This window comes from Miscanthus floridulus, chromosome 12, assembly GCF_019320115.1.
Source record: "Miscanthus floridulus cultivar M001 chromosome 12, ASM1932011v1, whole genome shotgun sequence".
NCBI classification, from domain to species: Eukaryota; Viridiplantae; Streptophyta; class Magnoliopsida; order Poales; family Poaceae; genus Miscanthus; species Miscanthus floridulus.
In genome coordinates this window covers 83,115,316-83,186,587 of record NC_089591.1, presented here as the reverse complement: position 1 = coordinate 83,186,587, position 71,272 = coordinate 83,115,316, and the positions used below count along the sequence as shown (strand labels likewise).

Sequence of the window (71,272 nt, the reverse complement as noted above, 5' to 3'; positions counted from 1 at the left end):
TCCATATTGGATCACCCTCAGGCTCTTCGCCAAGCGCAGCAATGTCGATGCTCCCTCTCAAGGAAATCCCTAGATACTAAGAAGTATTCACCTGTGCCTTTTGCCCCTCTACTATGTTCTCCCCCTTTTTTTCCTTCTCTTTCCTCTTACTACCTTAATGATAACAGTTTTGTGGCAATCAAAAGGTCTTTGTAAAGTTTTTTTTCCAAGTAGCTTAACTCATCATTAGCCCAGTACTCTAATTCAATTTATCAAAGTAGCAAGTAGCTAGATCTTGCAATGGCTGATGAGCTGTGCTCTGGCATTGGCTGGAAGAGGCTGAGTTGGAATTCACTTTTGGTTGGTTTTGCTGCTCCATAACTCATAATATCTTAGCCCTTGTTTAGTTACACCCCAAAATCCCAAAAAGTGCTATAGTACCTGTCAAATCGAATGTTTGCGGCCCGTGCATGGAGCATTAAATATAGACGAAAAAAAACTAATTGCACAGTTTGATGGGAAATTACGAGACGAACTGTCAAATAAAAACGAACGTGCTACAGTAGCCCCAAATTGTAACTTCCTGGAACTAAACAGCCTCTTAGCCAATAAGTTACACCATGGACTAGGCTGGAATGGGCCTCTGCTGTGTCGCTTATTCCTTAGCTGTTCCTCTCTGCGACAGCTGTGCGACGAGTATATTATATTTGCTACTTGGTCTTGAATTAAAGCAGGGGCTGCCGGATATAAATCGGTTGGGGGATGTGTTTAGTAGTATATATATGCTGGGTAAGGACCAAGAGGACCACCACCAAGGCCTTCCATATCTGTTCAGCCCTTTCTTTTCTATTTGAAAAACAGTTTAACGGTGAAGATATCAAAGTAACTACAAATGTGTGTGACCAAATCAAGTCAAATAGTAATTGAAGTTCACTTCAAATTGTTTTTCACCCTGGTTTGGTGTATCATTTTCACCTGTATGTTCAATGAATTTGATATCAGTATATCACTAGATGTGGATGGCCGAAGGGCCCAAGACCTCTGCAATGCTTCTAGCTGACAGACAGCTTGTCTTTGCGAGGATTTTGTCGTGAGCTGGCTTGGAGTCCGTCGCGGTTCACCCCCTCCTGTCTTTATGCCTGTTGACTATGCATAGGTCTGCGGATGTTTCTAGTGTAAATAAAAATGTTTATGCGTGATCTAGATGCCCGTTGCCTGGAATCCAAAGCACTCCTCACTGGAGTTAGTCAACTGGACAAGTGCAGGCCGTGTTATTTTTGCCGTTGGCTTCTGTCCTGCAACAATTTTCTACTGCACCAGCGTTGCTGTCAGTACATCATCGGATGCCTCATGCCTGAAGCCGTTGGACATATGGGTAGTTTTTTTTATTGCCTCAACTTTGATTACAAGCTGTAGTATTTAAACTCACGCACTAACTCACACCACACGTACACATCCTAACACTCATACACACCCATAGTGCGTAAGCTGGACCTACCACCTATATCTAATATAGCACTAACTCACACCACACGTACACATCCTAACACTCATACACACCCATAGTGCGTAAGCTGGACCTACCACCTATATCTAATATATCTAAGGCTAAAAGAACACGGTGGAAAGATACGACGGTAGTGACACTGTTCCCGGTGACACATCCGGTGCCGATGCTAGGCATCGAACCCGGGCGGGTGGCACACTCGCAGCGCACACCAACTGAGTAGTTCTGCTAGTACTAAGCTACTCCTACTTCGTTCGTCCTGATTTGTTCTTGATTTCTTTTTTAACCGGCCGTGCCTCCTCTGTTTTTAAGTATTAGTACTACTACTGCTAAAGTGCATGTGATGTGTGTTTTTTTATGGTCGGGTAGGTATGATTAGGTTTGTGGGGGCTGCGCTGTGCCCCTGTGTTTCGATTACTCTTTGGAATCACTTCTCTCTCAAACAGGAGCAAAGCAAAGTGAACGTTACTAATTGTACTGGGCAAAGCTGGGAAAGCCCTTTCACTGACATGAAGATCCAAACGGGCAAATGTTGCAACAAGATGTCCTGTCGGCGCCTTGTTTCTTCCATCTTTCTCTTTTGTTTCTCGGTCGTTGAATCTTCCAAGAGTTCGTGCTGGACAAGTTCGATCGATTTCGGCGCCTTGTACAATGGCTGGCGCCAGGAGAACTCTCAACTGCGCGATCTCTGCGTAAATAAACCGAGTTAAATCCCGAAGAAAATTCATTCGTGTGGGCTGGCCGCTGGGCGCTGGCTGTATTGGACACATGAAATGAAACCAGGGGTTCTTTCAAGTTACAACGCATGAGTCATGGGAGGTGCGTACGTTCAGTACAGACTGCATGTGCATCGGGAGCATCGCAGCATTTCCTTGGCACGCCACCTAGTACTAGCGCTGCATGTATGTGTTTGGCGACAAATCAATCGCCCGATGCCGTTCCGTTTGTTTAATCATCGAGCACTCCAAACTGTCCTAAGTGTATCGTAAAGAAACGGCGAGTTTTTCCTTTGGTGACGACGATGATCCATCGCGTGGTCCCGGGCTCCCAATCCCAGGTGGATCGCAGGGTGGAATCGTTCTAGTTGGACGCGCATCTCTCCTGCGGAATTGAGGGAGTGTGAGCCTGCACTAGCACAAGTGGGGAACTCATGTGCCCGGTGCCAGCTTGTCGACGACATTCCCGAGTGGCTTGCTTGCCCGTGCAGCGGCGACCCCTTGGCCCTTGCTGTGGGCGGGCGGGCGGCGCCGCGGTGCTCGTTGCGCGAGTTTGCTCGGCGCACGCTCTCCGTCGCTCCGACTCCGAGCTCGATCACGTGCGTGGCTCGCCTCGTATTTCAGTTGGGCCTCTTGTGCCGATAAGCTTCCTCGTGGATTTAGACCCACGACGCAGCGTCTGGCGGCCCACCCTCCTCGCTCCGCCACACAACGCGCGAGCCCGCCGGCACCATCCAGTCCCAATACAGCCCGCTCTACTCGAGTCGAACCTCCGTATATTCGCGAACGGAAGGGCGTTACGGTAACTTGACGTGCCGGGTGCCGCCGCTCGCGTTTCTCGTACGCGGTGTGTGCCTGCCTGCTGCATCGTCTCGTTTATACGAGAGAACGCGACACTGCAACAGGGCCGTCCGTCTCCCCGCCGCCGCCTCCAACTGCGAGGGGAGCCCTAGCCCAGGCCCCCCTCTGCTTCGTCCTCGTCAGCGATGGCGTCGTTCTCTGAGGCGCCCCCGGGGAACCCAACTGCCGGCGAGAAGATCTTCAAGACCAAGTGCCCGCAGTGCCACACCGTCGACAAGGGTGCTGGCCACAAGCAAGGTGAGCTTCGGGGCCCATCCCTGACGGCTGACCCTGAGAGCTCTTCTTTGTACCTGATGCCTTTGTAGACCGATCGCTTGATTTCAAGGGGTGACGCCGATAGCCCCCCCCCCCCCCCCCCCCCCCCCCCGGGAGGCACGTTGCTTCCGGGGTCGTAGTCGTAGCTCATTCTGGGTGGCGGTCTGACGGAGGCTTCAATTGCTGTGCTTAGTGTGATTATAACACGTCAGATCACACGCGATTGCATCACAGATGCACATTACTCTGGTTGCCAATCCAATCCGAGCTAGTCCCAAGCGCTTCCTTGTGGTCTCTAATTTGTTAGGTTCCTGCATTATACAGAACTCAAAAACGTTGTATGGATTGCGTGGTGTTGTCCACGTTAGTTAGCCAATAAATCTTATATCGGGTACTCCTATAGTCCTATTGTATATGCCTGTGGATTTTGAAGAGTCATTTTCCGTCCTTGGTATCAATGTACTCTTCAGCTGTTCAGGATACTGCAGTGTCAAGTGCGCATGCGCTGGTTTTAATGTTATTCTAGTGTATTACTAACTAATTAGACTTGGCTTGGTATTCAAACCATCTGAAGCTAGCAATGATAATCGTGTTGATACTTTTCGGGTCCTAATTTGAGTGGTCTGTTTGGGAGGCAGTCTGGTACAACACCTGGTTACTCCTACTCCTCGGCTAACAAGAACATGGCTGTGATTTGGGAGGAGAACACTTTGTATGACTACCTGCTTAATCCTAAGAAGGTATGGCTAGCACTGACACTCCCCAAACCATGATGATTTCTTTCACCATGTGTCACCAGCATATGTTGCATCCACGCATCCGCTTTGTATGTTGAATGTGTGGCTCCACTTTGTCTGTTCCATTTACCTGCTGTAGAGCACATGTATGGAATGAGTTGCAAGCTTTGTGCTCAGTTGGATTGGTAGCACCCTGCAAGCTTGCTCCTAGGATTGCTTATAATACTTCTGTCTGTTTTTCAATCTACAATTTCCTACACATGAATCGGTGATATTTGCTATTCTAATAATCTGGAGAACAAACTCACTAATACCTGTATCCCATTTTAATGTTGATCTCTGGTTCAGTGGCTTTTTTTGTTCCCACTGCTTCCGTACCCTGGTGTCTGTAGATGTTCATCAATGTAGAATGCTTGTTTAGTTGCTACTAATACTTGCTGTGAAAGGATGAACTACCAAACATGATCCATATAGTTTTGCATACCATTTGTCTTATTTGTTCTCTCTTGATTTGTGTGCTGCCATTGTTTGATTCAGGGCCAAATTCTTAAATGAGAAACTTTCCCTTTGATTTAATATAGCACTGCAGCAATACTATACTATTGTGTTTTCTCAGTCACAAAAAAAAAACTATTGTGTTTTCTCTATGCAGTACATTCCTGGAACTAAGATGGTATTCCCTGGACTGAAAAAGCCGCAGGAACGTGCTGATCTCATTGCATACCTGAAGAATGCCACTGCTTGATGAGGGTGCTGCTGTGGCTTTAAAGATGAAGAGCAGCAATTCTTTTTGCAGTTAAAATAATGATACAAATTTACTTTAATTTGACAGGTTGGATGAACAAGAAAGTTAAGAACTCCAGGTAGTTCTGTAACGATTTTGTCTATTGTTGGGGAAAAATACCCCAGAAGAGCTTTTGATTAGTGGTTGAAATGTGACACCACCATAATACTTTTGACCTTATGAGCATTCAAACACACATTTCGGAAGGTTAAGATACCTTTATTATTACGTTTTCATGTTCTCCGCCTATGTTGTCTCAACATAGTAGGTCTCAAGCCCTGGTAAAGGAGGAGGGTTGTGATAGACGTGGTGAGCCAACGTTAAATCTAGCCATTCTAATGGAGATGAAACCCGAAAGAAAACCGTTGGGGCGTAACCCTCTTAGCGACGCGCCATATCGGAACCCGGGTATGGTGTTAAATGAGCAAGGGTCGGGTCGTCACCCCTGTGACGCGTCATGTCACGATCTGGGCACGGTGTCAAGTGAGCAAGGATCGGGTCGTCGCATCCTTAGTGGCGCGCTACATCGGCGCCCGGGTGTAGTGAAAATGAGCAAGGGTCTTCACATCTGAGTCGACGGGTGCGAAGGGTGAGGAAGCTAGTCGAACCAACTAGGATCCGTTTAGGTAGTTGGAATGTAGAGTCGCTTATAGGTAAGTTAAGAGAATTAATTGATACCGCGACTAGGAGTCGTGTAAATATATTATGCGTTCAAGAGACTAAATGGAAGGGTCAGAAGGCGAAGGAGGTGGACAATACAGATTTTAAGCTTTGGTACACAGGGACAGTTGTGAATAGAAATAGAGTAGGAGTTTTGATTGATAAGAGCCTCAAGAATAGTGTGGTGAGAGTGAGAAGGCAAGGATATAGGATTATCTTAGTCAAGCTTGTCATTGGTGATATGGTCTTGAACGTAATTAGTGCGTATGTCCCCCAAGTAGGCCTCAACGAGAGTGCTAAGAGACAGTTCTGGAAAGACTTAGATGGCCTAATTAGAGTTGTACCTAGTAGTGAGAAGCTTTTTATAGGAGGGGATCTTAATGGGCATGTAGGTACTACAAGCGCAGGTTTTAAGACAGTTCATGGAGGTTTTGGGTATGGTAGTAGGAATCAGGAGGGGGAGGAAGTTCTGGACTTCGCGGTAGCTTTTGACCTGATGATAGCCAATACTTTCTTTAGAAAGAGAGAATCTCATCTAGTGACTTTCAGTAGCGGACAACACTCTAGCCAGATTGACTTTGTCCTCACAAGAAGAAAGGACAAACGAGCATGCTTGGGTTGCAAGGTGATACCAGTGGAGTGTGTTGTTTCTCAACATAAGCTTTTGGTGGCAGACTTTCGTTTTTAGGTGCGTGCCCGTAGGGATAAACAAGCTAAGATTAAAAGAACAAAGTGGTGGAAACTGAAAGGGGAGACATCAGAGGTATTCAGGAAAAGGGTTATCAAAGAGGGCTCTTGGAAGGAAGAAGGGGACATAAACAACATGTGGGAGAAGATGTCAACCAACATTCAGAAGGTGGCCTCAAAGGTGTGTAGAGTAACCAAAGGAAGTGGAGGCGAGGCTAAAGATACTTGGTGGTGGAACGAGGAAGTCCAAAGGGCTATTAAGGAGAAGAAAGAGTTCTATAGACGCTTGTACCATGACAGGAGTGTGGACAACATAGAGAAGTACAAGGTGGCAAAGAAGACTGCAAAGCGAGCTGTAAGTGTGGCAAAGGGTAGAGCGTATGAGGATCTTTACCGACGTTTGAGTACGAAGGAAGGAGAGAATGACATTTATAGGATGGCTAGGGTTCGTGAGAGAAAGACAAGCGACTTCAACCAAGTTAAGTGCATTAAGGATGAAAGGGAGCATCTCTTGGTGAAGGAGGATGAGATCCGACATCGATGGCAAGAGTATTTTAACAAATTGTTCAATGGTGAGAATACGGACATAACCTTTCAGTTGGATGACTCTTTTGATGACACCAATAGGTGCTTTGTGCGGAGAATCCAAGAATCTGAGGTCAGTGAGATGTTGAAAAGGATGAAAGGAGGTCAGACGGTGGGAGCGGATGGTATCCCAATCGAGGTGTGGAGATGCCTCAGGGACATAGCTATAGTATGGCTAACCAAGCTGTTCAACCATATTTTTTGATCGAACAAGATGCCTGATGAGTGGAGGAGAAGTATATTGGTACCAATCTACAAGAATAAAGGGGATATTCAAAGTTGTACTAATTACCGAGGAATTAAGTTGATGAGCCATACTATGAAGCTATGGGAGAGAGTTATCGAGCATCGCTTGAGAGCAATAATGCGGGTCTCTATAAACCAATTTGGTTTCATGCCCGGAAGATCAACCATGGAAGTCATTTTCTTAATAAGACAAGTTATGGAGCAGTATAAGGAGAAGAAGAAGGACCTACACATGGTTTTTATTGACTTGGAGAAGGCTTATGATAAAATACCAAGGGATGTTATGTGGTGGGCTTTGGACAAACATAAAGTCCCAACAAAGTACGTCTGGTTCATTAAGGACATGTACAACAATGTTGTGACTAGAGTTCGAACAAGTGATGGAGACACGGATGACTTCCCGATTAGGATAGGACTACATCATAGGACTACATCAAGGGTCAGCTTTGAGCCCTTATTTGTTTACCTTAGTGATGGATGAGGTCACAAGGGACATACAAGGGGATATCCCTTGGTGTATGCTTTTCGCGTACGATGTAGTGCTAGTTGATGAAAGCTGGACATGAGTGAATTAGAAACTGGAGTTACGGTGGGAGACTTTAGAGTCCAAAGGTTTTAGACTCAGTAGAACTAAAACTGAGTATATGAGATATGACTTCGGCACTACTACTCGGGAGGAGGAAGATATTAGTTTAGAAGGTCAAGTAGTGCCTAGAAAGGAAACCTTTTGATATTTAGGATCAATGCTACAGAGTGACGGGGATATTGATGAAGTTGTTAGCCATAGAATCAAAGCAGGGTGGATAAAGTGGCGGTAAGCATCTGGTGTCCTATGTGACAAAAGGATACCACAGAAGCTAAAAGGCAAGTTTTATAAGACGACGATTAGACCTGCTATGTTGTATGGTGCAGAATATTGGCCTACGAAAAGACGACATGTTCAACAGATAAGTGTCACGGAAATACGTATGTTGCGTTGGATTTGCAGTCATACAAGAAAGGATCGAGTTCGGAACGATGATATACGTGATAGATTAGGAGTAGCATCAATTGAAGAAAAGCTTGTCCAACACTGGTTGAGATGGTTTGGACATGTCCAACGGAAACCTCCAGAGACACCGGTGCGTAGTGGAATCCTAAGCCAGAATAGTAACGTGAAGAGAGGCAGAGGAAGACCGAAGTTGACTTGAGTAGAGGTAATAAAAGGAGACTTGAAAGGATAGAATATACCTAAAGAATTAGCCTTAGATAGGAGTGCTTGGAAGACAGTTATCCACGTGCCTGAACCTTGATTGCTTCTACTGGGTTTCAACTCTAGCCTACCCCAACTTGTTTGGAACTTAAAGGCTTTGTTGTTGTTGTTGTTGTTGTTGTTGTTCGTTTCTCATTTGCTGTTTCCGAAAAGCTATCTGATTTTTCTTATGACTTATATATCTTTTAGGCCTTGTTTGGAGAATGGGATCTTAGGATCCTAATCCCTAGGATTTTAGTACTAAATCCTAAAATTTCTCAGAGCAGTTTCTCTTCTCCTAAATGGGCTCTTAATGTTAAGCCAAACTGTGGTAGGAGACTATGTCTATGTACTGGGAAAATTGTGACATGGTTTGGGAACTGAAAAATAGTTGTGCAACTGCATCTTGAATTAGGTTATTTTTTCAGAAAGGACGGCAAAGTCGTTACCACAATTTTTATTAGAAGAACAAAAAAAAGATGATGGCCCAGTTTTTTGAAGTGAAAACTGGGCCCAAAAACCACCAGACTAGCATACAACGACCTACAACTCAAGCACGAAGACTGAAATTGAATTAGGTTCAAAAGAGGTCATTATATCATTCCTAGTATAAATGATCTTTGTCTGAGAGTATACATGTGACGTGCATCTTTTCTTATAGCGGAAATATGAAACTAATAGTGCATGAAATATTATTTAGTGCTTGATCAATTTGTTGTTCATTATTTTTGGTCCAATTTGTTGATCATCTCTATTGGGGAATCGATCTCACTACATCTATCTCTGATTCGAGGGTTATTGAGTTGCACTTTTCTTAAGAGTTTTCCTAAATCCACAAAAGCTGAGTGAAGTCTTGATTACTATGGATGAAACTTCATCTAATTTAGAGGTTATTTGATCGAATTCTACCATTTTCCCAAACCTTTGGGCTACATTTTTTTGCTAATCTGGAAGCGTCAATTTAGAGGAGGAGACTTTGGTTATGTGGCTGAAAGTTACGTGGTTCTAGTGCTAAATTGGTTTACATCATAAAAAAAATACAACATCACCAAAATTCCCCCACAAACTGAAGGATCAAGAAAGATGACCAGAGTAGGTTTTAAATGGGTGCCTAATCAAATTTTCTTCCAATTTCGACCACTGTCCCAAAGTCAACCCCAAAGCGCTCGCAAACTCAAATTCTCCAAAATGAGCTCACACAGGCTAACCGGTGACTAGCAACCTGTTCGGTTGGCTGGTTCGTATCGTTGCTGGTTCGTGAAGAAGTACTGCTGGTTGGTTTGTGTGAGAGAAAAATAATGTTCCGGCTGGAAATTTACGATCGTTTACAACAAGCCACAGTCAAACGAACAGGCTGTAGATGCACTCAAGAAACCTCAAAGAACGCAATGGAGAAGGAGCGGAAGTGAAATGAGCAACAACTAGTGAAAAGCCCAATTTCATGTTCGGTATTAACCTGACAACACGCACAACTTTAGGAGAAAAAGTGAAAACCCTATCAAACTGTGTGTCAAAAAAATTATGAAATTTTACCCCTACTCGACGCAGAACGGAGTGGCCCGGACCTAAACCCCAACCATCCATAAAATAAACGCTGCGGTCACCCTGACGACGGCGGTTGCCGGCGGTTCAAATGATTCAGGGAGGGCGACGTAATCAACAATCAACAGCCTGTTCGGTTGATTGGTTCGTATCGTTGCTGGTTTGTGAAGAAGTAATGTTAGCTAGTTTATATGTGAGAAAAATATTGTTTCGGCTGAAAATTTACGATCGTTTACGATAAGCCATAGCCAAACGAACATGCTGCAGATCTATTGATCGACTCCAAATGATATCGCGCATTCAAGTCTATTGATTCCAAACTGATATACGAGCTAAGCAGACTTTTGTATGAATACGTCTCTTTTCTTCCATGTCATCCACACGCTGTGTACGGTCAACCATATTTCTTTATTCGCGTGAACAGTATGTTGCACCTTCACGTATACAATTTGTTTATGCTAACTTGTGCCCGTTAATTTGCTCGGCAATATGGGGGGTGCGGTTTTGTCTGCTTGATTCGCTCATCAACTATGTGCAGGTTAATACTCTACTATACGTGTTTTATCGCGTTTCAATGTATATATAATATATGTGGAATTAGCTAATCGAGTATTCCCTCCAAACTTTTAAAAAAACCTTTGGAGCATCTCCGATTATCTCTGTTTCTCTTACTATGGGGTAGTAGCATAGTACTCCCTCCGTTCCAAATTATGGCCCCGTTCGCCTTGCTGAAGTTTGACTGAATTGGCTGAAAAATACTGTTCTGACTGAATTGTTGTGAGAGAAAAATAATGTTTTGGCTGAAAAAATAAGCTGAATAGTGCGGATTATAAAGTAAGCCGAACGGGGCCTATAAGTCGTTTTGATTTTTTGGTACATATATTTTGCTATGCATCTAGATATAATAGTATGTTTAGATACATAGCAAAATGGATAAACCAAAAAAGTCAAAACAACTTATAATTTGAAACGGAAGAGTATATCTCAGCCACACCTCTTTGGCACTAACATGTCGAGCCCACATGCCAGTGTCTTTTCAATTATCTTCTATGATGATGATCTATGTCTCATTTTTCTGTGCTTCAGCACGAGCATAGTCAACGCAACAACTGATGACCTTGTCGAACGCTCTCTTCGTTCCAAAATAAATGCACGCCACTCCCTCCGTTCAAACATAATTGCATGCGATGCTTCTCAAGAAATCAAACTTTGTTAAGTTTGACTAGGCATATATAAAATAGTATCAATATTTGTACACCAAATAAGTTTATTATGAAAGTACATTCCACAATCTATAAAATGATGTTTATTACACATCATAAATATTAATACTTTTGTGTATATATTTAGTCAAACTTAAAAAAAAACTTCTCATCACTTCTCTAAGCAAGAAGTACAGTTGTTTTGGAACGGAGGTACCAGGACGTTGCAGGGGTGCTTCTCCCAAAGATTTCATTGGAGGATGCAGCACTCTGTCTATAAGGATCTCGCCGCAGTTGGCCGTCCATGAGGAGGAGGAGGTAAAGCAGATTTTAGGATTTTTAATTGTATTATTTATCTATATAAAAATATTTAGATAAATTTTTACAATTTATTTTTAGGATTTTAGTATTTTTTGAAAAGAAATATTCCCAGTACGATTTTATCTCTACGAATATTTGCCGTGGCGTTGTCAGCAAAACCACCCAAGAACAACAAATGATTTTAACAGTACAAGAGAGAGAGAGAGGGAAATTTTGAGGCTCTTACATTTTTACCCCTATTTTATATTGAAATTGTGATTTTGTCCCTGTTTTTTTTTTACTTTGTGAATTTACCCCTGTGATTTCAAAACGACGGTTTGCTCCTACTCCGTCATCCTCCCCTAACGGTGTTAAATTTTGTATAAAAGGACAGAAATGCCCATGTGATTTCCTATTTGTGATTGTACCCCCGATTTGCAATTAGACTTTTTTATTGTATGTTGATACAAATGATTAAATTTGGCCAAATATATTTTTGGCACAACTAGCAATTATTTCAACTCAGATTTAATATTGAAAAAAACATCAAAATTTTGGCAGCAATGGCACCTTAGCTCCAGGGCCTCCCTCTTCACCCCCTTGTGTGCGAACCCAGCAATGGCTGACCCCTACGCGATCACGTCCCTCTCATGCATTTCCTCAAACACCCTCACCGCGAGCTTCACTTTCCTGCACTTGAAGTAGACGTCCGTGAGCCTAGTCGCGTGCGTGGCGGTGGGCATGGTCATCGATGTCCTGGCGCTCCGGGAGATGGACTTGAGCACGTAGCCGTACGTGTACTCGTTGGTGTGGCCCCCGCGACATGCAGCTCCCCGAACACGTCGACAGTGGGTCCTGCTGCCTCGCCGCGTCCCCGGTGGGCGTGCCCGTGCAGGAGCGCGTTCCACGAGTAGGCAGTCGCCCTCGCCTAGTGCTGGCGCATCCCATCGAGCACCCTACGTGCGTCGTCAGTGGCGCCGAGCGTGAGGTCGACGAGCCTAGCGAGGAGGAACTCATTGGTGTCTAGCCTGTGGACATGGAGGTGCACGTGGATCTAGCGCACGTGCGGGAGGGAGCGACAAGCCGAGAGGAGCGCGGCGGTGGTGGTGGCCGAGACGCAGGATTGCAACCACGCGGCTATCTGCGCACATTGACGCCAATCCTGTGCCCAGAAGAACAAGAGGCGGGCGCCCCTGAGCCGCACCCAGAAGAAGAACGGTGGGTGGCAGGAGCCGCCAGGAGTCGCGGTCGGGCGCCGTGGACACCCGCCGCCAGGCACCGCCGCTGCCCGCTCTCGATGCCGCGCCGCCTACTCCGAGATGCCACGCCGCCCGCCCCCACGCACCGTGCCCGAGCCCACTCCGTGCCGCCGCACCGCCGCCAGGCACCACGTCGCCCTACACCACACGAGCCTGCATCGCACAACGGCCCGCTCCTAGTGGTGTGTGTTTGGACGAGTCGAGGAAGAGCCAGAAAGAGATAAGGGACACTGTGATCATTTGGCCTTTTCTTTTCAGGTTTCAAATTTTTTTAATCTATCTATTGCCTGGGTATTTGACGGACATCCAAAAGAGAGGCAGACGGACAGTTCAATTCAAAATAACAAGGGTAAAAACACAAAGTTGAAAAAATAGGGGGCAAAATCACAATTGAAGTACTGGACAAAGGCAAGAACACAATTTTCCCAAAAAAAATTATAGTTTAAAAAAGAAAATCGAACGAACGTCGTAATTGAGGGAGGTAAAATAGTTTTTTCTCTATTGAAACCAAACAAAGATATTTGCAGACCGACCACGTAATTGGAATCGCCCCTAGAGCTTCTCTATCTGATGCCCCTGGAAGAGACAGACCGCCATCTCACTAACAAAAGGGACCCACACTACAGCTTCCATTTGTTCCGTCCGTGCCCTTTACTGCCCCAGATAGAGCCTTGTGCTCCTCTCTTCCTCTTCTCTCTTCTCCGACGCCTTCCCGTTCCCCACTTCCTGCTCCCTTATCGCCTAGGAATTTTAACTTTTTGCCATCCTTATCGATGGCACTCCTCTGTTTGCCATCTTTATATGTGCCCCTACACATTTACCATCGTAAACAGTAACCCTTCTACGTTTTTGTCATTTTTGTTGAGGTGACACGCCAACGTGCCAGGGAGCCTGAGAAGGCCTACAAAGCATGCGAAATGACCTATGTACCCCTGCTCCTTCTCTCCCTCCAATCGCTAACACGTGGGCTCCATATATCAGCTTCGTCTTCAACCCCCCACCATCACCCGTGTCGCAGAACCGACCAATTTATAAGAATACAAGTATAATGGCAGCCCGCAAGTGGTCGCACTGTCATACTTGAACCCATATAAACCCGATAGTCCGTCGAGTACCACGACGGGTCTCGATAAACGATTTACAACAACCAAGATCGTACATGATTCAACATACATGCCATATATTACATAAAGTTCGTAGATACATTTCATCATCAGAGTACGATTAAAAGTTATTACAAACTGAGTTTGATAAATAAAGCGGAAGCAAATAAGTTTGAAATTAAAGTTTCCAACATAATTTGATACAGTGCCAAGTCGGATCACGGTCCACAAAAGCAAAGATAGGAATTAATAAAGAAGCCTGCCCAAGGCTTATTCCTCATCCACGGCGGGATAGAAGCAACTCTTACAATAACCATGATACACAGTGCCATCTGCAACAATGGGAAAATAAACCCTGAGTACGAGAAGGTACTCAGCTAGACTTACCCGTCATGAACCAGAAATAAAATGACTCCAAGGATTATGCAAGGCTGTATAAGTGGACGTAACTTGACAACATTTTGCGTAAAAGGCAATTGACCCATTGTACAATTATGATTCCTTTATCAAGTTAATTATAACTATCCATTTCTAGATTCGCAAACTATCCTGTGCCAAACATGTGGTATATCATTTAGAAGCATACAATAGTAACCATAGCAGGTATTGTAATTCCATATTCATCCGAACCATCATGTTTCATAACACAGTTACTACGATGTTGGAGCTAGTCAAGTTTCTCACTATCCGGGAGAGACGGCGATTCGAATCAATTTCAACCAGCTGCGAATTTATTCCTAATACAAACCTAGGTCTACCAGCCACGATAGCCTTAGGTCACCTTTGGTACAACTCAGGTACACATTTCACGGGTCCGTACCGCGCCGCACAATCTAGAACACCAGATGCCAGGATGCTCAGGCCAAGCCTGCCCTTGGGCTCAGTCTGATCGTTCCCCGGAAGGAGCGCACAACAGAACGGGTCCCGGCCTGAGTTGAATTACTCGGCTTCGTGGTCGGAACGAGTTATCCGGCCAGCTAAGTGAGAGGCATGCGTTCAATCTTATCAGAAGTTCCAACAACGGTACGGTCCTTGATCGACATAGACGGGGATAGATCCACACCCAAGACCTCCATGCCTTGTTGCTTCTCTATCGACCTCCTGTCCGGTCTTGATTTACTTTTACCTCATGGTTCTGTTCCACAATGGCAAATATAGCCAACCGTGCTCTGGTATCCACCTATATCTCGCAGGTGACAGGACATCACCCGACTTCTACCGGTCTAAGCATGGCTAAGCATATATTCGATCCTGGACCTATACCGGTTAAAGGTGTAATATCTAGACAAGGAATGTACATGCATCAAGTGGTTCCATTCAACTCTTATAACCTAATGCATCAATCATAATTACGTAAGTAAACATTTGTAAATTACTTGGAGACTTATAATGCTCCGAGGCTTGCCTCGCAGAAAGGAAGTAGGGCGGTGGTCAGGACACTCTGGAAGCTCTTCAGGGTTCTGCTCCACGCCTTCGGGAGCTGCGGTTTGCGGATCCTCCTGCTGATTCCCTTCCTCTGCTTCTTTGAATTCCAGCCACGTGATCTCTTCCTCCGATCCTAGATGCATGAATATGGCATAAGTATTACAAATGCATATATGTTAACAAGTGCATCATGTTTATTGAGTAGGTGCATATCTCTTCTCGATTATTAATTAACTACTTCTACAATGCATCGACTATGCCACAAAACAGTAGCTACTTGTTTCACTCATAACTGGAGTTCTACTAATCCAAACACAGTGATCCTAGACTTTCTGGAAAGCTTATCAAATTCTCTACAACTTTGTTATTAACCATTTTACAGTACACATCATTTTCAACATGCAATTCATCAAACTCCAGAATCTATCCGGAAACTATTCAACATGCAATATAAAGTAACACTACTTCTACTTCATGTAATCATTCCAAATTTGACAACATAAAATCTACCAACAGTGTAAGCATACCAAATATATTTTAGATAATATAATGGTGAAGCCCAAACTATTTATTTAAATGCCTTTATTATTTTATTTCGATATCTAGGTTAAATAATAAACATATACCAGATGTGCTTCATAAATTCTCAACAATTTACAGTGCCTTACTAATGCTATCAAAGGACTACTATAAAAATTTCATGTCATTTTACCAAGTAGAACATCCTATGCAAAAATGACAAGGCAGCAAGGCTTGAAATAGCATAAATGGAAAACCCTATTAAAAAGTGTCAAGCAATAGATTTCCTATTTTTCTTAGCATCCATATACTACTAGGATTACCTCCAAAAATTTTCATGAATTTTGGATTCATAAATAATTTATAAAAATTTACACAAGGATTAACTATTCATAAAAGAAAAATCTATAACTATAGATCTACACATGCACTGGTCCTCAAATTTTTACTAGAGTTCACATATGCTAATACTAGCTTACCACAAAAATTTCATAAATTTTGGAGCATAGGAACTCTAGATATTAAATAAACAAATTTGAATGCATTCAAAAGCACATTTCAAATCCCTATTTAAATCTCCAAAAATTTCTACTGTACAAGTCAAGAACATATTTTTCCTAAATACTACACTTCCTAAGGAACACTAACAAATTTATTTCACAATTTTTGGAGCCAGCAAACTGAAGATACAAAAATTACAAAACATATGAAATCTGCATTCAAAATGAACTGGCTTTAAAACATGGAGTCGCTGACACGCGGGACCCACTGGTCAGTTGACCCCACCGGTCAGCGAAACAAAAACAGAGCCGGCGGCGCTGAGCAAGCTCGCGCGGCCATGGCTCGTCGACGGCGAGTCCGCCGACGGTGACGTCTTCACGGCGTGACCTACTCGACCTAGCGCACCTAATGAACCACTTGGCCGGCCCTATCGTCGACGCCAGTGACGACGGCGGCGGCCATGGCGGATTGGCGCGGGGGGACAATGGCGGTACGCCGGTGATGACCTCGGTGGCTCGATCTAAAGCTCGGACGAGCACCAGTGTCCTACGGCGAACCTATCGTGCAAGGTTTCACGGTCTACAGTGGGGAAAGGTGCCCCAGCCACGGTGATGGGGCTAGCGGCGGAGCTCCGGCGAGCTCGCACGCGTTGCGGTGGCTTACCAAGCGCTATCAGCGGGCACGAGAGGAGGCAGTGGGTCGCTGGGGAGCTAGTAGTGCTGCTACGGTGACGATTAGGCGGCTCATCGCGAGCTTGCGCACGGCTATGGCGACGGTGGTGCTGCGGGAGCTCGGCGGCTCTGCTGTGGGCGAAGAAGGAGGCCGGGAAAACGAAATGAGGGCGCTGGGCGTTGCGGGCGAACGTTGGAGTGTTGAAGCCGTGCTCAGGCGCATCGTGGCCTGTGTGGTCAGGGCAACGGCGACGCGCGGCCACCGCGACCTCCACGCGGCGCTCGGTTCCTGCCGGTGTCGGCCACTGAACATTTTGATTCAGTCAATTCAGACAAGGAATGCCGAGCCTGACGACGTGTTTTGACGTTCATCTAACTGCTACTCCATAGCTCTATTGCGTAAACCATCTAAATGGAACTTGTAGACCGATGTACCATCTACAACTTTCATTCAAGAATCTAGTTCTAATTCACAATCGAGACGGAGTAAAATCATGCTCAAGGTCAGCTTGTCAGGCTGTCAGTGATCCAGGACTTATAAAAATTCGTTAAGTGTTGAAAGCTTGATTTTGCTGGTTTTTGTGGGACCCATTCAAGCATGTTAGAAGCTAAATCAGTCCATGACCTAAAAATAAAAGTTGTTCCTTATGTCAAACACTACAACTTTGCTTTAGTGATATCCTCCATGCAAGGTCTCTAACACCTAGTTCAACTTTAGTCAAACATGTCACTTTTAAATGATGATACACATCAAATCATGGCTTAATGACCTTCTTACCCCTAACCATGAATATCAAAGTTGTTCATAATGATACTCTAAACATGTTTAAGCAATTTGCAAGGTCATTCAATCATTTCATGTAGTAGTCACTCATAGGGCCATTTAAAGTAATCACATGAAACATGACTTAAGGACTTGATCATGGAAAATGACATTCATGAACCATGTTCCATTTGTGAACCCAAGCATTGCCAAAATATTTTGGTGACTCATATTAACCAAGTACATGTGTCCACTCATGATCATATGCATATACACATGGAGACATGAAATAACGAGAAAGGTTGCATATGTTAATGAAACATGCGATAACAAGCAAATGTTGCAGATGTTTCAATCAATTTTTTCAATTGTAAATGCTTGTTTATGAATGCTTTATGATCATGCTCATGCTATACAAGTCAAGTTATGCAAGGCTAACACCCGAGGTGTTACAACCCGCTCAGCATCGGCGGCAGCACGTACAGCGCCATCCCGTCCTCGACGGTGGCCCCACTGGGCACAACGCAGCTGGCCACGTCCATCTCCATCATCAGGCGGTGTCATGGTGTAACACCCTCGGTGTTACACTGTACAGTTTTTGCAAAAACATTGCATGAGCATTATACTTATGTGTACTTGTGTGTAATATAAGGTGTAAAGCAATATACGGAATTTGAAACGTTCAATTGAAACACGAAATGAATGTTACATTTCATGTCACGTTGTATCACTTGGTGTTCTAAACAAATTTTTATTGAACAAAAAGGCTATAGAACGCACATGCGAAACTTTAATAAAGTCGTAGGACAAGCTTGGTAGGTGATGGTGAAATACTCACGGGCGAGAACGAGAGTCACTAGCTAGCATAGTTGGTAGTTTGGAAATCAAAAGTGACGCGAATCCGAACGAATAACTTAGTTGTTTCTTAAGTCGGAAAACGGATCGACGAAGCAAGGTTTGGGAATTTTTATCGGAGGATCGGGTCAAGTGGTGGCATGGGTTTAGGGTTTATTTTAGTAGCTTGACATGCCATCGTGTGCGTAAAATAGTTGGTTTAGAGATCGGAGCCTTGAGGTGAGTTTTTGGGATGCTTTAAAAAGCGTGCATGACACGGTTGTTGTGTCTGGGCGCGATCTCCATGCTGACACTCTGCGTCATCGCGCTGGCTACCCGACGCGCATGCCTAACTGTTGCTGCTATTGTTGCCGCGCCTTGGCCGCCCGCCCAAGCATCTGCCACCGCACTGGCCGGCCCTGCTATTGGCCCCGCACTATAGGGCATGCCATCATTGCTGTGCCCTGGCACGCACGCACACCGCCGCACGGACCAGCACCACCATTGCCGTGCACCGGCTGCTCGGCCACCGCCATCATCGTCGTGGGCCTGTTGTCCTGGTCAGTACGTTGCTATTGATGCACCATGTCACTGCCCGCGTTGAGTCACGTCACACACTACGGCAAGCTTGGTAGCTCTGCCCCACCGTCATGCCCGCCTGCCGCTTCGCGCTTGCCTGTGTGGTGCCGTGAGCGCATGGCCACATTTGGCTTTGCCCGCACGTCGCCTTGCCGTGCACAGGAGTGTCGCCTGCTCTTGCCATCACTTTGGCTCGTCAACGCTGCACTATTGCCTCCCCTGGTCGGCGTCGTCCACTGCGGTGCAATATTGAGCCGCCGTCGGCTTGCGGGTTATGGCATTGCAGCCAAGCGCCTTGTGCATGTCTCGCTATTCCCCTTCGCCCGTGCGCGCTTGTGCTTGGTGTTGATGGCCACATCCCGCCACGACAGCGCCGGGCCAACCTTACCTAACTTCCGTGTTCCTCTATCGTCGGGCCATGCCAAGGCACGCTCACAGCGTTGGCCAAATCCATGAAATTACATGCGCCCATGGATGGAGTAGAGACCTAGCTACGTGCTGAACACTTCCACTGCTGCTACTAGCCGGTGTCGAGCCCCAATTTGAAGTTCTTCGTCGTCGGTCACTTTAAGACTCCACGGTAGCGCCCATTTAATTCCCCTAGCCCCGTCCACCTCTGTCCAATTCGTTGGCATTGTACCTTCACCCTACTCCACTCTATCTCGTGTGCACCCCATTTCGCCCTGCTACTACCTGCTCAGCATTGCCGCTGTAGTCGCACCATCGCCACCGTCACGAGGCTTGTCGTGCCCGTGTGGCTAGGCTCGCTCGGTCAGTCTTCGATCAAGCCACCACGACTGGTAGGTTCGGGGTGAGTCACCGTTGCCCATCCTTGAGCTTGTTCACATTGTCTGTGCCTTGGCTCATAGGAACATGCCTGTCGTCGTAGGGAGGAGTCCGTCACCATGGAGGGAGCTCGGGACAGCGTCTTCGTTCACCGTCTCGCCTCCCACCGCTTTGAGTTGATGTCAAGGTGAGCATCGTCTCCTTAGATTGGGCAGTGAGGGTCTGGTGTGGCCAGCGTAGCCGCTCGGTGCCAGCGCCACCGCGCCGGTGCACGCACGGGTGCCTGAGGGACTTGGCCATGTGCGCGCGGGTGGGACGCCAGAGTGGGCCGAGCTGTTCACTCGTGGGCCACACTGTGAAATCGGTTTTTTAATTTTCCAGTGAATTACAAATGTTTATTCAATATAGTTTTTAGCTAAACTTTATGAAATTATAGTAAATTCTGTAGATGTCTAAAAATAGTGAAACCAAGTTTGTTAAGTTCACAAAAATGCCATCTATCTGTTAGTATAGTTAGTTTACAGATAGCTATGATAGTGATAGGTTCATAAATCCAAACTAGAGAGCTTAGTATTAGGTAGATTAATATCTGTAGGAATTTTTGTGGTAAATTAGTGATAACTATAGCTATGATTTTTTTTCAGTAGGCTCACTAGATTATTATGTACTTGCTGTACATTTTGTAGCCCTAGAGTACGTTGATAAATAGAGTAGCTATTATCCTTGTTTTATCATATATAGAGTAAATCGGTATTAGGAGTAAAAATATCTTTAGTTGTTGTGTTAATGTAGGTCATGCTTCATACTTGTAAGTGGTAACGGTAGATAACTTAGTACCTTAGCCGGTAGGACTAGCTTAGTAACTTGATAAGATATAGTTTATTTTAAGAGCTGCTGTTGCCATATTATTAAGTGTTGCATCATTATTTCATGCATGTAGATCACGAGTTGGTAGAGTTCGTGCCCGTGGACGAATAGGATTACGAAGAGGTCATTAAGGAGTACGAGAAGGAGATCCTCATGCAGGAGGGAGCCCTGGAGCCTTTTAGTGCTAACTTTGTTGACCCACCGCCTGCCCAAGGCAAGCCCCGGTGCATAACCCATATTTTTACTGATCACTGAATATATATATGTTGTGCATTTATGTTCCAAGCATTTTATGGAAACTACATGCATAAATATATCTACCCATGAGTCCTACTAGTTTAGGTCGAGTAGCTGCTATGCGCAGGAATTCGATAGCGTGAGTAACCTGCCGTTACTCGTGATAGGTGATAATTATGATCACTCATGATAAAATGGTGGAAAGAAAATGGTGACCGGGCAGGGATATGGTTTGGAAATTAGTGGGTGTAAGAGGTTGTGTCCTATGGCCAACAGGGCATAGCTTGGTTACACTTTTTCCCTGTCTGTGTCGGTTAAGGACCGGTCGTTGCATAAGTCATCGGAGCAAGTCACAGATTTATTATCCCAAGCACATACTTGGGTATGGGCGCAGGGAAGACTTGTTGCCCTCTTATCATGGATCTGGCTCTTTTTGGACTGGCTGATTGGAGGCGGGGATGGTGGAGGTCCTTGCACCGCACTAAGTTCGGGACTTAGGAGTGGGGGCTTGGAGTCCAAGTTTGGACGGGGACCTGGACACCTAGGACAAGAGGGTGATGGGTTAGTCCTACTTGTGCCTGGGGTATAAGCAGGGCGTGTGTTTTCATGGTACCCAGCTAGGGGCATTGATTCGCAAATCACCGAGCAATCTGGTATAGCTTGTTTCATGCCTGGCACCGTAGTAAGAACTAGAAGATAGAAGGTGCTGAAATGGAACTGATTGCTCAACTCTTGCTTGAAAGTAGAACATGTGCTTACATAGAATGGCTAGATAACAAACTCATACGGCTATTAATAATGACATCGATAAGGACTCACTATTAGTACTGCTTTCTACAAAAAGGAAACTAGCAAACCATAAAGCTTATCATATTTCTTGGAGTCGAAAAATTATTCCCACTAGTCGGATCATCCGGTGACCTAGCAGGAGTTCACCGTGGCATTCAGAGAGTTCTATATTCCTGCTGGTGTCCTCAACCGAAAGCTGATTGAGTTCCTAGAACTACGACAAGGGAGTATGACAGTGATGGACTACGTCAATAAGTTCAATCACTTGTCCCAGTATGCTGGCATTCATGTGGACACAGACAAGAAAAAGGACCACTTCTATCACGGCCTCTCTTACATCCTTCAGGAGAAATTGTACACTGGGAACTATCTGACCTTCGGGGCAATGATGAATGCTGACATCGCCATGGAGGGCTTGCAGCGGGATTCCCAGGCAGAGTGGAAGAGAAAGCGGGTGGCCAAGGGGTCTTCTAGCCTCCCTCATACTCAGAAGGTATAGGTTGTCCAATAGGTGCCCTATCAATCATCAGGCGAGCATTCATTTCGGTAGCCCCATCATACTTCTTAGACTTCTTCCACACAGTATCGTGCACCCACTCAGCAGGTGCAGCCCCAGTAGCCTCAGGGACAGTAGGTCCCACCTCGCCAAGGATTGGGGAACAAGCCTAGTGCTTGTTTCAAATATGGAAAAGATGGCCACTATGCCCGAGAGTGTCCCCAGAACCAGCCAGCTCAGTCTGCACAACCATCGACGAACTCTAGGCTAATCAAGCGGATGGTGATCAAGAGGAAGGTGCCAGCCAGCCGATCCGGACAGGTGAATTTCACATATGCTGAGCAGATATTGTAGTAGGAACCGGTGATGGCTGGTATGTTTACCATCGATTCGCATCCAGCTTATGTGTTGTTCAATTCTGGTGCATCACATTCATTTATGAGCATGGGATTTGTAGACCGGCATAATATACCACTTATATCTATATCATATGCCTATAGAATCCTTGCTGTGGGTTCATAGATGTGCATCAATACCTAGACAGACATAGTAAGCTTGGTATTAGCCACCCACACTTACCGCCTGCAGTTCATGTTACTGCCTGGGCAAGGCATTGATGCAATCCTTGGAATGAACTGGTTACGGGTGTATGGGGTAGTCTTGGATTTGAAGTGGAGAAGTGTTGAGTTACGGTTTCCTTTTTCTGAGGATAGGATGTCCCTTCTTGTACCCTCAGATCTAGTCTTACCTGTTGCTGCTCATGCTGAAGTCTCTCCAGATCTTACCTCTATTCTGGTAGTATGTGGGTTCTTGGATGTATTTCTTGAAGATCTACCTGGGTTGCCATCGGACAGAGAGGTGGAATTCTCCATTGAGCTAGAGACTGGTACTACTCCTATCTCTTAATGCTCGTATCGCATGGCTCTAAGGGAATTGGCTGAGATGAAGAAGCAGCTAGAAGAGTTGATGGAAAAAGGTTCCATCCATCCTAGTTCTTCACCATGGGGTTGCCTAGCCATTTTTGTGAAGAAGAAGGATAGCATCCTTTGAATGTGTGTGGATTACTGCCCTCTTAATGCGGTGACGATTAAGAACAAGTATCCTTTGCCCTACATAGATACTTTATTTGATCAGCTAGCTAGAGCCAAGGTGTTCTCCAAAATTGATCTCCGGTCAGGCTACCATCAGATCAAGATCAGACCACAATATACCAAAGATAGTTTTTTCTATTAGGTATGGGTTGTATGAGTACCTAGTGATGTCTTTTGGTCTCACCAACGCTCCTGCATTCTTCATGTACTTGATGAATTCAGTCTTTATGCCGGTGCTGGATGAGTTTGTGGTAGTATTCATTGATGATATCCTGATATATTCCAAGAATGATGAAGAGCATGTCCAACACCTTCGGATAGTATTGGCTCAATTAAGGGAGCACAAGTTGTATGCTAAATTCAGCAAGTGTGAATTTTGGTTAGATCGAGTGTAGTTTTTGAGGCATGTGTTGACACCTGACGGCGTTTCAGTAGATCCTAGCAAGGTGCAAGATGTGTTGGATTGGAAGTCTCCCAAGTCTGTGCACCAGATTCGTCAATTCCTTGGTCTAGCTGGGTACTATCGGCGTTTCATTCTAGATTTTTTCAATATAGCCCAGCCAATGACCAAGCTACTCTAAAAAGAAGCCAAGTTCGACTGGAGCCCAGCCTGTGAAGAAGCCTTCCAAGCATTGAAGACATTTCTGACTACTGCTCCTGTGTTGGCCCAACCAGATATTGATAGGCCCTTTGATGTATACTATGATGCCTCGAAGATGAGGTTGGGATGTGTGCTAATGAAAGTTGGGCGTGTGAAAGCTTATGCTTCACGCTAACTGAAAAAGCATGAAGTGAATTACCCCACTCATGACTTAGAGCTGGCTATTGTGGTCCACACTCTAAAGATTTGGAGGCACTATCTGTTGGGCAACAAAGTGCATATCTTTATAGATCACAAGAGCCTCAAATATACTTTCACTCAGTCTGAGCTGAATATGAGGTAAAGGAGATGGTTAGAATTGATAAAGGATTATAACATAGAAGTCTATTATCATCTAGGAAAGGCCAATGTTGTAGTTGATGCTTTGAGCTAAAAGTCACATCAGGTTAAGGAAACACCTTTGTCTCTCAACCATGCAGAGGTGTTGGCTCACATTGCATTGACCTCAGAATTACTAGAGCAGATTATTCTAGAACAAAGGCAAGATCCTAAAGAAATTCTGCACATTAGAAAATTGATTGCCGAAGGGCGTGGCCCTCACTTTAGTATTGATGAGCATGATGTGGTAAGGTACAAGGATAGATTGGTGGTTCCATCAAAGGATGAGCTAAAAAGGAAGATTTTGAATGAAGCTCACCATTCAAAGCTATCTATTCATCCTGGCAGGAACAAGATGTACCATGATTTGCGCCACTTGTACTGGTGGTCCAACATGAAGCAGGATATCACCCAGCACGTCGTGGAGTGCGACACTTGTGGGAGAGTTAAAGCAGATCATATGCATACTCTGGGATATTTGCAGCCCTTGCCATTCCTATGTGGAAATGGGAAGATATTTTCATGGATTTCATTATGGGTTTACCCCGCACAACCAAGGGCTATAACTCTATCTAGGTCATTATGGACCATCTCACTAAGTTTGCTCATTTTATCCCGGTGAAGGTTTCATATACAACCAAGAAGTATGCTGTAACACCCCGGTGTTATGCCTACATTTAGGCACTGCAAATTAAGCATATCATGCATCATCAAGCATCCTAATCATGCATGCATAATCTTGCATATAATAACTGAAACATTACTTCGAAACATACGAAACATGTTTGTGAAACGTAAATGATGCATATACTTATTAGAGTTGTTTTGCTCTGATTCTTGCTTGCTAGGTTAGTAGAACTTGTTTGGTTATGATTGTAAATCATCTAGAATTGTTTAGCACAATTTTTGGAGCAAGGTTCGTATTCAAATTAATTCAAAACTTTGCTTCCAAAGTAAATTCCCAAAATTAGGGTTTTGAGTTAAAATTTAACTTTGATTCTATAATTTAAAATCTAGATAGAATTGGACTTTGGTCATAAAAGCAAAGTTGTAGGGAATTAAATTCTAAGCAACTTTTATTTTTGGTACATTTTCAAAAGAGGTCATTTTCTTGCTCAAAATAATGTTTGAAAGATGGCATTTAAAAATTTCTTGAAAATAAATTTAAAAATTCCATTTCTATTTTTTCTGGGCCGCCGCCTCGCTTCTGGCCCGCCAGCCGAAGCCGGCCCAGCGAGCCTCCCGCGCCGCGCGTGCCTCGCCTCGCTCGGCCTAGCCCAGCACCATGCCGCGCCCGGCCTGCCTCCGCGCGCCTGCCCGCGCCGCGTCGCGTCGTGCCCCGACCGCGTCAGGGCGCGCTCGCCGCGTGGCCGCCCTGCGCTGGCAACGCCCGCCGCGCGGCAGCCACGGCCTGGCTCCACCTCCACGCGCGCGCCTTCTTCTGCCCCGCAGCGCTGCCTCCTCCCCATTACTCCTCCCGCTCTCTCAGCCGCAGAGCAACAGCAGCAGCTCCCGCCCGCGCGCAACACGAGCTCGCCACCGCCGCCGCCGCTGCCTCGACGGCAGCATACCCTTCCCACGCCTCCATTCCCCGATTCACGCCGCCAGCAGCTCCGCCTAGCCTCCCTGCTTCACTTGCGTTCGCTTGCAGCCGTCGTCGTCGAGGTAAGAACCAAGCGCGGCCGCCTCCTTCCTCTCCGGCGAGAGCACTGCCGCGGCCGGGTGGCTCGTCACGCCGCCGGGCCACCTCCTCCATCCCAGCCGTTGCGGCTCGGCATGGCGTACACGCTGGCACCACCCGCGCCACCGGGAGGGCTTGCCGCCGGTGAGCACCGGCCGGCGGAGCGCCTCCCCTGCTCTCGGTCGCTGGCCGGCAGGGCCCAGCCGCAGTGGCGTGGCCTTGCCCGGCCGAGCTGGGCCAGGCTGGCTTGGGCCGAGCCCCGAGCTAGGCCGCCGCTCACCTCTTCGCTCGGCTGAGCAGGCCGGCTGTGGCCGTGGGCCAGTTCATTTCCACGGGCCGGCCCAGTAGCATTTGAAAGAATTGTTTTCAATTTATTCTTTATTATTTGAAAACAGAAATGGTTTGCAAAATGTTTGGATACTCAAAGTTGCTCCAAATTTGTTGAAACAAATTTTTCTAGGTTTCTTATCACCAGATCTACTTGGGAAAAATTGTGCATGTCATTTTTGAGATACTTTTCTATAGGATTTTATTTAATCTTGAATATTGCTGATAACTTGAAAAATATGTAGAAAAATATATAGGCTTCAGAAAAATATGATTCCAAGTTTGTTAATCTTCTTATGTAATGTACTTCCTAGGAAAAATATGTTTCATGCATGTGCTGTGGGAAAATTTTGAGGTGTAGTTCAAGTACTTTTAATGGCTGATTTTGTTATTTTTGCTAGAGAGCAAACTTTGTATAAAACATGCATGTGGTAATTTTTGTACAGTTATTATAGGCTATGAAGAACCTAGGAAAAATATTAATTCTGTTGTTTGACACTTTTCATAGTACAAAGTAATTTCATGATCATTTTCATGCTATAGCTTGTCATTTTTGTGTAGGATAGTTTACTTATCCAAATGCCATGAAATTTTTATGGTAGTCTGTTTAGGGTAGTAGTATGCTACTGTAATTTTCTCAGATTTTTAGGAGCATCAGAAATATATGTTGCTATTCAAACCTATTATTAATTAGGGTTTAAGCAAGTGTTGCTTTAAGTGTGATTAAGAAATTAGTAAAGCTTTGGTGTATCTTTGAAGCATTTCATAAGATAGGTTAACTTAACATATTAGTAGTAGAAGAGAATGCAGTAGATGACATGTGCTTGTAGTATAGTTTCTTGGATGATATTGACTACCTTGCATTTAAACATATCCATTGCATTCATCTCCTTCGATGCACCGTTTGCATAATCACTTACGCGCATGCATCATACAGGATCGCAAACCGAGAACCCAGTCGTCATACCCGAGGAGCCAGAGGAGCAGTTCGAGGTGCAGCAGCAGGAAGTGCCAGAAGCCGACGAGGAGGACGTTGAGGAACTTCCGGAGTGCCCCGATCACCGTCCGAGCTCCTTCGAGAGAGGCAAGCCCCGGAGCATTTTTCTCCCGGTTTGCAATGATTTAATTAAATGCTTTACTTTAATTAATGCATTACGTTCAGGAGTTGTTTGCAACCGTTACTGCATTATACCTTGTTTACCTTTGTTATACTATATCCTTGTTACCCTGGTATCCGCAGTCGAGTCAATGCTTAGCTGGCTTAGACCGGTAGAAGTCGGGTGATTTCCTGTCACCTGCGAGCTATAGGTGGTTACCTGGATCTGCTTGGATGACTATGAAGTCATGGTATAACTAAGTGTTAAATGAAGTTGAGACCAGACGGAAACTTGCAGTGTTTTGGACTGTAGTGTTTTCCGTCTGTGTCGATTAAGGACCGGCCGTTGTTGGGCCTCGAGTCATGTTGAACGCATGCCTTACATTTAGTTGGCCGGATAAAGTACCTTCCGACCGCGAAGCTGGGAGATTTTTCGGGCCGAGTAAATTGCCCGCAGCGCACTGTGCCGAAGCAGGTGTGGTAGGACACGGGGGCGGGATGATAAGGCCAAAGTGCAGTCGGTCGGCCCCCGGGTACATGTGGTTCCTGGCAAACTCGAGATTCCTGGAAAGTTGACTCGGTGATCAATATCTCACTTTAGCGGGTGAGTGAGGTTTGTGTAAGGAATAAATCACCAGCTGGTTAGGAATCGATTCGAATCGCCATCGCTCCTGGATAGTGAGCACTTGACTTGAGTTACTTCATCGTAGTAAATGTTATGGAACACTTGGACAGTTATAATGAATATGACAGTATGGAAGAAGTTTAATGATCATTGGTTATCATTATCTGCTTAATCACATGTTTACTCTAGTGTAGGTGCAAACCTAGTTGACAGGTTAATAATAATTAACTTGGCAATAATGCTTTTAGAAAGGTTCTGGAAATGCTAAAAATGCTTCTTTTTGCAAATGAGTCAGCTACCCTACTATAAAGCCCTTCATAATCCTTGGTGTCATTTATTTTTGGTTATGTCGGGTAAGTCTGGCTGAGTACATTCTCGTACTCAGGGTTTTATTCCCACTTGTTGTAGATGGGCAGATGTACTACGGCTACTGTATCAACTGCCTATATCCTGCGATGGGTGATGCTTAGGACCATGGGCATGGTCATTCCTTACGTCTTATCTGATGCTTTTGTTGGAGATGATCATTCGCTGGCACTATATTTAAACTCCGCGTGAGTGTGTGTGTGGTTTGAACAAATGACTTCCGCTACTTTTATTTGAACTGGTTTTGTAATAACTATGTTGAAACTCTGATGTATCCATGAGGCAAACTTTTATGTAATATGTGATGGTGACCGCTAAACTTATTACGATCATGGCTGGGACACGAGTTGGTTTGAAATCCTTCGTGATTTCACGGACTACCGGGTTATACGGGCTTAAGTTCGTTCAATCGTCTGCTCTGGTGGATGATTTTCTTACTTAATTTCGTATAATTGGTCGGTTCTGTTACAGCTGGCATCAGAGCATGGTTTAGCGTGTTACTGTTCACAAGTGTATTTAAAACAAAAAGGCATTTGAAAAACGTGATTTTCAAAATCTAAAGTGTGCCAGTGATCATATCCTTTATGCCCAGTTAAGGACTTTAGGTGGCTTAATTAAGTACTTGTTTGAGTGGTAATGAATGGATCATTTGCCTCTACGCCTCGGTAAGTGTGAGTTGTGAGAGCATGATCGGATACACCGCCGATCTAGGGTGAATGCTTATTTGATGCTGGAGTAATTACATGTTCTACGCATGTTTTACAAAGGTATCTCATGTATGGGTCTTCCGTCTATGGAGGCGATGCCGTCAATAGGACGATGGTTCGGGTAGTTACTACCGTTGTACACGTATCTGGGGATTCGTGTAGAGCGGGTAGATAAAACTTTACTGCTTTTATGCATTCATTGGGAATTGGGCTGAAATGAATTTTTTGCAGGTACATAACAACGTTATCGTGTAGAACGTGTTAGCTACGTATTGAGAGATCGTTGTATGCCACCGAATTAGTCGTTAGAAATTATTTATTTCCTAAGTTTGTGAGAACGTACGACCCGTACATACATCATGTTACTTGTGCATCTCATTCATCTCATGCATACCTCCCCTTATAAATTGATTATCTCATTTTGATAAAAGATGTATCACCAAAAATATGTTTCTCCGAAGTAATAAAAGAACTTTTGCTATAGATGGCCCGCACGAAGCAGACCGCCCGTAAGTCCACCGGAGGAAGAGCACCTCGACGTCCGTTGGCCCTGAGGGAGCACCGCACCACGGACACCTTCTTGAGCGAGTTTGGCATGCCGACTTTGCTTTGGAGAGTGCTCCATGATGTGGGGTACCCAGAGGGTCAAGAGCCGGTGTACTCTTGGAATGAGAGCCAGTTGGCAGATGATGGACTTGCAGTGGTGGAGATCACGGTTCCTGCTCTCGGTGATGCTCCAGATTGGGATGGTTGGCATTTGGAGTTTGAGGGTCGCACTCCAGCTGAGGGTGCAGAGGGAGCAGCCTTCCGTGTCATCAGGAACATTATGAGCAGATTTCCCAGTGAGCTTGCAGCAGCTCTAGCTGGTACTTTTCCTAGGGATGATCCTCGCGACGCCATTTGGGTTCAGCCTCAAGGAAGTGCATTGGTCAGAGGTCCAGCCGAAGGACAGGCTAGCGACAACCAGGCAATGAGTGCTATGTTCGCCGCCATCAGAGCGTATGAAGGTCTCGAGAGTACTTACTGGACTTTAACTGGCTTGCGTAGTGAGGATAAGCTCAAAGGGAAGAAGCAGAAGAAGAGACAGGCACGAGCTATAGCTAGCTTGCAGGAGCAGTTGGCTGATATGAACTTACAGCGAGATCAGGCGGTTGAGAGAGGTGATAGAGCTATGCAGCGAGTGCATACGTTGACTCAAGCCAACAACAATGCAGATCGCATGATTGGACAGTTGGTTCAGGAAAGGAATGAAGCCTGGAACGCAAGAAACCTTCTGCTGCAGAGAGTCGATGAGTTAGAGGAATACAACGGCAACCTGCACGAGGAGTTTCACGCGCTCTATAATGGGGTTGGCCCATATGCTCCACCGAACGCCACTGGCATGGACATCGACGACGACAACCAGAACGAGCCTGTAGTTTCACCTGGAGGCGATGGTGACGTCTCCGATCCCGACGATGGCCCCGAGGAGTAGGCTAGTTGCCTTGCGCTAGTATCTAGGTCTTGTCGCGATGACCTTTCTTTTGTTGGCATGTAATCCATCGTATGTTGTTTCGAACGTATGAGACTTGGTATGTGGTTGGAACTTGATTCTCGAATGCGATATCTGAACGCATAAAAAGTCCAGTGTATGTATGCTGGCAATGTGATTGTATGGACGCGATGTTTGCCGTTTAAGTAATTCGATTAAGTGCTGTTGTTTTAGTTGGAATGCGATTGTTGTGCCTCTGTTTTATTGTATGAATTTATTCTCTCCAGTAAATTCAGTACGGCATAATTTTTCCTTCACTCGCAATTATTACAGCTTCACTCAATCATTACTTGTTGCTGAAATATGCAGATGACAAACACTCGCCGAACCACGTATGAGGCCGCTGAGCCCGGTGCTAACGGTACGGGGACCGGTGGTGGTGGTGGTGGAAACCATGGCAACAACAATGAGCCTCCCCATGAACCGCATTTGCCACCTCCTCCCCCGTTTACCCCCGAGATGTTTCTCGCACAGCTGCTCGGGAGTCAGCGCAACACGGAACAATCCCAGAAGAACATGGAAGATTTTCTGCGCACCATAGCCAACAACGTGCAACGTGGTAACAATCAAGGCGGTGGCATGGGAGTAAACCAATATAGCAGTTTCAAGGATTTCATGGACACCAGACCACCAGTATTCAAGGAAGCAACAGAGCCACTCGACGCTGAGGAATGGATCAACACGATGGAAGATAAATTCCGTGTGTTGAGGATGACTGAGGTTCTGAAAACGGAATATGCTGCACTTCAATTGCAAGGACCGGCGGGAATGTGGTGGAAGCACCATCGCACCACCTTTCCTCCAAATGCTCAGATTTCTTGGAGAGAGTTTGCTGAGGCCTTCCGTGGAGTCTATATTCCACCCGGGCTGACAGAGATGAAGTTGGGAGAGTTTCTGGCATTGAACCAGGGCACCAAAACCATGACACAATACCTGCATGCCTTCAACAACTTATGTCGCTATGCTCCCGACATGGTTGACACAGATGCTAAGAGAATAGCCAGCTTTAAGAGGGGTCTCAATCCAAAAATGATGAAGCATGTTGGTACCAACAACCGCGTCAGATTCAATGACTTCATCAGCGACTGTCTGAAGCAGGAAAAGAATAACAACGCCAGCACCGCAGCCAAGACACGCAAGAGAGCCTTTGAAGGTGGGCCGTCTCAAGCTAGAGCACATGTGGGAGGTCGTCCTCCATATCGCCCATCGGCACCTGGCGCTCGATTCAAGCCACCTCAGCCAAGAAGCCAGAATGTCCGTGGACCTCAGAAGCCGTACAAGATGGCAGTACAGCCCAACAGAGCAGCCGCAACTGCAGTGCAAGGCAGTTCCAAGGGAGCTGTGGGATCTGCCGGAACAGTGAGAGGACCCTGCTATAACTGTGATCAACCCGGTCATTTCTCGAAGTTTTGTCCGTACCCGCCTAAGAAGAAGCAGCAGACTTATAATACTAGAGTGCATAGTACAACAGTGGATGAAATTCCAGAGGGAGAGCCCGTCACTGCTGGTAAGTTTCCTGTCAACGAAAACCCTGCAGTTGTTCTATTTGATTCTGGATCATCGCATTCTTTTATGAGTCAAGCATTTGCACAGAAACATGAACAACTATGCACAGAATTGGGTTATGGTTACCGTATAAGTTCAGCAGGGGCTGATGTTTTGACCAACCGGATGGTTAGAGGGGCAACCCTTGAATTAGGTAGCAGGAAGTTCCGAGTGAACTTAATAGTTATGCCTGGGTTAGTCTTGGATGTCATTATAGGGATAAATTGGATGAAGGATTGGGGAGCAGTCATAGATACTGGAAGTCGAGTACTTACCCTTAAGGATCCACTAGGTGAGGGTACTTTCCAAGTACCATTGCCTCGAAGAACAGACCTTATAAGTGTTACATGTGCTACGGCAGTCATTCCTATTCATCAGATTCCGGTAGTGTGTGAATTCCCAGATGTATTCCCGGATGAGCTACCTGGTCTTCCGCCGGATAGGGAGATTGAGTTTGGAATTGAGTTAGTCCCCGGAACAGCTCCAATTTCAAGGAGACCCTATCGGATGCCTCCAGATGAGTTAGCTGAGCTGAAGAAGCAATTAGAAGATTTATCAAAAAAGGGGTTTATTCGGCCAAGCAAGTCTGAATGGGGATGTCCCGCTTTGTTTGTGAAGAAGAAGAAAGAGGGCACATTGAGAATGTGCGTAGATTACAGGCCACTCAATGCTGTGACCATCAAGAATAAATATCCCTTGCCACATATTGATGTTCTGTTTGACCAATTATCCAAGGCCAAGGTGTTCTCAAAAATAGATTTGAGATCCGGTTATCATCAGATTAAGATTAGGCCACAGGATATACCAAAAACTGCATTTTCCACCAGATACGGGTTGTATGAGTATCTTGTCATGTCTTTTGGCTTGACAAATGCTCCTGCATATTTTATGTTCTTGATTAATACAGTTTTCATGCCAGAATTGGATAAGTTTGTGGTAGTATTCATCGATGACATTCTGGTGTACTCCGAGAATGAGAAAGATCATGAAGAGCATCTAAGAACTGTCTTGACCAGACTTAGAGACCATCAATTGTATGCTAAGTTTAGCAAATGCGAATTCTGGTTGAAGGAAGTTCCTTTCCTTGGTCACATTCTGTCTGAGAATGGAGTTTCAGTCGATCCAAGTAAGGTGCAAGAAGTTATGAATTGGAAAGCACCGACCACAGTTCCTGAGATTAGAAGTTTCTTAAGACTAGCGGGTTATTACCGTCGCTTTATACCAGATTTCTCAAAGATCGCCAAACCGATGACGAGTCTCCTACAGAAGGATCACAAGTTTGTGTGGACAGAGGAGTGTGACGCAGCTTTCCACACTTTGCGGAAACTGTTGACCACTGCTCCGGTTCTAGCACAACCAGATATTGAGAAACCATTTGATGTGTTTTGCGACGCATCGAAGACTGGATTGGGTTGTGTTCTTATGCAAGAAAGGAGAGTCATAGCTTATGCATCACGTCAACTGAGAAAGCACGAGGTCAACTATCCAACACATGATCTTGAACTTGCTGCAGTTGTGCACGCCCTAAAAATTTGGAGACATTATCTACTTGGTAATGTGTGCAACATCTTCACCGATCACAAGAGTCTTAAGTATATCTTTACCCAACCAGAGCTAAACATGAGACAGCGTAGATGGTTGGAATTGATCAAGGATTACAACTTGAATGTGCAATATCATCCTGGTAAAGCTAATGTAGTGGCCGATGCTTTGAGCAGAAAGTCACATTACTTGAATGTGCAGCCATTACTTGAAGATGGGTTCGATCTAATGCATCCTGCTGTGCTACATAGTATTCAGATTAGTTGCTCTTTGGAGAGTAAGATAATAGGAGGCCAGAAAACTGACAAGGGGATATTCCACATCAAAGAGAAAATAAAAGAAAAGCCGTCTCAACACTTTAAAGTGGATGAACAGGGCGTGTTGTGGTTTGACAACCGTCTTGTGGTTCCCAAGGATCGAGAGCTTAGGAATAAACTCATGGATGAAGCTCACCTTTCTAAGCTATCTATCCATCCTGGAAGTAGTAAGATGTATCAAGAACTAAGATCTCGTTATTGGTGGACCAAAATGAAGAAAGAAATTACAGCATATGTTGCCAGATGTGACACATGTTGTCGAGTGAAAGCAATTCACATGAAACCTGCCGGTATGTTGCAACCCTTATTAGTCCCTAGTTGGAAGTGGGACGATATCAGCATGGATTTTATCACGGGTTTGCCCACTACTAAAAAAGGACATGATTCAATTTGGGTAATTGTGGATCGTCTTACCAAGACCGCTCATTTCTTGCCTGTCAAAACAGATTATCGACCACCTCAATATGCTGAGAAGTATATCGCAGAAATTGTGAGGTTGCATGGAATACCAAAGACCATAGTATCGGATAGAGGCTCACAGTTCATGGCTCATTTTTGGGAACATTTACACAAAGGCTTAGGAACTAGTTTGATTCGCAGTACCGCTTATCATCCTCAGATAGATGGTCAGACTGAACGAGTAAATGCTGTTTTGGAGGATATGTTGAGAGCCTGTGTATTGTCTTCCAAGGGATCATGGGAGTCATGGTTACCGTTAGCTGAGTTTTCTTATAATAATAGCTATCAAGAAAGCATCAAGATGGCCCCATTCGAAGCTTTATATGGCAGAAAATGTAGAACACCATTGAATTGGATCGAGCCTGGTGATAGAAGGTATTATGGCATTGATTTTGTAGAAGAAGCCGAGAAGAAAGTTCATATTATTTAGCAGAATATGAAAGCTGCCCAATCACGTCAGAAAAGCTATGCAGACAAAAGAAGGAGACCCCTTGTATTTGAAGTTGGTGACTATGTTTATCTGAAAGTCACGCCAATGAAGAAGAAAAGGTTTGGAATCCGAAGAAAGCTTGCTGCGAGATTCGTAGGACCATACAAGATCTTGGAACAAAGAGGTCCAGTAGCCTACAAGTTAGAGTTGCCTGAAATAATGAGTACCGTTTTCCCAGTTTTCCATGTATCACATCTCAAGAAATGTTTGCGTGTTCCAGAGGAAAGAATAGAACCTCGAGGTATTCAACTCAAATTAGATTTGGTGTATCGTGAGCAACCAGTCCGGGTGTTAGACACTAAGGAACGTGCTACTCAGAATAGTGTGGTGAAAACATACAAGATACAGTGGGATCATCATGATGAGGGAGATGCAACTTGGGAAACAGGAGAGTATCTACAAAAAGCTTACGAAGATTTTTATAACAAATGGTTCGTAACCCAAATCTCGGGACGAGATTTTTATAAGGGGGGAGGGCTGTAACACCCCGGTGTTATGCCTACATTTAGGCACTACAAATTAAGCATATCATGCATCATCAAGCATCCTAATCATGCATGCATAATCTTGCATATAATAACTGAAACATTACTTCGAAACATACGAAACATGTTTGTGAAACGTAAATGATGCATATACTTATTAGAGTTGTTTTGCTCTGATTCTTGCTTGCTAGGTTAGTAGAACTTGTTTGGTTATGATTGTAAATCATCTAGAATTGTTTAGCACAATTTTTGGAGCAAGGTTCGTATTCAAATTAATTCAAAACTTTGCTTCCAAAGTAAATTCCCAAAATTAGGGTTTTGAGTTAAAATTTAACTTTGATTCTATAATTTAAAATCTAGATAGAATTGGACTTTGGTCATAAAAGCAAAGTTGTAGGGAATTAAATTCTAAGCAACTTTCATTTTTGGTACATTTTCAAAAGAGGTCATTTTCTTGCTCAAAATAATGTTTGAAAGATGGCATTTAAAAATTTCTTGAAAATAAATTTAAAAATTCCATTTCTATTTTTTCTGGGCCGCCGCCTCGCTTCTGGCCCACCAGCCGAAGCCGGCCCAGCGAGCCTCCCGCGCCGCGCGCGCCTCGCCTCGCTCGGCCCAGCCCAGCACCACGCCGCGCCCGACCTGCCTCCGCGCGCCTGCCCGCGCCGCGCCGCGTCGTGCCCCGACCGCGTCAGGGCGCGCTCGCCGCGTGGCCGCCCTGCGCTGGCAACGCCCGCCGCGCGGCAGCCACGGCCTGGCTCCACCTCCACGCGCGCGCCTTCTTCTGCCCCGCAGCGCTGCCTCCTCCCCATTACTCCTCCCGCTCTCTCAGCCGCAGAGCAACAGCAGCAGCTCCCACCCGCGCGCAACACGAGCTCGCCACCGCCGCCGCCGCTGCCTCGACGGCAGCATACCCCTCCCACGCCTCCATTCCCCGATTCACGCCGCCAGCAGCTCCGCCTAGCCTCCCTGCTTCACTTGCGTTCGCTTGCAGCCGTCGTCGTCGAGGTAAGAACCAAGCGCGGCCGCCTCCTTCCTCTCCGGCGAGAGCACTGCCGCGGCCGGGTGGCTCGTCACGCCGCCGGGCCACCTCCTCCATCCCAGCCGTTGCGGCTCGGCATGGCGTACACGCTGGCACCACCCGCGCCACCGGGAGGGCTTGCCGCCGGTGAGCACCGGCCGGCGGAGCGCCTCCCCTGCTCTCGGTCGCTGGCCGGCAGGGCCCAGCCGCAGTGGCGTGGCCTTGCCCGGCCGAGCTGGGCCAGGCTGGCTTGGGCCGAGCCCCGAGCTAGGCCGCCGCTCACCTCTTCGCTCGGCTGAGCAGGCCGGCTGTGGCCGTGGGCCAGTTCATTTCCACGGGCCGGCCCAGTAGCATTTGAAAGAATTGTTTTCAATTTATTCTTTATTATTTGAAAACAGAAATGGTTTGCAAAATGTTTGGATACTCAAAGTTGCTCCAAATTTGTTGAAACAAATTTTTCTAGGTTTCTTATCACCAGATCTACTTGGGAAAAATTGTGCATGTCATTTTTGAGATACTTTTCTATAGGATTTTATTTAATCTTGAATATTGCTGATAACTTGAAAAATATGTAGAAAAATATATAGGCTTCAGAAAAATATGATTCCAAGTTTGTTAATCTTCTTATGTAATGTACTTCCTAGGAAAAATATGTTTCATGCATGTGCTGTGGGAAAATTTTGAGGTGTAGTTCAAGTACTTTTAATGGCTGATTTTGTTATTTTTGCTAGAGAGCAAACTTTGTATAAAACATGCATGTGGTAATTTTTGTACAGTTATTATAGGCTATGAAGAACCTAGGAAAAATATTAATTCTGTTGTTTGACACTTTTCATAGTACAAAGTAATTTCATGATCATTTTCATGCTATAGCTTGTCATTTTTGTGTAGGATAGTTTACTTATCCAAATGCCATGAAATTTTTATGGTAGTCTGTTTAGGGTAGTAGTATGCTACTGTAATTTTCTCAGATTTTTAGGAGCATCAGAAATATATGTTGCTATTCAAACCTATTATTAATTAGGGTTTAAGCAAGTGTTGCTTTAAGTGTGATTAAGAAATTAGTAAAGCTTTGGTGTATCTTTGAAGCATTTCATAAGATAGGTTAACTTAACATATTAGTAGTAGAAGAGAATGCAGTAGATGACATGTGCTTGTAGTATAGTTTCTTGGATGATATTGACTACCTTGCATTTAAACATATCCATTGCATTCATCTCCTTCGATGCACCGTTTGCATAATCACTTACGCGCATGCATCATACAGGATCGCAAACCGAGAACCCAGTCGTCATACCCGAGGAGCCAGAGGAGCAGTTCGAGGTGCAGCAGCAGGAAGTGCCAGAAGCCGACGAGGAGGACGTTGAGGAACTTCCGGAGTGCCCCGATCACCGTCCGAGCTCCTTCGAGAGAGGCAAGCCCCGGAGCATTTTTCTCCCGGTTTGCAATGATTTAATTAAATGCTTTACTTTAATTAATGCATTACGTTCAGGAGTTGTTTGCAACCGTTACTGCATTATACCTTGTTTACCTTTGTTATACTATATCCTTGTTACCCTGGTATCCGTAGTCGAGTCAATGCTTAGCTGGCTTAGACCGGTAGAAGTCGGGTGATTTCCTGTCACCTGCGAGCTATAGGTGGTTACCTGGATCTGCTTGGATGACTATGAAGTCATGGTATAACTAAGTGTTAAATGAAGTTGAGACCGGACGGAAACTTGCAGTGTTTTGGACTGTAGTGTTTTCCGTCTGTGTCGATTAAGGACCGGCCGTTGTTGGGCCTCGAGTCATGTTGAACGCATGCCTTACATTTAGTTGGCCGGATAAAGTACCTTCCGACCACGAAGCTGGGAGATTTTTCGGGCCGAGTAAATTGCCCGCAGCGCACTGTGCCGAAGCAGGTGTGGTAGGACACGGGGGCGGGATGATAAGGCCAAAGTGCAGTCGGTCGGCCCCCGGGTACATGTGGTTCCTGGCAAACTCGAGATTCCTGGAAAGTTGACTCGGTGATCAATATCTCACTTTAGCGGGTGAGTGAGGTTTGTGTAAGGAATAAATCACCAGCTGGTTAGGAATCGATTCGAATCGCCATCGCTCCTGGATAGTGAGCACTTGACTTGAGTTACTTCATCGTAGTAAATGTTATGGAACACTTGGACAGTTATAATGAATATGACAGTATGGAAGAAGTTTAATGATCATTGGTTATCATTATCTGCTTAATCACATGTTTACTCTAGTGTAGGTGCAAACCTAGTTGACAGGTTAATAATAATTAACTTGGCAATAATGCTTTTAGAAAGGTTCTGGAAATGCTAAAAATGCTTCTTTTTGCAAATGAGTCAGCTACCCTACTATAAAGCCCTTCATAATCCTTGGTGTCATTTATTTTTGGTTATGTCGGGTAAGTCTGGCTGAGTACATTCTCGTACTCAGGGTTTTATTCCCACTTGTTGCAGATGGGCAGATGTACTACGGCTACTGTATCAACTGCCTATATCCTGCGATGGGTGATGCTTAGGACCATGGGCATGGTCATTCCTTACGTCTTATCTGATGCTTTTGTTGGAGATGATCATTCGCTGGCACTATATTTAAACTCCGCGTGAGTGTGTGTGTGGTTTGAACAAATGACTTCCGCTACTTTTATTTGAACTGGTTTTGTAATAACTATGTTGAAACTCTGATGTATCCATGAGGCAAACTTTTATGTAATATGTGATGGTGACCGCTAAACTTATTACGATCATGGCTAGGACACGAGTTGGTTTGAAATCCTTCGTGATTTCACGGACTACCGGGTTATACGGGCTTAAGTTCGTTCAATCGTCTGCTCTGGTGGATGATTTTCTTACTTAATTTCGTATAATTGGTCGGTTCTGTTACATATGCTGAGATATACTTTGATCGGATTGTGACCCTACACGGAGTTCCCCTTACTATCATCTCTGATAGGGGATCAGTTTTTGTCTCTCGCTTCTGGGAGCAACTTCAGGAGTGTCTTGGAACTAGTCTCCTCCACAGTTTAGCCTATCACCCCTAGATTGATGGCCAAACCGAAAGGGTGAACCAGGTGCTCGAGGATATGTTAAGAGCGTGTACCATTTCTTTTCCTGAGGAGTGGGATGAATGCCTGAAGTTAGCTGAATTTTCTTACAATAATAGCTACCAAGAAAGCATCCGTATGGTACCATTTGAAGCTCTATATGGAAGAAAGTGTAGGACACCACTTAACTGGGTTGAAGTGGGAGACCGTGGATACTTTGGGCTAGAATTCATCAAAGAGGCTCGAGAGCAAGTGAGCATTATTCAGAGTCACATGAAGGTAGCTCAGAGCCGATAGAAAGCTTATACAGACAAACGAAGAAGGCCCTTGGAGTTTGAAGTTGGGGATTATGTGTACCTCAAGGTGTCTCCTATGAGAGGAGTGCATCGATTTGGTATCCATGGCAAGCTAGCCCCTCGATATGTGGGTCCCTACCAGGTGTTGGCACAGTGTGGCCCAGCTGCTTATCGTCTCTAACTCCCGGATATTTTATCTACGGTACACAATGTGTTTCATGTGTCACAATTGAAGAAATGTTTGTGGGTTCCTAAAGAAACTGTGGAAATTGAATGGCTTCCCCTCCAGCCTGATTTGACTTATGTTGAGCACCCTGTCAAAATCCTAGATGAAAAGAAAGAGTGACCAGAAACTATGTGGTAAAGTTCTACAAGGTGTAGTGGCAAAACCATTCAGAGGATGAGGCCATGTGGGAACAAGAGAGTCACACATTAAAGCATTACCCCCACCTTCTCTCTAGTTCTGATGAGTAGTTGTTATGTTGAAATGTACTTCCTATCTCCTTCTCACACTAGGCACATGAAATCTCGGGTCGAGATTTTGTTTTAGGGGGGTAGATTTGTAACACCCCAGGTGTTACACTATACAGTTTTTGCTAAAACACTGCATGAGCATTATACTTATGTGTACTTGTGTGTAATATAAGGTGTAAAGCAATATATGGAACTTGAAACGTTCAATTGAAACACGAAACGAATGTTACATTTCATGTCGTGTTGTATCACTTGGTGTTCTAAACGAATTTTTATTGAACGAAAAGGCTATATAACGCACATGCGAAACTTTAATAAAGTCATAGGACAAGCTTTGTAGGTGACAGTGAAATACTCATGATCGAGAACAAGAGTCACTAGCTAGCATAGTTGGTAGTTTGGAAATCGAAAGTGACGTGAATCCAAACGAATAACTTAGTCGTTTCTTAAGTCGGAAAACGGATCGACGAAGCAAGGTTTGGGAACTTTTATCGGAGGATCGGGTCAAGTGGTGGCATGGGTTTAGGGTTTGTTTTAGTAGCTTGACATGCCATCTTATGCGTAAAATAGTTGGTTTAGAGATCGGAGCCTTGAGGTGAGTTTTTGGGACGCTTTAAAAAGTGTACATGACACAGTTGCTGTGTCTAGACGCGATCACCGTGCCGGCACTCGACATCACTGCGCCAGCTACCCGACGCACATGCCTCACTGCCGCTGCTACTGTTGCCGTGCCCTAGCCACCCGTCCCTGCGTCTACCACTACACTGGCCAGCCCTACCATTGGCCCCGCACAGCAGGCCGTGTCGTCATTGCTGCGCCCTAGCACACACGCACGCACACCGCCGCATGGACCAACACCACCGTTGCCACGCACTGGCCGCTCGACCACCACCGTTGTCACCATGGGCCCACTATCCTGGTCAGTACGCTGCCACCGCTGTGCCGTGTTGCTGCCCGCGTTGAGTCACGTCATGCACTATAGCAAGCCTGGTCGCTCTGCCCCGCCATCACGCCCGCCTACCGCTTTGCGCTCGCCTGTGTGGTGCCATAAGCGCGTGGCCATGTTTGGCTTTGCCTGCATGTTGCCTTGCCACGTGTGGGAGTGCCGCCTACTCTTGCCATCACTTCGGCTCGTCAACGCTGCGTTGTTGCCTCCCCTGGTCGGCGCTGTCCACTACGTCGTAGTACTGAGCCACCGTCGGCTTGCGGGTTATGGCATTATGGCCAAGTGCCTTGTGCACGTCTCGTTGTTCCCCTTCACCCATGCGCGCTTGTGCTCGGAGTTGACGGCCACATCCCACCACAAATAGTGCAGGGCCAACCTTGCCTAACTTCCCTGTTCCTCTATCGTCAGGTCGTGCCGAGGCAAGCTCACAGCGTCAGTGAAATCCATGAAATTGCGTGCGTCTGTGGATGGAGTAGAGACCTAGCTATGCGCCGAACACTTCCACTACTGCTACCAGTCGATGTTGAGCCCCAATTTGAAGTTCCTTCGCCGTCTGTCACTTTAAGACTCCATGGCAGCGCCTGTCTAATTCCCCTATCCCTGTCCACCTCTGTCCAATTTGTTGGCACGGTACCTTCGCTCTGCTCCACTCTATCCCATGTGCACCCCATTTCACCCTGCTTAGCGCTGCTACCGTAGTCGCGTCATCATCGCCGTCGCGAGGCTTGCTGTGTGCGCATGGCCAAGCTCGCTCGGTCAGTCTCCGATCAAGCCACCACGATCGGTAGGTTCAGGGTGAGTCGCTGTTGCTCATCCTTATGCTTGTTCACGTTGTTTGTGCCTTGGCTCATAGGAACGCGCCCGCTGTCGTAGGGAGGAGTCCGCCGCCGTGGAGGGAGCTTGGGACAGCGTCTTCGTTCACCGTCTCGCCTCCCACCGCTTTGAGTTGACATCGAGGTGAGCATCGTCTCCTTAGATAGGGCAGTGAGGGTCTGGTGTGGCTAGCGTAGCCGCCCGGTGCCAACGCCGGTGCGTGCGCGGGTGCCTAGGGGACTCGGCCATGGTAAAGAAGAAAAGGGGGAGGGTGCTAGATGTGAAGACGGTGACTCAGCCAAATAGTCTTCGAGTGAACTTCGTAAATAGAAAAGAAACTGGGGGTTCTTTAGCAAAAGCGCTAGCCGCGCGTAGGGTCCACCGTGGGCCGCGTAGCCTCGGAGCCTTTTGGTGCTAACTTTGTTGACCCGCCACCTGCCCAAGGTAAGCCCCGGTGCATAACCTATATTTTTACTGATCACTGGATATATATATATATATATATATATATATATATATATATATATATGTTGTGCATTTAGGTTACAGGCATTTTATGGAAACTACATGCATAAATATATCTACCCATGAGTCCTACTAGTTCAGGTCGAGTAGCTACTATGCGTAGGAATTCGGTAGCGTGAGTAACCTTTATGTGGAGGATTCTTCTAGTGGGCACAAACGGATCCTCGTTCTTTATCGCTAGACGTTTATCTTAATTCCGCTGTTTAATATTCCGCACTCTGACTTTGGAAATGTAATAATGTACTTTTTATGAACTCTAGATGTATGAAATGGATTAAGTATTATAACCCATTCTCATTATTGGGTCCTTAGGAAAAATGTGGATCTTTCGGGTTCTCCCTTAGGGTGTGCCCGATGGATATTGCCCGTTGTAGCTTGCTTTCGGGTGCTTAGTGTCTGGTGGAAGACGAGCACCTTCATAAGTGTGCTAATTCGGGCGATTCTGCCACAGTTGGTACCAGAGCCAATAATTGGTTACGAGATCATCACTCTTTTTCAAAACTTAAAAATTTGACCAACAAAAGTTTTGCGAAAAGTAGGATGCGATTAAATTATGTAAATAAGTATAAGCCCTAGCAATATGGTCTATCTAGGATAGCGGCACTGGCTTTATCTAATCAGTTTTCTACAGGTACACTGACTAATGTTGCATAAGAAATCGCTTAGTATACGAAAAGTGAGTGTGCGATGTGCCGAAAATTTTACAAATGCCGCTATATTCCAGCTTGAGTGAACGTATAGGCCAAAGCAAACACCATGATAACATGATCTTGCTTAAACTAAAATCCCCCCTACACGTATAATTTGAATTAGTAAGTTGATAGGATTAACTAAAAAATGCTTTAATAATTGTGCTTTCATTTCTCTAATCCCTTGCTTCTGATCGGGAAGGTTATTCTAAATAGATAGTTCCTATCTCTTATGGATGAATCTAAGGTTCGGACGAGGGAGCACTAGTGCCGGGGCGGCCCACGGTCTTGGCGAGGGCCAAGGCAAGAGTGGCTAGGCCATTGAGCACGACAATGGGGAGAGCCAGGAGGCTCCACTTCTAGCTTCTCATCCTTTTCCGCCACCGCCACCGCCATGACTCACGCTGAGATGATGGCAGAACTGATGGCTGCTCGCCGCGAGTCAGCCCGTGCCATGGAGCTAATGGCACAAGCTATTGCTGGCTTTACCTGTAGAGGCCACGAGGGCAATGGTGGGAACGGGGGTGGTGCTCGCCGTCCTGAGGGGCCCTCCTCTTACTAGGATTTCCTCAAGACCCACCCGCCCACTTTCACACCGACAGCTAAGCCCCTAGATGTGGAGCACTAGCTTCGCATTCTAGAGCAGAAGTTTCTGTTGCTCAACATGGCCGATGAGCAGAAAGTGCGCTTTGTAGCGCAACAACTATTGGGGTCCACGAGTGCATGGTGGGATACCTTCCATGCCATGCAGCAGCCTGATCATCCGATCACCTGGCAGGAGTTCACCGTGGCATTTAGAGAGTTCTATATTCATGCCGGTGTCCTTAATCGGAAGCTGACTGAGTTCCTAGAACTGTGACAAGGGAGTATGACAGTGATGGACTACGTCAATAAGTTCAATCACTTGTCCTAGTATGCTAGTATTCATGTGTACACTGACGAGAAGAAGGACCGCTTCTATCGTGGCCTCTCTTACATCCTTCAGGAGAAATTGTACACTGGGAACTATCTGACCTTCGGGGCAATGATGAATGCTGCCATCGCCATGGAGGGCTTGCAGCGGGATTCCCAAGCAGAGTGGAAGAGAAAGCGAGTGGCCATGGGGTCTTCTAGCCCCCCTCATACTCAAAAGGTATAGGTTGTCCGATGGGTGCCCTATCAATCATCAGGCGGGCATTCGTTTCGGCAGCCCCAGCATACTTCTCAGACTTCTTCCACACAGTACCGTGCACCCACTCTATAGGTGCAGCCCCAGCAGCCTCAGGGATAGCAGGTCCCACCTCGCTAAGGATTGGGAAACAAGCCTGGCGCTTGTTTCAAATGTGGTAAAGATGGTCACTATGCCCGAGAGTGTCCCTAGAACCAGCCAGCTCAGTCTGCTCAACCATCGGCGAACTCTAGGCTAGTTAAGCGAACAGTGATCAAGAGGAAGGTGCCAGCTAGCCGATCCAGACAAGTGAATTTCACAGATGCTGAGTAGATATTGCAGTAGGAACCGGTGATGGCTGGTATGTTTACCATCGATTCCCTTCCAGCTTATGTGTTGTTCGATTCTGGTACATCACATTCATTTATGAGCATGGGATTTGTAGACTGGCACAATATACCACTTATGGCTATACCGTATGCCTATAGAATTCATAATGTGGGTTCGCAGATGTGCATCAATACCTGGACAGACACAGTAAGCTTGGTATTAGCCACCCACACTTACCACCTATAGTTCATGTTACTGCCTGGGCAAGGCATTGATGTAATTCTTGGAATGAACTGGTTGCGGGTGTATGGGGTAGTCTTGGATTTGAAGCGGAGAAGTGTTGAGTTACGGCTTCCTTCTTCTGAGAATAAGATGTCCCTTCTTGTACCCTCAGATCTAGTCTTACTTGTTGCGGCTCATGCTGAAGCCTCTCCTGATCTTACCTCTATTCTGGTAGTATGTGAGTTCTTGGATGTATTTTCTGAAGATCTACCTGAGTTGCCACCGGACAGAGAGGTGGAATTCTCCATTGAGCTAGAGCCTAGTACTGCTCCTATCTCTCGACGCCCGTACCGCATGGCTCCAAGGGAATTGACTGAGATAAAGAAGCAGCTGAAAGAGTTGATGGAAATAGGTTTCATCCGTCCTAGTTCTTCACCATGGGGTTACCCAGCCATTTTTGTGAAGAAGAAGGATGGCACCCTTCGGATGTGTGTGGATTACCGCCCTCTTAATGCGGTAACGATTAAGAACAAGTATCCATTGCCACAGGTCCTTGGGGAAAATGTGGATCTTTCGAGTTCTTCCTTGGGGTGTGCCCGATGGATACTGTCCGTTGTAGCTTGCTTTCAGGGTGCTTAGTGTCTGATGAAAGACGAGCGCCTCCGTAAGTTTGCTATTTCGGACGGTTCTGCCATACGTGGTGGACAGGTCGCTGCTGCTGCGTCGTCGGACGATGAGCAGGAGGACAGGTGGGTGGTGCGCAGGGTATTCAAGAAGAAGCACCACCACAGGGAGTCGTCAGGCGGAGACGGGGGCAGCAAGCATGGTAGTAATAACGAGCATGGGCACGGCGGCGGCAAGGGTGTGGCTGCTGCTGCGGTAGCGGCAGCGGTGCACCAGCACCAGCACCACGGTGGGCTGTAGTATTCCTCCAGCGACAACACGCTGGACCAGATCCTGCAGTACATGGGTAGGTCCTACAAGGAGGAACACGAGCTGCTGCCGCCGCCGCCGGGGCGGGCGGCGTCCAGGTACCTCCGAGCCATCGAGACCGTGCTGGGTGGGCACGGGTTCATGAAGCTGCCCCCGCTCGAGAGCTCGTCCGCAGCCGCAGTGGAGCTGACGATGCCGCTACAGCACGCCGTCTCAAGCGACACCACCGCCGCAGCCGGGGTCATCGTCGACGACCTCCTCGGCCTCCACCGCGCCGACGGGATCGAGATCACGGACTGGGCCATGATGGACTGGCTGGTGGCGTCGCACCTGAACGGGCAGGCGCCCGACGACGTCGTGCCCGCCGCGGACCACCTTGGCAGCTGCTTCGACGACGCCACCGGCGCCGACGACGCGGACGATGCCTGCCTCGCCTTCTACTCTGCCGCCACCAACCGGCTGCTCGGCTCCGCCGCCGGCTCCAGCGGCGCTGGCAGCAACGACGACCTATGGAGCTTCACGCAGTCCTCGGCTTCGGCAGCGACGGCGGCCGCCACGTCGACGACACCACCTAATGGAGACGGACGTGGCCAGCTGCGCGGTGCCCGGTGGGGCCGCCGTCGAGGACGGTATGGCGCTGTACGTGCCGCCGCCGATGCTGAGCGGGTGATGGCGGGGGTTAAAGACGAAGCTGACATGTGGGGCCCACGCGTCAACGATTGGAGGGAGAGAAGCAGTATGGGTACATAGGTCATTTCGCATGCTTTGTAGGCCTTTCCAGGCTCCTTGCCACGTTGGCATGCCCATCTGGCGTGCCACCTCAGCAAAAATAATAAAAACATGAAAGGATTACCGTTTGCGATGGTAAATATAAATATGACAAACAAAATAGTGCCGTTGGTAAGGATGGCAAAAAAAAAAAAAAAAATTTAAAAATCCCTTATCGCCTCCGCGCTCTAATGGCCTCACACCCCGCCACGCAGTAAACGAAACGACGGGCCCACTCCCCGACGGTTGACGCCCTCCCACGCCCCATTCCATGAGGCAGCCGCACCTCTCGCCGCAGCTCTCCCCCTCCCCGGTCCTCTCCTCCCACTTCTCGCCGCCGGCGACGGGGGCCTCGCCCTGGCGGCGGCGGCTGCACCGGGGGCGGGCCTTCCAACCGCCGCTCTCCTCGCTGCGGGAGCCCAACAAGGCCACGCTCCGCAAGGCGTCGCCCAACGTCCCCTTCCGCCTCGGCGGTGGCGGTGGAGGGAGCGGCAGCCCCAAGGACCGCCGCCCCTCCGCCGACGACAAGGCGGAGGAGGCCGAGGGCGCTGGCGGCGCTGGGGCACTCACAGGGACGCTTATCGCAGGAGCGCTACTGGTTGGTTTCGTAGGGGGGTTTGGGGCGGCCGGATACGTGTACAAGGACCAGATCAACTCCTTCCTCACGCAGTTCTCAGGGTTCATTGACGGTAATGGATTACTCGAGCTTTGCTCGTCAGCTCGTATTTAGTTATTTGCTTATGCTTGTTTGAGCTTCCCTGATGATGGGATACCAGTGGTTTGGATTTGGATCAAAGCCACTGGACTAAGGCTTGCTTGGTGAGATGATAAGACTGCATGTTTTTATTGCCAGTTTCAAATAAATGCAAGTCTTAATTAGCTGGGTCGTGAATTGCTGTGGCAATTAGCTGAGTAGTTAATAGCATTACCATCAACCTTTACCCCTGTATCGGATCCTACTATAAAGTCGTTGCACTCTCTCTCATTTCAGTCATTTTGTGCACTGCCGCTGCGCAATAATATCTAACTGTGTTATAAATGGAAAAATAAGGACTGCTGAACTGAACAGTTGCATGTCTTCGCTGCTCCTTGTTTGATTGTCATGGAATTTTTGTTCATATCCCTTAGTTGGATTTTTTAGCTAAACTGTTGTGTTGTCTTACATGGGCAGGCTATGGTCCAGCCGGATATGCTCTGTTCGTACTTGTATATGCAGGGTTGGAGGTATGCCCTCAATTTAGCAGCCCTCATTCTTGGTGGTGTTTGTTATAATGGCTTTTTTCATTTCCATTGCAATAGCTGGTCAACTACAGATAGTGATATAAAGTTGAAAAGGTTTTGCCACATGCATATCTTGGGTTGGAGCTTTAGCTTATGAATATTAATAATATTATTTTTCCTTCGTTTCAGGTTCTCGCAATTCCTGCAATACCTTTAACCATGTCAGCTGGTCTATTATTTGGTAGTGTGACCGGTACAATTATTGTTTCAGTCGGTGGAACAGTAAGTACTTCACATCAGTAGCACTTGTTTTGATAATTCTGCGCAAACTTGCATTTACTCACTGAAATTTACTGCCTCTGTAGCTAGCTGCAGCGGTGGCCTTCCTTATTGCTAGATACTTTGCCAGAGAGAGAATTCTTAAATTGGTTGAAGGAAATAAGAAGTTTCTGGCAATTGATAAGGCAATAGGTGAAAATGGATTTAAGGTTGTTACTTTGCTTCGTTTGAGTCCCCTGTTACCTTTCTCCCTTGGGAACTATCTATATGGCCTGACTTCAGTGAAGTTCTTGCCATATGTCTTGGGCAGGTTAGTTTCTACTCTCCTTGCTCCGATTGTGGCATTATCTGTGGATATCAGTGAATGTAATTTGTAATTCTAAGCAAGCTGCATTTAGTGATAAATTGTCTGTTGTTAATGTCATAGTTTCTTCTGCATGTTTCATGTGATGCAGTATGTTAATGCTTTTCTGGAAGAGTTGTAATTTAAGTGACTAAAGGAATAGAATATATGACTTATGCGAGTATCACTTTCTTGTTAACCTTGCTTGGAACTTTAATTTTGTTAGGGATGATGCCAACACTATAGTTGTTTTCTTGAAAAGCCTTGTTTGCTCTGATATCCACTTTTTGTTATTCCCATGCAGTTGGTTGGGAATGCTTCCAGGTTCATGGGCTTACGTCAGTGCTGGTGCATTCGGGCGAGCTATAATTGTGAGTTCTTAAACTGCTGGTATTTTAAGTCCATCTTCAGTAAAAAAAATGCACTGCCAAAATGGTAAAGGGGATTTGCTGTGTAATAACCACATTTTTGTGCCATCAAGGTTTTCAGCTTCTAATAGCTGCTAGGCAGTGTTATTCCTTGCCATATGGGTAGCTCCTGCTCTCCTATATAGGACTTACTAAAAGTTGTTAACTGTTTCTGTTCCATGTAACTCGGAGTCTCTCATTATGCTGATGGTCTTTCCTTTCTATAAAAGTATCCAGCATGACAATTCTTTAGATGTTCTATCATGCAATAATACTTGAGATGTTCACATCTTTTGCCACTTCAAGACATTGATTTGCAATTTACTTCCTGTTCCTATTACTGTTTCCATCTTTGGCATAGCAGTTCATACATTTCATGAGAATATCATAATCTGGTGTTGATAGTGAAGTATCCACATAGCTCTGTTGACTCTTAATATAATGTCATCCTGTCTGTGTGAGGGCTGGTGAGAAAATGCAACTGGAACTGGCAAAGTAATATCTATCGATTTTTCCTATTTGCATAGCAGCACAGCTTTTGTATGACTTGAAAAAAAAATGTATGACTAGCTCGAATAATGTAATTGCTTTCTTGTTTTTACAGCAAGATGAGTCGGAAATTGGTTTGGGAGGAAATGGACAGCTATGGACACTGGGTGTTGGGTTATTGTTTACAGCCATTGCTGCCACTTATGTAACGAGGCTCGCAAAGGTGAGGACCTATTTTTGCATGGACCACATACCTATATAGGATAAGTGGCAATTCAAGAGGATTCCTGGAAAAAAGCATGATATAACAATATAAGTATATAACATGTTTCTGGTATCCCCCAATAACAAAACTTTGCGAATACTCGGGGATTATTTGCATGTGTGGTTAATTTTTTACTCTTGCAATTGCTTCAGGGTTTAGTCAATACTGACTGCTCTCTTGCGTCTGCCTTTTTCAGGATGAGGAGATCGACGACTAGAATGGTAGGATACTCTAGTAGAAAGGGCCCTCTGGATAGTATACTAGCACATTGTACATCACTGGCACCTTTGGACTTTGGTGCAATCAATTCTAATAGAAATTCAGAGCAATTTTCTGAGGGAATCTTCTCTCTTCTTGACGTGGTGTCGATTCTCATTGAACAGAAATTCCTGTTTCTCGATACCACCAATTCGCTGTATGGTGCACATTCATACCAGCTAAGAATCTACCAAGATCAAAGAGCCGAGAGCCGACTTCGCCGAATCTCCCTACCAGTAATCACCACAAGAGCACTCTCCACCTTTCATGTGGTGGAAGCAGTTCGCATCCCTCAAAATAATCTCTCTACCGTACACCTTGGCGACCATCTTGATCGCCGTGTGACAGTCGCCACACACTCGGAGGTTCTTGAACACGCGGATGGGTGCGGCTGCTGGCACAGCGAGCAGCCCGAAGGCCACGGCGAGTCTCTCGCTGTGGTACGCCAGCCCCCTCTGCCTCCCCTCCGGCGCCTCGTCCTGCAGCGCCCAGTCCGTGTCCGGCACGTACCCCTCGGCCCGGATCCTCTCGGTCATCTCCTCCACTTTGCGGTAGATCTCGGCCGCCCGCGGGTGCCCGCGGTCCTCGACGTGGAACAGGTGCGTGACGCCGTTCACGCCCACCCAGCTGCACCCGGGCTCCTTGGTGACCCCTCTCGCCTTCATCAGCGCGCGGATCCTCGCGACGTCGCCCCATCTCCGTGCTCGGGAGTAGAGGTTGGAGAGCATGACGTACGGCACGGCGTCCGTCGGATCCAGCCTCCACACCATCTCGGCCGCGCGCTCGGCGAGCTCCGCGTTCCGGTGCACCCGGCACGCGCCCAGCAGCGACTTCCACACCGTGGCGTCCAGCTCCGTGGAGCTCCGGTTTAGCAGGTCCATGGCCTCGTCCAGCCTCCCCGCCCGGCCTAGCAGGTCGACCATGCACGCGTAGTGATCCGGTCCGGGAGCGATGCCGTAGTCGGCCACCATGGACCGGAAGTGAGCCCGGCCGGCGTCGACGAGCCCGGCGTGGCTGCACGCGAAGAGCAGACCGATGAAGGTCACGTAGTCCGGCCTGCACCCGGACCGGACCATATCGGCGTAGACCTCGAGCGACCGCCTGCCACGGCCATTCTGCGCGTACCCGACGATGAGTGCCGTCCAAGTGATGGTGCACCGCGCGGGCATCGCGTCGAACACCGCCCGCGCGTCCCGCAGCGCACCGGTCTTGGCGTACATGGACACGAGCGAGTTCCCGACCGAGCGGAACGGCCCGAGCCCGAGTCGGACCGCGGCGGCGTGCACCGACCGGCCCACGTCGAGCATGGTGGAGCCCGCGCACGAGCTGAGGACCGCCGCGACGGCGAACTCGTCGGGCTGGACCCCCGCGGCGACCATGCCGTGGTACGCCCGGACGGCCGCGGCGTGGGCGCCGGCGCGCGCGAGCCCCTTGAGGAGCGAGGTCCAGGTGACGACGTCCCGGCGCGGCATTTCGTCGAACACGGCCCGCGCCGCGGCGGCGGCGGCGCCCCCCGCGCGGGGCAGCCTGGCGTAGGCGTCGACGAGCGCGTTGGCGACGTGGAGGTGGAGCGCGAGGCCCGCGCGGAGGAGCAGCGCGTGCAGCGCGGCCACCGCCGCGGGCGGCGGGCCCCGCATGAGCGCCGCGGAGTTGAGGAGCGGCGGGAGGGTGTACTCGTCGGCGCGCAACCCCCGCCCGCGCATCTCGCGGAACAGCGCCAGCGCGCGCGCGTACAGCCCCGCGCGGGCGCACCGGGAGATGGCCGCGTTGTAGGCCACCACCCCCGCGCCCGCCGGCAACGCCATCGGATGGCCGCCGTGGGATCGTCAGTTACTACTAGAGTGGAAAACGTGCGTCGAGTACGGCTGTACGGGTACGGCGATGGCGCTTCAAAGTTGCATGCTTCGTACACGTCCTAGCTAGTCGAAGCACATTCTTGGCGTGCGCAGGTCCACGGCGGCGCGACTTGTGCAAACCCATCCAACAGGAGTGCACCATGATGAAGAGGCGACATGGCCATGGCGCAAACTGCGCTGCTGGCTGCGGTCAGTGGCGGATGCGGGATAGGGGGCTAAAACAACAGAGATGTTGATTTGCACGAAGATTTAACGGTGAAATCAAGTTTTTGCTATAGTAATTAGCATTGAAATCAAGAAATTAGGGAGCCCCAGACCCCCTTTGGATCCGCCACTGGCTGCGGTCAACATCAAGCAGGAGTACTGGGTGTGCACTCCAAAAAGTCCAATCGACTAGTACAATCGCGTGGGTGGCAAAAAAACAGCAACGACGTGCGGCGGCACGCCCCGCGTTTGTTTTGCTGCCGGCGGCCTAACCCATAGACTCTTGCGAACAAAATCGATCCTCCGCTGACGACTTCTCCGAGGCTTTGTTTGATAAGCACATATTCATCTTAATTCACACGTGTTAAAGTAAATTGGAGTAGAAATAAATTAAATTTAGTTATGTTTCACATCAACACATGTGAATTGAGTGGATACACGTACATCTAAAGAGGCCTTAAAAAAACGATGGGCAGGTTGATTTTCTCCGCTAACTTGGGCAGACAAACGTGTAAAGCGTACGCTAAGCTTCGGGATGCTGCAGCCTGTCCATGACCACCTCAGTGAAAATAGTGAGACCATGGATCTGCTTATCCAGAAGAAATGCACCACGAACGCCAGAGACACACTAGGATGACAACAACCAGGCCGTTGGATTTATCACTTGTTTCCTCTCCCTTTAAAAAACTGACATCATTGACATTGCAACTTGCAGGCACTACAGAAAAAAAAAATCTGGGGGTTAAAACTAAGCCCTTGAACCACATTTATTTTGGCTTATACTGATGCTTACGCTGAAATGCCGTAAAAAAAACATTAGTTCGCTAAAAAGTACTGCTGAAGTAGTGGAACAGAAGAGGGCCTGATTCGATTCGGACATACCATCGTGATTACGAGAAATCGACGTGCCGTTTTTGGACATCATTCCTCTCGACTCTCGTATTCTTGGTGACAGGAAACAACTGGGAGCCGTCGACGTGGACAGACTCGTGCCTTTCATCCCCTTCGTTAGTTCGTTTCTGGCTTCCAGCGCCAGCACTCCGCTCCAAGGGCTCGGTGAACATTATCGCACTACTAGCACGTAAACGCATTGGATTCTCGTTTTGCCAATGATGACTGCCACGATCTGCGAGCTAGCTCGGTCCAAAATCTTGATACAAAAAATCTTGATACAAAAAGTTATCAAGTAGAACATGTAGCTGTCTATAAGTGTCCAGTGAAGTTCAACTGTGGACTTTCCGGAGAAATCAAATCAGAGATGCTGTAAATCTACTCGGTCCATTTCCTGCCGAAGTAAACCCACGTGGAAATCGAATGCCCACGGATCTATAAAATTGGCCGTGGTTTACTGACGACCACTGAATCGCGATGATGCATCATTTTAGAATTTAGATGACTAGTCGCATTGCACAAACAAAAAGGAATCAAATTCCTGAAGAAATGAACCACGAACGCCAGAGACAAACTAGGATGACAACAACCAGGCCGCTGGATTTATCACTTGTTTCCTCCCCTTAAAAAATAACATCATGACATTGCAACTTGCAGGCACTAGGGGGGGGGGGGGGGGGGGGGGGGGGGGGGGGGGAGCTAAGCCCTTCCGCATTCATCATCATTATTTACCATCATTTGACTACGAGAAATCGACGTGCCGCTTTTGGATATCATTCCTCTCGACTCTCCTATTATTGGCGACAGGAAACAACTGGGCGTGACTTCTTTCATCCCCTTCGTTTCTGGCTTCCAGCGCCACCAGTCCACTCGAAGGGCTCGATGAACACTATCGCACTACTAGCAGTCTAGCACGTAAACGCATTGGATTCTCATTTTGCCAATGATGGCTGCCACGATCTCGCGCTCACTCGACGGCTCTACTCCATCTGAAAAACTGCTGCAGTCTACCAGAGAAACACTGCTGCAGACAAATCAAACGAGATGAGGGGTCTGTGCTCCGCAAATAAAAAAAAAATCCGAATCTGCTTTTTGACCGCCCCACAAATAAAAGAGACGAGGAACGAAATCGAGTCGTTGTAAAAGAGACAAGGACATTAAAATTTACAGGTTTGCAGCCACCGGCCGCCGCTACCAAGCACACGTTCTGCTTCCGCATGCAGGCCTCCAAAAATCTGGTGGGTTCATTTCACATTTCGCTATCAGAATTCAGAATGACGGCAGATTCGACAATAACAACCGGTTATCTATCAGAAATACTCCGGTACAACCAAGCTAATAAATACGAAAAAAATCTCGACAAAGAAAAAAGATTTCGAGTAGAACCTGCAACTGTCTACTAGTGTCTACTCCGTAGTGAAGTTCAACTGTGGACTTTCCGGGGAAATCAAATCAGCATGGTCTTTTACCTGAGATCTGAGATGAGATGCTGTAAATCAACTCATTGCATTTCCTGCTGAAGTAAAACCCATGTGGAAATCGAATGCCCATAGATCTGTAAAATTGGCCGGTTTTTACTGACGACCACTGACATCGCCGATGATGCATCATTCTGATGACTAGTCGCATTGCACAAACAAAAAGGAATCGAATTCCTGACCCTTTCAGCCTTTCTCCCCCAAACGCCTAAACTCCAAGCAACAGCAAAATAACCACCGTTTCCTTGCAGCCCCATGCAGCCCCGCGAATCTTCGGCCCCCTTCCCCACCCGACACGGCACACCAGACTCTGCCCCTTCCTTCACCTCCGCTCCTCTTTGGCCTCCGAATCCCCGCTCGCGAACCCTAGCCGGCCTCCGCGAGATGGACGAGGACTGGGAGCTCCTCCTCGCGTCCCCCAAGGCGGCCGAGCCGTACGCCGGCGGCGGAGGCGGAGGCGGGGAGGACGACGCCGGCGCCATCAAGCACGACTACTTCGACCTCGGCTCCGACGCCAAGTACCCCCGGAGGGCATCGCTGTCGAAGGAGGACGAGGACGAGGACGGTGTGGAGGAGGGGCTTCTCGGGGCGTCGGACAACGCGAGCTGGGTGGAGCCGGACCCTGACGACCTTCTCTTCCCCGGCCGCGACCGCGCCGCGCTCTGGTCGGACTCGTCCTCCGACGGGGAGAGGCCCGAGGTCGAGGCCACCGATCCAGTGGAGCGTGCCACGGAGGAGGCCGGGGTCACGGCGGCCGCCGCGGCTGATGCGGGCGAGGGGGCCGTGGCGAAGGGGGGAGGACTGGTCCCGTGGTGGAAGCTGCCGCTGGACGCGCTGCGGGTGTGGGCGCTGCGAGCGGCGAGGAGCTCCTGGTCGGTGCCGTTCGCCGTCGCGCTGCTCGGATTCGCCGTGCTCGGGCGCCGGCTGTACCGGATGCGCCGCCAGAGCAAGGCCGTCGCGCGCGTCCGCCTCGTCCTCGATGAAAAGGTGACGCCTTTCCATCCTCTTCCCTGCAAGCGTCTTGCTTGTGACTTGTGGATTTCACCTTCTTCACACGCTGCTTCTTCCTGAGTCGCTTAGAAACCGATACGTACTGAGCTTAGCAGTTAGCAGTATTGTGAGCTTAGATGCTCTTCGTATATATTTTTCTTTCACTGAATAAACGATGTGCTGCCTCACGGTAGCTGACTGTCTTTGGAGATGCCCGTGTGCTGTTTATGCTGAAGCCCAATCACAGAAAAGAAACAAAATATAATCGATATAAGCTTGTATTCCTACTCCCACAATTTGCATTTGTGGTTGCTTCAACTTATAGGACTTTGTTATAGAACGTGAACGGATTATGAATGGCAGAGCAGATGTAAAATATCAGAGTATTCCTAGATCGACAATTCGACAAATCATTGGTTGGAATGTTGGGATTAGATGCTCGAATTGATCCTTATCCATGTATCCTAGTTTTCTCATCCTTTATTGCTTACCTCTGTTTTCACTTTGCGATGCTTATTCTCTCTTAGACTCCTACTGACTGAAAGTTTTTTCCTGGGCTTATACGTCTCTGTAGAAGGTCTCCCAATTCAAGGGCCAATCATCACGTCTGAATGAATCCATGACGATGGTGCGGCGAACTCCTATAATAAAACCTATGCTTCCTGCCAATGGAGTGACTCCATGGCCTGTGCTGGGGCACCTGTGAGATGTGTGATCAGTGACGTGATAGAGCTAATAATACAACTGCACCAGCCATGCAGAGACGCTCTCACCTTGCTACAGGCCGGCATATTATGCAATGCCCAGCAGCAGATGTACTGGCTGCTTGTAATTTGGAACTACACACTTGTGGAAGACCTTGTAAGTTTCCGTTCACGCGGAATGATATTTAGGCCTGATCTAGTTTGCGTTTCTTTTGTGTATACCCATGTTTATATTTTTATTTTCTGAATCCATATATCATCGATCTTTACTTATGTGCTGGAGATGTAAATGATTGAGTACCGAGTACCCATGGACCATGGTACTATGGTAGTGTGATGTATATGACTATTACCCATAAATCAATGCACAAGTGGAAGTTAGATTATGTGCTGGGCATCATTTCATCACCTTTGATCTAGTTTTTAGTCACTGCATCGACATTTTCGCAGAAGTGCCTGGCTAAGACTGTCTCCAACGAGGAAGACCTAAACGTGAGACGCATTCGGTAGATTGAGTCATGCACAGTAGAATGGATAGGCAGCCAAAACTCCCGTTTTCCAACCGAGGACGCAAAAGAGAAGCAGAACGGCGAGCTCGGCCCCGGCGCGGGCGCGCTCGGCCCCGGCGAGCTCCGCCCCGGCGCGCTCCGCCCCGGCGAGCTCCGTCCCGGCGCGCTCGACCCTGGCGAGCTCGGCCCCGGCGCGGGCGAGCTCGGCCCCGGCGAGCTCGGCCCCGGCGCACTCCGCCCCGGCAAGCTCCGCCCTGGCGTACTCCGCCCCGGCGAGCTCGGCCCCGGCGCACTCCGCCCCGGCGCGGGCGAGCCCCGGCGCGGGCGAGCTCGGCCCCGGCGACGGTCGTCCCCGAGCTCGTGGTGGTGGGACCCGCCGGAGGAGACGCAAAGGGAACGAGAGAGGACGCAAATTTGCGTACCGTGTTTGGTTGGACGCAAAATGGCTGCTGTGTTTGGGTAGTCCGTTGGAGGTTGATTTTTCCACGTAAAAGCACTGTGCACTACCCAAAATGCGGATGGGTCACGGTTTGGGTAGTCCGTTGGAGACAGTCTAAGGATTTCAGTGTATCTTCAGAAAAAGGTTTTGTCCAGGAACATTACGTTTGGACTATCTGAAAAGTGAGGAAACACAAAGCGCAATGTGTCATGGCTATGATAGATTTATGTTGAAATGCCACCGGTTCCTACAAAACTGGGTTGATCATCCCATCGTTCAGCATTTGGATTCTCAGCAGTCAGCACTCAAAAGCAACTGTTCTACAGGTTCTCTCTCGAATACTAAAGCTGAAAACAAGGTTCCTGATTTCCATGTAATTAGTATGAATCTACATGATGTATCAGTCTAGAAACATTCCTTGAATCCAACAAATCTGGCAGAAACTAAGTTCAGGCTTTGGATCTGAGAATGGGCCATGTCTTGCCGTCTAGTTTTCGAGCAATGGCATATAGCCAAACTCGAAGTCTGCATGGTAGGTCATCAATGCCATAGTACTATCTACGTGATGCTAGGAAAAATGTCGTGCTACATGAGTTATCAGGGGTAACTTAATTTTACAGCATTATCAGTGGACTTAATTTTACAGCATGCATACGCGTTCTATTGAGTGTTCGATGACCCATGACATCAAAGTGGTCGTGCCGGAGTGGTTATCGGGCATGACTAGAAATCATGTGGGCTTTGCCCGCGCAGGTTTGAATCCTGGCGACCACGTTTTTTAGTTAATATACTTTTCATTTTTTTTTCTTCTCTACTATATACTTTTCATTTTCCTCACACTGTTCATGTTTGATTGCTGCTGGCGCCGAGGCAGTTCGTGCATATTTTCTTATTTTCTTTTTCATTTTATTTTTTCTTCCCTACGGAGTACTATACTTTTCATTTCCTCAATGTTTGATTTCTGCTGGCACCGAGGGAGTTCATCCTTTGGGCTTTGTCTGTAGGCAGGACCGTCCCTGTGGCTATACGCTCTTGTGTACATCCCAATAATATAGTTTTTAGATAGTAGAAAAATATTTCGGCTGCATCCGTTTTCAAGAAGAGAAATCAATTCAAATTATTACATGCCGTGGCACACACCACCCAAACATAGTCAAAGGTTATGAAAGAGTTCCATGTTAAAATTCAATTCTAAAAATAAACAACCATCCATGGAATGTTAAAAATAGCACTACCGCTGATTCCTAAGTGCATCAAGCTTGGATCAATAGCTTCTTTTGGTTATCACATCGATGCAATTGCGCCTAGAAATCGTTGCAATTGCGCCTAGAACCGAAGTCGAAGTATCCCCTGACCAAGACCTACAAAAATGTATTTATTTGTATGCACTTGTCTGAGATAACCTCACTTCTTGTCAACCAAAGCACCCAACAAAATGTTGTCGCCCTTTGTGAATAAATAGTGTTTATAATTTCTACCCGCTTGATTAGACTATTGGTTGAACATGTTATTTAGGTCCTTTCTAGTACACCTTTTGTGGGGTCTTCTCTACTAGCTTAATTAAAAGCCCTACCAAACAAGTACAAATGAGAACAACCCTTAAAGTTAAAAACAAGTCAAAAATGATGAAGCTAAAACCGTTTTGGGGCAAGAAGTTGAAGCCACCAAAATGTGGTTTTTCGAATCTTCTTTGTTTTTGGAGAAGCCTAGGCCCTGCCAAAAAGGGCCTTGCATTCACTGGTGGTGAAATTGCAAAACGTAACATGCACAAGACGCCAGAGAAAATTTAGCAAATGGACTGTCCAAAATAGATGCTGGATTGATTTCTAAATTATTACATAAACCACAAACTCCCATGGCAATTTCTGCGAGCAAGATTTATAAGGATAACCCCTTTTTTGAAGAACCACATGAAAAACTTCATTTTAAGTGGTATATTCATCTGCCAAATCTCTTACGTACGTCTAACTCAAGAGTTGACAAAACAATTATACATCAATGTCATATAAAGAAATTGTTTCTATGTAAAAAAACAAATTTATTATCCTTTTCTCCCTATAATAAATATGCCTTTTTTAGGAGAATAAAAAACCTTTATTGAGCTTCATAAGAAGTACAAATGCCATTCGACGGGGATACAAACCAAACATGTCTACCAAGTTCATCGTAGACACTACTTCTAGCTAAGTGAAAGGATCAAGATGCCCAAGACGAAGGTAAATTGGACTAATTCTAAAAATCTTTGCAATAAATAAATCATACACTTAGCCCACTTCACCCCTTGTGCCTAGAAAGTGTTTCTAATGTTCTACCGCATAAAAGTTTTGCACCCTAAGTTCCAATCCTACTCTAGCATGGTAATTCTATGAATGTAAATATAAGCATTGAATTGCTCAAAGTAAATGCTCAAAGTAAAGAGAGAGAGAGGAACGCGGCGATGTTTTGCTGAGGTATCGGAGAGTCGTCACTCCCCACTAGTTCTCGTTGGAGCACCCGCGCAAGGGTGTAGCTCCCCCTTGATCCACGCAAGGATCAAGTGCTCTCTACGGGTTGATTTTTTGACACTCCGTCGCGGTGAATCACCCACAACCACTCACAACTTGAGTTGAGTCATCCACAAGCTCCGCCGGATGATCACCAAGCTCTCAATCACCACCAAGCCATCTAGGTGATGGCGATCACCAAGAGTAACAAGCACAAACTCTCACTTGACCACGACAAGCCTAATGAGAAGGGTGGATGCACACTTTGCTACTCTTGCTTTCACTAATGAGGCCTCTCTCTTGGATTCTCAAATCTCAATTACCTCACTAGGACCTTGCTCTTTTTGGCACTCTCAAGGGTGTTTCTCAGCTGTTGAAATGAGCAAAAGTTATCCCTTGAATGAATAGAGAAAGTATTTATAACCCCTCATTCAAAACGAACCGTTATGTGCCACTGCGGGGTGACCGGGCGCTCCGGTCAGTTCTCCCCGTCACCGAGCAGTTAAGTTGTGACCGGACACTGACCAGCGTCCGGTCATGAAAACTGCCCTCTAGAACCTTACTGATGTTGACCGGACTCTGGCACCCAGCGTCCGGTCACTTTGCTGCTCAGCGTCCGGTCAGTAACCGGAACCTGACCAGCGTCCGGTCAGCACTGACCGGACGCGTCCGATCAGGATTCTCTCTCTCTAGAACCTTACTAGAGTTGACCGGACTCTGGCACCCAGCGTCCGGTCATATTTCACTCAGCGTCCGGTCGCATCCAGATGACTTCACCTTGATCAAATGAACTGACCAGACTCTGCGCCAGCGTCCGATCACACCAGAACCAGCGTTCGGTCAACATTTGACCTTCCATTCACTTCCTACTCGCAATTATATGTGAATGAAGTTTACTCCAATTGATCTTAGGGCTACTTAGGAGCTACCTAGTGCTAGATTTGACAAAGTGTGCACCACACCTAACCCACTAGACTCACCTAGGTTAAGCTACCCGTCCATACCCCCCTTAATAGTACGGCCAAAGGAAAAACAAAGTCCTAAACTACTCTAAGTGTCTCTTCAACACCAAATGACACTTAGAACTAGTCCATCCTTAACCTTGTCGTCCATCATTTGAAAACCGAAATGATTTCCATTGTAGGGGCATGACAACCATGATTGCCCAATCAATTGCCATTACCATGACCTAACTTAATTGCTTCTACAAAATACACGTTAGTCATAGTAATCACGTATTGTCATTAATCATTGAAGCCCAACTAGGGGCCTAGATGCTTTTAATGTCCCCCTTTTTGATGATTGATGACAATATAACCTCGAGTATGAAAAAGAGATGAGGTTTTCAACGTGCTTGGTTCATATAAGCTTTTGACAATAAGAACAAAAGAATTAGGCAAGCTTATATGACCCAAGCCAACATGATGTACTTAATAGATATGAAATAAGCATGAGTACAAGTAATAAAGCTCATTTGCATCAGAGTAAAACGCGAAAGCAAAACAAATGAGCATAGCCAAGTGACATGACATATAAATAATTCAAAGTAGAGAGCACACATATCACATAAATATCACATCACATAGATACCACTATGACATAAATATAGTTCGATGCATGAAAGTAAACATGAATGCATAATAGTGTATCACACATAAAAAGCCAAATATAATAGATAAGCTCCCCCTAAATGTATTGCTCCCCCTAAGTCTATCATACTCGATTCCTCTCCCCCTTTGGCATCAAACACCAAAACCTAAGGGTCGGTCAGTGGGGCTGCAGCGGATGAGTCGGGCGCTGAGGTGCGATGAGCGATCTGGAACTATGTGCCATCATCTGATCCTGAGCTCTGAGCGGTCTGACCCTCTGTCACTGGAAGTGACGCTGAAGCGGTCTGGGTCTACTCTAAAACTGGTGCAACCTATGACTCTGCAGGTATGACTGAAGCAGGCGGCTCTGATGATGCAACTGAAGAAGGAAGCGTCTCTGTAGTCCTAGTGATAGGAGCAACTGTGAAAGGACCAGGGACATGTAGATCTAGCGGAGTAGGCTACCCTATCAACTCACTAAATGTTGCACCAAGGCTCCTAGAGACTGGGGTATCTGGCATAGGCAGTGAGGAAGTCTGAGCTGATGTGAAACCCATGTGTAGAGGTGTGAATTGCGGGGCTGGCACTGGCGAGGCAAACCACTAGGATACCTGCTCTGTATGTGAAGGAAACTATGTCGCTGGCAGTCCCTGGCTTTGAAGCCCACTAGGCTGTAAAGCTGGAGTCAAAGAAGTGGTGGCAGGCTAGCCGATCTGGGGTGAAGACTGTGGTGGTGGAGCCCCAATGGTAGAGACAACATGCTGCATGAATCCCAGTAACTGCTGCTGCTGGATAGCCTGCTGCTGTCGCTGAAACTCATCTTGTCTGCCCTGAAACTATGCAAATGTAGCTGTAGTCTCCTGGGCTTGGCGAGCCTGATCTTGCCTCATCCGCTCAAGTATAGTAAGTAGAGCGGGGTCTATCTGCGTTGCAGGTGGAGCTAAACTGGAGCTACCAACCTCATGATCATGTCGTCGAGGTGGCATCTGAGGGATATCCTAGTAGTCATCATCTGAACTGTCGTTGGGGTCGCTCTCTACCATACCCTCCTGCTAAGCATCTAACTGCTCCTCCTCTATAGCTACAATGCCCCTGATAGTCTCATCCTACTAGGCTGCAGTCTCTGGCACCTCTAGGCGATGGCACGACTGGCTAGGTGCACTCGGCTTGCTGTGATGGAGCATCTGGGTCATGTTATATGCAGGGAACTCGGTAGTAGCACCAGAATACTCTACCAAAGGTCTCATTATAACTGCCCTATGAATTAGAAAGGTAATCCAGTGTGCATAAGGCAGCTGACATGACCCCTAAACCCCTCTATAAGGATATCCTCCATCTCTAATAGTATAAGATCCCAAATATCAAACACAGTCTACTGCATCAGAGAGTTCAGTAGCCATAACTGAATGCGAGTCAAGCCCTCGCGATATCCCATCCTTAGAAGCAGGGTCCTCCTTATGATAGCATCAAGTAGTCTAGCTGTAGGAGTGAGGGCCCTGGGTGTCCTGCTCGACCCCTCGCCGAATGGCTCTGTAAAGCAATGGTGGACCAGATCTGTAGGGGGCACAAGACCACCGTGAGGGCGTCTAGGAGGCGCTGTCTGACCATAGCAAACCTCATGTAGCTGGATGAGTTGCTCTTGAAGCCTGAGTATCTCTCTGACCCTGAAGCTCATCAACCTGTAGTCTCTGCCTCTAAATGCAAAATGTATAAATCTGTGCTGTGGGTCAATCCAAAGTGTAGCATAGAACTCACGAACCCATGATGGAACATTTATGCCTGTCTATCTGAGTAAGTCTGTCAGCCCTGGTAAGTAAGATAGGTAAGGGTGAATCTGCTCTCCTACTATTGCTACAATGGACTCAATGGAGCAAACCCTCTAAGACCTGAAAGCAACCCCACTGTTAAGATATGTATTATAAAAATCCTCCTGCAGTGGTGTATAGAAACCCTCAGAAGCACGATCATCCCTCCTAGACAGGAACCACTCAAACTACACAAATCTGAGCTACTGCACCTGCTTGGTCGTGGCAGCCCTCAAATCCAGATGAGTCACTGGAGGCGGACCCTGTGGTCTAGGAGGTGGACGAGAACCCCTCCTCTGTGTCTCTGGCCTCGGTGTCACCTGGGTATGGGTACGACTAGAGCGGTGAAGCTATGGCTAAGATGCCTGATCTATCTCCTCTATCTGCTCTCCCTCCTGAGTCTGCTCAGCACCCTCTAACTGCACTGGTGGCTGTGTCTGCTGCTATGACTCCCCCTGAGGCTGAGTCTCCTCCAAAGCAACATGATGCCCCTCAAGCATGACAGTCACAGCTGGACTACCATGACGACGCTCAACTTGTTCAATAGCCGCACTTTGTGCTGGTGAAAGCTGATCTGCAATCTAGACTCCACTTCTAGCACCTCCTCTCTCTACATGCTCTGCGACGGCTGCCACTGCTGCTGCTCTTGTTGTATCAGCATCTGCATACTTTTGCTTCTTCGACATGAGCTTCTTGTCACCTTGCCTTTCACATTAGTAGGCAAGCGAGACGGAGGCCTCGGATCCTCATCACCTGGACCACCTTCGGTGTTCTTGACACGTGCCATCTGGAATGATCTACTGCCTTGGACAAGAAATAACTGTCACTGACACTTTCGAGGCTTGGCCTCGATCCATACTCATGAGCTTAGCCCTGAGCTGACTAACAACTGCCGAAGTGACCTTGGAAACACCGACTCGCTGCACATTAGAATAGATCGGATATATGAATAATTTCAATATACATCTAGAGATACGAAACCCTAAGAAGCAAGCAATAGGTACGAAATTAGAATCGAGGGCTTGCTACCTGACGAACCGGCGATCCGAAGAGTAGAGAAATGGAACACGAGGGCACCACCAGGAAAATCCCTAGGGTTAGGGTTCTAGCGACGCAATACGGTGGGTGAGCAAAGCTGTGGGCTCGATGGAGGCTGGCGTGGTGCGATGGTGTTAGGGCTTGATGGCGCGGATCAGTGGCAGGGGAGGCGCAGGCGGCGGTGCTGGATTGTTGCGGGCGACATAGGAGCGGTGGCATAGTGCGGTGCAGCAGCGGGCAGACGGCATGGGAGCAGGCGTCGCGGGCAACTGGCATGGGCTCACGCGGACACGGCGGCGCAATGTGGGTGCAGGATGCGAGATGAGCAGTGGAGGCGCAGCTAGGGATTCTACGCGGCGATGTCGGTGGATTCGCGGTGGATGCGGCCTTAGGTCAAGCCCGGCGTGGCGTTATATGGTGGCCCATAGACGTGACAGAAAAGGAAACAGAGAAGAGTTTGGAACTCACACGATTTCTACTGAACGGATGCTCCGGTGGCAACGATCGGACACCGCCACCCAGAGTTCGGTCGACTCCAGAGAGGTCCAAATCCTCTCAAGTCATGACCGGACACGTCCGATCCCAACTGATCGGACGCAGCTAGAGTCCGATCGATCCTGACTTCATCTTCTTCGCTTGACCAGACACAGAAACGCCATCTGACCGAACGTAGGTAGAACATTGTTCCAGCGTACGGTCACACCTTCGCAGCACGGTTCACCTACTGTGAACTGACCGAACGCTGGACATCAGAGTCCGGTGCAGCGTCCGGTCACTCTTTTTCATCAGATCTTCAAAGTTCCTTCGTGCTGCCTGTTCCCAATCAAGTCCCAACTTTAATAAGACCCAAATAAACATGAATTGGGACTGATGTGAGTGACCTCTCTCAAACCAACAAATTTTTCAAAATATTTTGCCTTAGGCTATAATTCTTTTTTAAGAAAATAGGCAATAAAAGGGTGATTGAAGAGAAAGAACAAAACAACATTCATGCAATGCAATACTTGAAAGTAATTCTAGTTGCTTGTCAAGTTTGATCCAAGGTTAAGCTTCTTGACACGCTTTTCGGCGGTTATCTTAACCATGTTAGACAAGCCCTAAATTCATTACCAAAAGTTAAACATGTTGTATGTTATAATGCAATGCAAGGGGCAACACAAGCTCAATTTCTAGAGAAGTTGCTAAAATCAAGCACATTATACCTTCTAGTGAAATATCATTCTTAGCAACATCATCTCTAAGAAAGTGATGACGGATATCTATGTGCTTTGGTGCGAGAGTGTTGAACCAGATTATTAGCAAGCTTTACCGTACTTTTATTGTCACACAAAAGTGTTATCTTTTCTAGAATTACACCATAGTTGAGCAAAGTTTGCTTCGTGTAAAGTATTTGTGCACAACAAGCACCCACGGCAATGTATTCCGCTTCGGCGGTAGACAAAGCTACACTATTTTGCTTCTTGGAGGACCAAGACACAAGTGATCTACCAAGCAAATGGCACCCTCCGGATATGCTTTTTCTATCAACTTTGCAACCGGCATAATCTAAATCGGAATAGCCAACTAATTCAAATATAGCTTATTTGAGATACCAAAGGCCAATGCTTGGTGTGTACTTAAGATACCTAAGGATTCTTTTAACGGCAATCAAATGAGCTTCCTTAGGATTAGTTTGAAATCTAGCACATATACACACACTAAACATGATGTTGGACCTAGATGCGGTTAAATATAACAAGCTACCAATCATAAAGCGGTAGAGAGTTTGATCAACCGTTTTACCTCCCTCATCTAGGTTGAGATGTCCATTAGATAGCATATGTGTCTTGATTGGCTTACATTCATCCATATTGAACCTCTTGAGAAGATCCTTGGTATACTTTTCTTGAGAGATGAAAATCCCTTCTCTCATTTGCTTGACTTGGAAACCAAGAAAGAATGTAAGCTCTCCAATCATTGACATCTCAAACTCCTTCGACATTAATTCACCAAACTCTTTGCAAGAATCTTCATTTGATGATCCAAAGATGATATCATCAACATATACTTGACAAATAAAGATATATCCATCAAGCTTCTTGGTGAACAGTGTGGTGTTGACCTTCCCAATGGCGAAGCCCTTCTCAATAAGGAAATCCCGAAGACGTTTATACCAAGCTCTTGGAGCTTGCTTAAGCCCATATAGCACCTTGGACAACCTATAAACATGATTAGGATATCTAGGGTCTTTAAACCTAGGAGGTTGATCAATATAGACTAGTTCATTTATAAAGCCATTTAAAAATGTATTTTTCACATCCATTTGATAAAGTTTCATTTCATGATGTGATGCATATGCAAGGAGGATACGAATGGCTTCTAGTCTTGCAACCGGTGCAAAGGTCTCTCCAAAATCCAACCCTTCAACTTGAGAGAACCCTTTTGCAACTAGTCTTGCCTTATTCCTCATAACAATGCCTTGATCATCTTGCTTGTTGCGAAACACCCACTTTGTTCTAATGACTCTTACACCTTGTGGTCGCTCTTCAAGAGTCCAAACTTCATTGCGAGTGAAGTTGTTTAATTATTCATGCATGGTGTTTATCCAATCCGGATCTTGAAGAGCTTCTTCTACCTTAGTAGGATCAAAGCAAGAGACAAAAGAGTGATGTTCAATAAACGAAGCAAGTTTTTGAGATCGAGTCATTACACCCTTTGATGGACTCCCTATGATGAGATCTTGTGGATGAGCTTGTAGTAGAGGTGAATTTCTTCTATCAACCACTTGAGGGGGAGGTTGTGGAGCATCAACATCTTGTGCTTGTGTCACCATTTCCTCATGGGAGACATGAGTATCTTTATTTTCTACTCTCTCATCTTTATCACCATCTTGTGGCACATTTGATGAAGAAGGTGGATTAATCACTTGTACATCATCTTCATCATCTTGTGGCTTGATGTCTCCAACTGGAATATTCTTCATGGCCTCCCTCAATGGTTCATCACCTACATCATCAAGATTATCATGTGCTCCTTGGGAGCCGTTAGATTCATTAAATTCTACATCATATGTTTCTTCAACCAAGCCAGTGGCATGATTAAATACTCTATATGCTTTGGACTTTGATGAGTAACCAACAAGAAAACCAATATCACAACATCTTTGAAACTTCCCTAGGTGTTGCCGCTTCTTGTAGATGTAGCATTTATAACCAAACACCCTAAAGAATGAGACGTCTGGCTTCTTTCCATTGAGCAACTCATAAGGTGTCTTGCCAAGAAACTTTTGAAGAAATAGGCGGTTGGATGCATAACATGCGGTGTTGATAGCTTTCGCCCATAGAGCTTCGGGTGTGTTGTACTCATCAAGTATTGTTCTTGCTAGTGTGATTAATGTCCGGTTCTTTCTCTCAATTATACCATTTTATTGAGGAGTATATGTTGTGGAGACCTCATGCTTGATCCCAACTTCATCACAATAGGCTTTAATATTTGTGTTGTCAAATTCTTTCCCATTGTCACTTCTAATCTTCTTGAGCTTCATCTCAAACTCATTTTGTGCTCTCTTAGCAAATTTCTTGAAACATGATGCCACTTCGGATTTGTCATGAAGGAAGAATACCTATGTGTATCTACAGTAATCATCAACAATAACAAGACAACAAAGATTTCCTCTCAAACTCTTATATGTTGTTGGTCCAAATAAGTCCATATGAAGGAGCTCTAGCACTCTTATGGTTGACATGAAAGCTTTTGTAGGATGAGTGTTAGCAACTTGTTTGCCGGCTTGACATGCACTACAAAGCTTGTCCTTCTCAAACTTCACATCCTTCAACCCTCTCACTAATTTATTCTTCATTAGCTTCTTGAGTGAGATCATCCCAACATGAGCAGGCCTTCTATGTCATAGCCACCCAAGTATTGTTTTGGTGAATAGGCATGTCTTCAAGTTAGCATATTCGGAGGTAAAGTCCACTAGATATAGGTTGTTGTATCTAAATCCCTTGAATATCACTTGATCATCATCTTTCTTGGATACAACCACTTCCTTCTCGGTAAATAGACATTGAAAGCTAAGATCACACAATTGTCCAACGGATAGCAAGTTGAAGCTCAATGAAGCAACATATAGCATATTTGAGATTAAATGATCATTTGATATTGCCACTTTGCCCAATCCTTTAACTTTGCCCTTTGAATTATCTTCAAATGTGATTCTTTCTTGTCCATCTACTTCTTCATCTAGGGAGGTGAACATACGAGGATCACCGGTCATATGTTGTGTGCAACCACTATCAATTACCCAATGACTTCCACCGGTCTTGTAGTTCACCTACACACAAGAGATCAAGCTTGTTTAGGAACCTAAACTTGTTGAGGGCTCTTCACTTTCTCAACAAGTGACTTTGCTACCCAAATTTGCTTAGGCCTATTCTTGTTGGAAGGTCCTAAGAATATAACTTTCATCTTTCCACTAGAGTCCTTTCTAAGCATGTAATGAGCATTGAAAGCAAAGGGTCTAGCATGCTTGGGCAAGGGTTGTGGTGGCGGAGTTTGATACTCATAGGCAAAGTGACCTTCTTGTCCACACTCAAAACACCTCTTTGGCTTTGGCTTTGACTTGTGTTGTTGTTGTTGAGCTTGAGCCTTCTTCTCTTGGTTTACCAAGTACCCAATGCCACTTCTATCCATCTTCATGATGGTGTTTATTAGCAACTCACTTTGAAGATGCTTGCCTCTTGTAAACTTGTTCAATCCAATCTTGAGATGTTCTTTTTCTAACTTGAGCTTCTTGTTCTTTTCTTTGAGTGTATCATCATTTTTCTCTTCCTTGAGTCTCTTGTTCTCTTCTTTGAGCTTCTCATTCTCAAGAATCAAATCACCATCATGATCAAGAGTTTCTAATAATATAGTGTTGGTGGTTTTGAGCTCTTCAAGATCTTTCTTGAGCTTTTCATTATCATGCTTGAGCTTGACATACTCATCATAGTTGTCGGTTTCAACCACTTGCTTGCCTTTGCTACTAGATCCTTGCTCAGTGCTCTCAACAATTAAATCATCACATGATGTAGCTATATCAATCTTAACAACATCGTTAGTAGCATCATGTGGCTCATTGGATAAAAATTCTTGAGCAATAACAAGATTATCATGATTGATCTTGAGAGTTGCATATTCTTCTTTTAGCATATTGTGGCTAGTGATGAGCTCATTATGCATACTCTCGAGTTTATCATGTTTTTCTTTAAGCTCTTTCTTAGAAGATTTAAGCTCCTTGAGTTTGGATGACATAGCATCATTTGCTCCTCTAAGCTCAACACTAGCCTTTTCCGCTATATCACACTTAGCTAAAAGAGAGTCATTCTTAATTTCAAGCTTTTCATTCTTAGCTCTTGACTTTCTAATAATCTTAGTGTATTGATTTAGCAATTTAACAAGATCATCATATGAAGGTGATTCAAATTCATCATCATTGCTATCACTATCACTATCACTATCATCATTGTTAGCATGATCATCACCACTACTATCATCATCATTTGATACCTTTCGTTCACCCTTGGCCATAAGGCATAGGTGTGTAGAGGATGATGGCGGTGGTGTCGGTGAAGATGATGAAGAGTCAATCACAATGGCGGCCACCTTCTCGTTGTCACTATTATCATCGGATGAGCAACTAGATGAATCAATGTCCGTGAGCCAATCACCGATGATGTATGCCTTCCCATTTTTCTTCTTCTTGTGGAAGTCCTTCTTCTTGCTATCCTTCTTCTTGTATGGCTTGTTTTTCTTCTTCTCATCATTATCTTCATCACTTGAGTCATCTTTCTTGCCCTTGTACTTTTTCTTGTACTTGTCTTTCTCGAGCTTGGTGCATTGATGAGCTAGATGATTAAGTTCTCTATAATTGTAGCAATCCATCTCGGAGATTGGCTTCCTTCTTGTACTAGTGAAGAACTTCTTTTTCTTGCCATCAAACTTGATGCCATTCTTGTTGAGCTTCTTTAGCATCTTGGTGGTTTTTCTCACCATGAGAGCAAGACTTGCATCATCAACTTCATCATCACTTGAGCTCTCATACTCAATTCTTGCATTGCCCTTCTCTTGGCTAGCCTTGAATGCTAAGTCTTTGTCTTTCTTCTTGGTAGAGGATGAGCCATCTTATGGTGTGATGTGCATGTACATCTCATGAGCATTGATCTTTCCCAATATTTGAGTCGGTGTAGCGGTAGAAAGATCACCTTGATAAAGCACGGTCACAATATGCCCATATTTATCAATGGGGAGGACACTCAAGATTTTTCTTACAACATCGGATGGTTGCATTTGAGTGAGTCCAAGCCCATTGACTTCCTCTACAAGAACATTCAAGCGTGAGTATATTTCATTAGCACTATCTTTAGGAAGCATTTCAAAAGAATTAAGCTTTTTCATTACGAGATGATATCGTTCCTCACGCTCGCTCTTAGTTCCCTCATGGAGCGCACAAATGTCCGACCATAGTGTATGAGCGTCCTTGGGGTTCCTCACCCGATTAAACACATCTTTGCAAAGGCCTCTAAAGATAGTGTTTCTAGCCTTTGCATTCCACTTTTCGTAGTTCACTTCATCGCCTTGAAGGTGCATGGGATCCTGAGGTTTTGGGAATCCTTATGAGGTGGCTCTAAGTATTCCAACATCTAGAGCTTCTAATTACGCCTCCATGTGGATTTTTCAATAAGGAAAATCATCTCCCTCAAAGATAGGAGGAGGACCATCCCCGTGAGACATCTTTCTCTAGGTGGTTAAGCCTAAATACGTGAGCACGAGGCTTTGATACCAATTGAAAGGATCAAGATGCCCAAGAGGGGGGTGAATTGGGCTAATTCTAAAAATCTTTGCAATAAATAAATCATACACTTAGCCCACTTCACCCCTTGTGCCTAGAAAGTGTTTCTAATGTTCTACCGCACAAAAGTTTTGCACCCTAAGTTCCAATCCTACTCTAGCATGGCAATTCTATGAATGTAAAGACAAGAATTGAATTGCTCAAAGTAAATGCTCAAAGTAAAGAGAGGGCGAGGAACGCGGCGATGTTTTGTCGAGGTATCGGAGAGTCGCCACTCCCCACTAGTCCTCGTTGGAGCACCCGCGCAAGGGTATAGCTCCCCCTTGATCCACGCAAGGATCAAGTGCTCTCTACGGGTTGATTTTTCGACACTCTGTCGTGGTGAATCACCCACAACCGCTCACAACTTGAGTTGGGTCATCCACAAGCTCTGCCGGATGATCACCAAGCTCCCAATCACCACTAAGCCATCTAGATGATGGCGATCACCAAGAGTAACAAGCACGAACTCTCACTTGACCACGACAAGCCTAATGAGAAGGGTGGATGCACACTTTGCTACTCTTGCTTTCACTAATGAGGCATCTCTCTTGGATTCTCAAATCTCAATCACCTCACTAGGACCTTGCTCTTTTTAGCACTCT

General features: G+C 46.4%; 4 protein-coding genes, 1 non-coding gene and 1 pseudogene across 6 annotated transcripts in view; 5 read left to right on the top strand and 1 right to left on the bottom strand.

Moving 5' to 3' along the window:
- Nucleotides 1-356, top strand: part of LOC136496788 (uncharacterized) — a 2,308-nt gene extending 1,952 nt beyond the window's left edge. Inside the window, exon 2 of the mRNA XM_066492548.1 lies at nucleotides 1-356. This exon is cut by the window's left edge and continues 1,230 nt beyond it. Coding sequence (XP_066348645.1) covers nucleotides 1-80 — 80 coding nt within the window. The 3' untranslated portion in view covers nucleotides 81-356.
- A 21,507-nt stretch (nucleotides 357-21,863) lies between these two features.
- LOC136496262 (uncharacterized) lies at nucleotides 21,864-46,554 on the top strand (annotated as a pseudogene).
- A 218-nt stretch (nucleotides 46,555-46,772) lies between these two features.
- LOC136497132 (uncharacterized) lies at nucleotides 46,773-49,930 on the top strand. The gene is made up of 7 exons (XM_066492918.1): nucleotides 46,773-47,261; nucleotides 47,744-47,796; nucleotides 47,983-48,075; nucleotides 48,159-48,382; nucleotides 48,720-48,786; nucleotides 49,427-49,534; nucleotides 49,773-49,930. Exons 1-7 carry the CDS (start codon nucleotides 46,844-46,846, stop codon nucleotides 49,791-49,793), a joined length of 984 nt encoding a protein of 327 aa, XP_066349015.1. The 5' UTR covers nucleotides 46,773-46,843; the 3' UTR covers nucleotides 49,794-49,930.
- A 134-nt stretch (nucleotides 49,931-50,064) lies between these two features.
- Nucleotides 50,065-51,744, bottom strand: LOC136497131 (pentatricopeptide repeat-containing protein At2g03880, mitochondrial-like). The gene has a single exon (XM_066492916.1). It carries the CDS (start codon nucleotides 51,637-51,639, stop codon nucleotides 50,065-50,067), a length of 1,575 nt encoding a protein of 524 aa, XP_066349013.1. The 5' UTR covers nucleotides 51,640-51,744.
- Nucleotides 51,745-54,460: 2,716 nt separating this feature from the next.
- Nucleotides 54,461-56,320, top strand: LOC136497006 (uncharacterized). 2 transcript variants are annotated; one of them, XM_066492791.1, is made up of 2 exons: nucleotides 54,461-55,250; nucleotides 55,831-56,320. In XM_066492791.1, exons 1-2 carry the CDS (start codon nucleotides 54,519-54,521, stop codon nucleotides 55,957-55,959), a joined length of 861 nt encoding a protein of 286 aa, XP_066348888.1. In that variant the 5' UTR covers nucleotides 54,461-54,518; the 3' UTR covers nucleotides 55,960-56,320. The 2 variants fall into 2 exon arrangements, with proteins under 2 accessions (XP_066348888.1, XP_066348887.1); XM_066492790.1 differs by having other exon boundaries at nucleotides 54,469-55,250; nucleotides 55,828-56,320.
- A 1,277-nt stretch (nucleotides 56,321-57,597) lies between these two features.
- TRNAS-AGA (transfer RNA serine (anticodon AGA)) lies at nucleotides 57,598-57,679 on the top strand. Its single transcript has one exon. It is a non-coding gene; the product is annotated as a tRNA-Ser (tRNA).
- The last annotated feature ends 13,593 nt before the right edge of the window (nucleotides 57,680-71,272 follow it).

What these genes read in the sequence shown, in the direction of transcription:
- LOC136497006 (XM_066492790.1), top strand. Translation starts at nt 54,519, where the DNA reads ATGCAGCCCCGCGAATCTTCGGCCCCCTTCCCCACCCGACACGGCACA. An exon ending in GCCTCGTCCTCGATGAAAAG is followed by an intron (nt 55,251 to 55,827) that starts GTGACGCCTTTC and finishes ACGTCTCTGTAG; the next exon opens with AAGGTCTCCCAATTCAAGGG.
- LOC136497132 (XM_066492918.1), top strand. Translation starts at nt 46,844, where the DNA reads ATGAGGCAGCCGCACCTCTCGCCGCAGCTCTCCCCCTCCCCGGTCCTC. An exon ending in GTTCTCAGGGTTCATTGACG is followed by an intron (nt 47,262 to 47,743) that starts GTAATGGATTAC and finishes TTACATGGGCAG; the next exon opens with GCTATGGTCCAGCCGGATAT. An exon ending in TTGTTTCAGTCGGTGGAACA is followed by an intron (nt 48,076 to 48,158) that starts GTAAGTACTTCA and finishes CTGCCTCTGTAG; the next exon opens with CTAGCTGCAGCGGTGGCCTT.
- LOC136497131 (XM_066492916.1), bottom strand. Translation starts at nt 51,639, where the DNA reads ATGGCGTTGCCGGCGGGCGCGGGGGTGGTGGCCTACAACGCGGCCATC.